Genomic DNA, 64794 nt, shown 5'->3' with positions numbered 1-64794 from the left:
TGAGAATAGAGGTAATTAGTACCAAGTTATAACATCCAAACACAAACAGCAGTGCCTTCAACTAAATCCACACCTGCATGAAGTTGTACGTTCCCTGCATCTGCGCCATTAAGTCTTGCACCACCTGCTTCCTGGCCATGGGGTCAGTAGGAGGCGCAGGAGACGTCAAGTTCATTGGGTGGGTCTCCAGGGCAACAGGGGGCGCTGCAGGCTGCACAGGCTGCTGCTGCGGTTGCTGCTGCTGCTGTTGTAAGGCAGCAACTGCCTGATAGTGGAAGGAGGACAGGACAAGTGAGTGAGAAATGCACTGAAGGAGAACAACTGAAAAGTGGTTTAATGCTCATTAAAAGTTGTATGCATTTGTATTCACATCAGGATTTGTAAACCAAGATTAAGACCAAAAATGTCATCTGAGCTTTCCAGCATTGCAATTACTTCACTGACTCGACAACTACTTTCTTATCAAGCAGCCGGGTCATGGGATATCCTCAGTTAAAAAACAAAACCCTGTGTGTTGCACACTTGTCACAAGCATTCGGATTTGACAACCTTTAAGTAGACAAAGTCAGAGTGTATATATATAGAAGTAGCCCGGATGTGAAAAAGATTTATTGCTCCCTGACGGATTCCCCCCCCCTTACTAATCTGTTAGTTTCGTTTTCAGATGACTACAGAGAAACTGTCCCACTTGAGAACCAGTTCTTAGAAAGTTTTGTCAGCAGGTGCCAATGAATGCCAATACACTGAGCAGGGACAAAAAGGGAAAAAAGCCTGGAAATGATAACGACTTCTAGTTGCACCATTCTGAATCATAGATGGTTAATCAAGTCTTTAATGGGGGGGAAGGAAAAAAAAAAAAAAAAAAAAAAAAAAGTGTAGTATAACTGGCTTCAGGATTAGCACACAAACTCAAATGAGTAAAAAAGGAGTTAAACTGTTAATCATGTACTGCTTATATCGGAATCAAAAGCGCCACACAGCTGTATAGGTAACTGCATACTGAACCATTTAGCAAACAGGTTGCACAACATTTCTTTAGCTGCACTGGAAGAAAAGTGTGGCTGCTGTCATCACAACCACCACTCTTGGAGTTTAGCAAAACATGCGATAGACTGGATTTAAAAAAAACTTCAAGGGTTGCCTAAATCTTCTTCAATATTTATCCCCAAATTTCCAGGTTTTTGAAATAAAGTACAGAAAGATTCCTCTCTTATGAGAGAATGAAAATGTTAGTTTCTGCGATAGCAGCAGCTAGTTTTGTTTTTCTTCTCTAAAAAAAAAAAAATAAATAAAATTCTGTTTCATGGTTATGTTGCTGATGTTTTGAAACAGCTTCAGAAGCCAGAATTTATAAAAACAACACCCCCCCCCGCACACACACTTAATGAAGACACTATAAAAATCTAACTCGTGGGGATTTAAGTACAAGCAGAAGATGCATTTTCTTTCCAAACATTCAATTACTATCACTAGCTTTGAGTCAGCTCATTAATTTTCAAATCTACTTCATAATTACATCATACCTCTGTTTCTCGGGTCCACTCATCTCCCTGTTCCTTCTCACTGCTGCTGTATGTGCCGTCTGGAATGAACTGTCTGTTTACAAACTGGAAGTAATAAAGCAAACATCAGCACAAAGATGAAAATATAATAAACTCCCCAGATTTTAATGGAGAAGAAAAACTTGCTCTCACCTCTGTTGTTTCAACTGCAATGGGCTCTGTGAATTCCTCAATTATTTCAGTGTCTGTAAAAAGGAAAAACTATTCAGTGAATGCTGTGATGACTTCTTCATTGCTGAATTATGTTAGGACGTTTTAAGTGGCAAGACATCACAAAGTGGTCAAGACCTGGATCGGCAGTCTGCTCTTCTGCTTCTGACGATTCAGCTACTGCTGCAGGTGCTGCGGCGGCAGCTGGCTCTTCTTCTTCTTCCTCCTCACACACTCCATTTTGGTGAGATGGAATCCGGTCAAAGTACCCACTCAGCAGAACCTGGTCCAAAGTCTCTTTCAGTGCCTTGTCTAGCAGAGGGGGAGACAAAAAAATAAATAAAATAAAATTCAGCATTTCAACAGAAACTCAAACCATCAAAGCATACATTGAGCAGTCACGCGAATAACAAAGTGTCAGTATTAGAACCAGTGATGTTAGCTTTACATCCTACACTAAACTTGTCCTTTTTTTTTTTTTTCTCTGCAAATAAATGTGCAAATTTGAAGAATTTCATCAGTAAAAAGAGGCCACAAATTTAGTGACTACAGCCTCAAAATGTTTTTCCTCCTGCATCTTCCACAGGAATCAAAGCCAAAGATCAGTGTTTTTATTATTACTTTCAGAACTGCTCCTGTATGAGACATTGTTGTCCATCTAAAGGTTAAAATGGCTTTACAAAATAAACAATGTTTTTAATCACGATGTAGATGGTGGTGGATGCATAGTGGGCAAATGCACACATTGCAACTGATACATCTGCTTTGTACCCTAGGTGTATAAGAAGCTATATTTTAAAAACAATTCAGATTCTGTACAAAATTCAAACTTTTCTACAAAGACTAGAACACAATCTAATCATTTCTAAATGTGAATCCCTTTAAAAAGGTTGATCCATGTGGTAGAAAATGGCATTAGTACTCCAGCTTTCCTCAGTTGGACACAGTAGGGCTCTGGTAATTTTCCAAGTCCAACTTTCAAAACTGTTGAATTCAGTGCTACTCCACCTTTAGTCTCTACAACACCATATACAGACTAAGCCTACAAACATTTGCAATAAAAAGAATTTCACAAAAAAACCCCAAAAAACAAAGATGATTCCCTGCAGCTAAGGTTTTAGTACCAGAACCACATTAATTAACACCACCATGAACCACACTTTGCTGAGCCATGTTGTAAACAGGTTTTTATGAAAGTAGTAGGTTTTAGCCTCCCCCTACCCTACTTCACTATGGGGAAAAAAATAAAAAAATTAAAAAAATGCAACCCCATTGGCTGTATACATATACAGTCATATTCTTCAGGTACAACAGTAACAAAAATAGCATAATATTCCTATAAATATGTTTCATTTACATGTTTAACCAATTATCCAATTCTGGGTCATGTGGTGGGCTGGAGTCTCTCCCAGATGTCAGATGAGAAGCAGGGTACACTGTGGCATGGTCACCAGCCCACTGCAGGGCTAACACAGAAAGACAACCATTCATACTCACATTCACACCTCTGGCCAATTTATAATATACTAATTTATTTAACAGACATGTCTTTGGACTCTGGAAGAATGCCAGAGGACTCTGAGAACCTAGATAAGCTCACAGAGAACAAACAAATGCTGCACAGAAAGGCCAATATAAGTATCCCTGGTACTGTTGTAAAACAGCCTCCAAATGGAATTTTTTTTTTTGCACATATACATACATATATACACACATATGAGGGAACTTACAGTCTTAAGTTATTTTTCAGTTCATAGATTTAAAGTAAGGCAATGTGAAGACTGATGTAAGTTTAAAAATAATCTAAGCCCATACATTGGAAACAATTTTGGTAAGAGCTTACTGATCAGATTATAAATCCAATCATGATCTATAATTTTCTTGAAAATGGTAGAAAACATACTTCAAGATGACTCATGCATTTATGCTTTTGGATCTTCAGCCAAAGCAGTCCAGTATCTCTTCTTTCTCTGCCTTATGCTTTAGGTGAAAAAGTCTGCTGTCACTTTGGTCAATCTCACCCCAACTCTCCGCGAGACCTCTGACTGACAGGAAAGGGTTGAAAGGTGTCACCATGAACTGGGTCACCAGTATCCTAATGTGGCTCCAAAAATCTGACTAGTGGAACCACAGGCGACAGGGCTGCTGGCACCCTGCCCTACTGCTGAGTCAGGATAAGCCCACAGCTCTCAGCCCCCCAAGCTGAATGCAGTAGTGCGAAGCCTCAGGTCAGACCGCTGAGAATGCAGTAATGCCAATAGCCCCAAGCCTTGATTATTCACATTGCTGCATTAACAAAAACACTACACGCACGTGTCATTAATGTATTAAGTAACTTTTGACCAGGCGGCATTGATTTGCGATCTCCAGATTCGGACAACTACCCCCAAAGTATGCGACAGATTACTTATGACCAGCTTCAGTGTGACAAAAAGCTTACAGATGACTGTTGTGTCACCATCCATCTGATAAAATGTCCTGCCAACAATTTTCAGTGCCAGCTGGGCATCTAAATAAAGCCAGTTTGTCTTGAATAATGACGCCCCTTAATTCTGCAATAAATTTTAGCAAGGACGCAATTATATTATTTCAAGTATTAATTTACTGGATATCATCTGTGATCAGCTGAACTGCTTTTCTATAAAGGGCTAAAAGAAGAAATAAAAAGCTTCAGCTAATTGGCCAAAGCAATACAGAAACCAAGGGACCAAATAATACACCATGGTTGATTACTAGGGAAATGAATCAGAGTTAAAATTTGACTTACATGTTGTTCCAACCACAGCCTTCTCCTTCCCTTCCAGCAGGTCCCAGAGGTGAACAGATGCATCTTCATACTGATCAGCGAGCCTGCACAGATAAAAATAAGTGCTTAAAATCAGCTTGTTATGGGGAAAAAGAAAACAAAACCCAAAACTAGGCACAAGTTTTCTGTATCATCGCCTTAGACAAACCTGATGTTTTGGTCACGTTCTGGCCCCACTAGCTTGTAGAACTCATCAAAAGCTGCGAGGTCTGCATCTGTCAGCAGTGGTGAGCCACCAACTCCCTGCTTCAAGTCCTGCCGCACAGTTTCATCACCCAGCCGATCGAGGATGAACTGCAGCTCCAGAACCGTCTTCAGCCTCCTTTGCTCAGCTTCCTCCCGCTGCAGCTGCTCCCTCCTTGCAGACTTCTTCACTACTTTCTGGATCTGAGGATAATGCGTATGACCCACAAAAGATCAAGTTCTTACAATCCAGGCTGTACACATCTTTGATGAACATTTCTAGAAAACTAAAACTCAACCTTACATCTTGTCCCAATGTGACAAATGTCTTTTGCAACTCTCGGGCAAATTCCAAGTTATTCATGACTTCCTGGTACTTGGAGAGGGCTTCCTAAAAAGATGAAGGAACAGATGTTTCACAAGTTTTACATTCCTTTTAAAAATGATTTTGTTTCCAAGTACCCACCAGCTGGTCCTGATTGAGACCCTCCCCTTTATTCTTCCTGACTTCATAATCATCCAATTTGCTCTGTAACAAGATGCAAAATGCAACAAACAGTTTAAAATTTGACCACAATGTAGAGAACTGGTTATTGTCAGAAATGAAGTTTAGTCAAGCAGACCTGGAACAAACCGGTCAATAGTCCTCACCTTTTTCTTCTCCATGTTGCGCACCTTCTTTTCAATAACAACAAGAACTTGCTTCAAAACTTCAGACTGTCCACCAAGTGCAAGATTGCCCATTGACCCTGGAGCGGATCCCACATCTGGGCTGGCAGACTGCACCGTCCTGTTTGCATTCATTGCTGAGGGCATCTAGGAATTGAAAGTATTACATACAGTTCAGCTTTTGGTGACAAAAATGTTTTCATGTACTCAAAAAACAGAAAAGAAAAAAGGGTATAGTGGAAAATACTCAAAACTATCTGTGGACCACAGGGAACCATGTCATTGTTTTGCTTCAGCTAAAGATCACTTTTATTAATGATTAACCTGACAATCATCTTAGGTTAAATTATTAATTTGGCTCAAAACCTTTGAAAAGACAAATCAAATAGATCCTCTTAAGCAGGATCACTGCAGATAATTTCCTACACCAATAAGAATTACATAGATTCAGCCACAGCAGGCCCCTGACTCAGCATTTAGTGCCACAGCAGATCTAGGCTTCATGTTACCTTAAAAATAACGACATATACATTATTCCAATGAATTTCAAGCAGCAAAATGCACAGATTTTAAGTGGTAGATTGTTTTTTTACAATATAAACATGATGACTTGACTGGAAGTTGTATAAGTAGATATCCAGGGTTAATATATTAATAACTGATAAAAAAAAAAAACTGGCAACAAAGTATCAGAATATGACGAGTAGAGAAGCTGCAGATTTCGATTTCTTTTTGCAGTGTGCTTCACAATTTCGACTGAATTCTTTGAGAAGACTGTTCCTGTCAGTCCCTATACTACATGAGATACCGTCAGGTGCATGCTAAGGTGGGTCTGGATGTACTAACTGCTGGATGGGTATATTTGAGAGGTTAACTGAAAGCTTTAAGTTTTCCTTGTGCGTACTCTGGAGAGACAGCGAACTATTCTGCTTAGAATGTAAAGCTTCTGATGTATATTCTTGACACTTAAGTTGCATACATAAAACAGTCAACTATACTATACACGAAAATAAATATGGTCACTGGTGAATAACATAACTAGAGCAACTGGCCCAAATAACACGGCAGATCTAATACATTTAAAAAAATGATGATGTATTATAGCTGTAATTTAAGTGAGAGTGAAGTTAGCTATAGTTTCGTAACACAGCAAGTGTTCCAAGACAAAAACCCTAGGCCCTAAAACTAATTTCTAATAGCAACTGGCTAACTTTAATCCAAACTGCGCAGCCTTGAGAGATATCATTTTTCTAACCCCGCACTTTCTCCCCGTCAATATAGCTTCCTCAGACCTCGGGCTGTAAATCTATACCACTCGCTAGCAAGTCTGAGCCTCCTCGGCAGTACGGCCAGCTTGCAGGTCTCATCTCTTCGATTTGGTAAAATGGCCTTGGCCGCACTACCGTTAGCACACACCACCGACTTAGCATCTGATAGCTACAGCAGCGCGTGCTAGCCACCAGCCGGCCGCCGGGAGACCCGTTGCCTCGATACAGCGGCTCCCGAATGACCCACCTTGCTGTTTTATATCCACAGGGGAGCTCGGCAGCGAAAAGTACGAAAAGGCCAAGTTGTTATTATTGTTGTGTTGCTTTATTTTTCTCTTGCACTCTTGTGTGGGATCCGCCCCGCCGGCCTCACCGACAACTGAGACGGTTCGAAAGAAGAAGAAACTCTTTATAAAGGCGAAGGTCCGTTTTTAGCTATCTAAGATATGCCTGAATATATATACGCGGAAAAATCACGAAAGAAATATGTTTTAATTAACGCAAACAATTAAAAAAGTCAGACTTTGCCATTAAGAAATTAGTAATTGATCACTTAAATAAATGGAAAGTTATGAGCCAATTAAACTTTTGAAGTTTCTATTTGTGATCAGGCATAATTGTCTCCAACCTCCAGACAGAAAATCTGCACAATCATTAGCTTTGATTAGGCTATCGTATCTTTCCCTGTGCCTCGTACAGTTTATCCACTGCTACTCTGAGCACTACCTCACACCTGCTGTACAATCCTTTATAGCAGCAGGTTAAAGTTATATCGATCATGTAAGTGTACATTTAAAATATGTAAGATGACGATGAGGCCTGTAAGACTCCTAAGAGTTCAGAAGTTTCACTTGAGTTCATATATATGTATATATATATATATATATATATATATATATATAGATACACACACACACACACACACACATATATAATATATATATATATATATATGTATACATATATATATATTATATATATATATATATATATATATATGTATAATATATATATATATATATATATATATATATATATGTGTGTGTGTGTGTGTGTATATATGTATATGTGTATGTATATATGTATATATTTGTGTGTGTGTGTGTGTGTGTGTGTTTATACTTTCTCTCTATACTCAAGCTTTGCATATAATTAATTTTGCCAAAAAACAAACAAACAAAAAAGGACAAAATATGCAAATTAAAAAAGTAACATACTACTTTCCTTAATTGCATGTTTTAAGGTCAGTAGTATACAAAAGTCTTGGACCATCCCTAGGAAAGCTTCAACAACCCTGAAAATCAACATTTGTATATATTGACTTTAAACTGACTGGGTGACTTTATACTGACTGGTCCCTTGGAGGCCAATCCATAACTGATACTCTTTACTTGTGTGTTTTTTCTGTCCAGGTATGCTTTTACTGTATTGGCATGTGTATGGAATTATTGCCATGCTTAAAACTGAAGCCACTGTCAATCAGACACTTACCAGATGGTATTGCATGGTGTCTTAAAATTTGTCTGCACTTTTCTGCTTTGCAAATTTCATCAATTTTGACAGTATCTTCAACTTCACTGGCTGAAGAGCCATGTCATCTACCCTGTGTTCTACAGATGACTGTAGACACTCACTGTTGTACCTCTATCCTGACTTCATTTGTACAAACCGATAACGATTTGAACCAGAAATTTAAAATTTTGATTCATGACTCCATACGACCTGTTACCACTGATTTTCAGTCCAATTCTTGTGTAATTTGGCATACCTTTTCTTCTTGTTCCCCTTCCTTGGGAATAGCTTCTTGACAGCTACCCTTTCATTTCCAAGCACATAAGTTTTCAATAGTTTTCATATGCTGTGAACAATTCTTTTGGCCTGCCACTTATTTATCCTCCACTTGTTCAGTTTTCGTCAGATTTTTTTTTAAGGGCACACCATACCAAGATATACCAGGTCTCTTTGGGTTAGTGCAAATATACTACCTTACACCTGTGTGTTACTTTTGGTATTTTTTTATAGATTTAACCAAACAAATGGGGAAAAAAATAATGTGCTAGGTGTTTGTTATATGTATACACAACAATGGTTCATCCCTTGAGTTAGGTGCCTTTTTATGCTTGAATGATTCATGGTTCATTAACAAATGGCTTAACAAAAAACTAACAAAAAAAGCCCAAAACAAAACATAAAAAAAATCCTCTGAAAATGGTGCGGTATAAGGACTGGACTGAACATAAGTGAAAAACTAGCCAATGTCCAAATAAAAGTGTTGCCCAGCAGCATGCTTTGGAGACTTAAACTTAAAAGCTGGCAGCTAGCTAGAGAGCTATGATGGCTATAACAACAGGAATGATATGTTTGTGTTATATTTTCAAGAACTTAAAATTAGAAATCATCTTAAAAAACAATCCTGAGGAATTATTTGAGAACATTTACAGCCTCATTGTGATGGAATGGTGACCTGTCCAGGGTGTACCCTGCCAAAGCTGGGATAGGCTTCTGTCCTCTGTGACCCTAGATTGGATAAGTGGATGAAAATGGACAGATGGAATATCCTGCACCTCTTTTGTCATGATTCCAAGGTCTAAAACCTGCAATGCATTTTTTATATGAAAAAACAGAATTTAAGTTAATATCTCTATTTTACTTTTATCCATTTTAGAATAATAGTGTCTAGTTCTACAAGCACCTAAACAAATAGATTCTAACAACGGCAGCAACGATCTTATAGTGCTGACATGTTCAATCAAAGATAATTTTAGTTACTTATCACCAGGTGGCAGTAAAGGTCAGTATATGATCAACAAATATTGATGCGGGACTGAAGTGAAAATTTCACTCTTCCCTTACATGGAAATATGTTGACCAGTTTTTAATAAATGTAATTACTCAGACTTCAAATCTTTAAAAATGTAGTTTTTATTTATAAATGAGGATAAAGGACTCACGCTAACAAACAAATTGACTTGATTAGCAGAATTTAAAAAAAACAATTGGGATTTTATTTTTACATTAAAACACAGTTTCCATGTAAGTTACTTACCAGCTTGACAGTCAAACTTACCAGGAGACTATTGAAAAGAATGTGTAGCCAGCTTTCTGTTGTTTTGCCAAATACAGGAAGCAGTTAACATGTCTGCACAGCTTTTTGATTGCAATGTTCCACTAAAAGTGTTTTCTTTTAGGATAATAGTGATTATGGGAGGATCCCAAGAGTAAATGAAGCTCCCTTTCAGTGACTCATTTCCGCAGCCTGCTATATTTCAATCGAACAACGACTGACCAGCCGTTTTCTAGTAGAATTCTAGGGTGGGTCCTCATCTGACCTCTGACCTTTACAACAAAGCTTTTTAGGTTAAAAGCACAACTCAGTTTGGACCTTTGTGGTGCCGGTAAACAATAAAACATTTCTAGACCTTTTGCTGTTTAGGAGGGGTGTGCTAAACCGGAGCTAGCTATCATTTCACTTTAGATTGGACAGGAAGTAGTTGTTTTTACTGATGCTGTTCCAGAGTTTGCACAATCGTAGAGTCAACACCATGTCCATAGTCTTTTACTTTGGGAAATTTGCCTGCAAGAACTTTCAATATTTTATTTCTTGGGAAATAAATTCCCATTCTTTGCTGAAATGATTAGCTTCTGTATGATTTTACTGTTTGCTTAGCAGCAATGTTTTTTTTCCCCCCGACATTCCACACTGCTTTCAACTCCATAATGCTCTCAGTACAAAACAGGCAAAACAGGAAGTTGGACATGCACTTCCCTAAAGGTTGTCTACACTCTTAACTGTTTGCTCCCCAACTTGTACCCCAGAGAGGAATAAAAGCTGAAAATAGCAAACCACATTTCACATAAAAGGTCACTATTGCCCTTATTTTAAATGCTATAAAGTTCAAAGCATGAAGTGTGAAAATCCCCCGCCTTTCAGTTTTATTACAGAAGTAGGGTGACACATGGATGTCAGATCTACAGTAAAGTGCAGCTCCTTTCTGGTGGCATTTAAGAAGCGTTAGAACAGAGATATGGGTTTTACCACCCAGTCACAACAGCCTCGAGTTGTCTATGAGAATACTTTCTCCTATCACCCCGAGCCATCTGGAGTCTAGCAGTCTATCTGGGAAACCATGAGAAGGGTGCCATCGTGCATGTAGGGGGGTAGGAAGTGAATGCAATGTGCACCAACCCTTCAGGAAAGCTTCATCTCTGCATGCCAGTTTGAACATCCTCTGGGCTCTCTCAGTCAACTCCACAGGAAGTAGTGGATGACTTGTGTCATGTCAGTGCTGATTTTGTATTCTCTCTTGTGTTTCTCATCTGTCATGAATTTGTTCATGTGCTTTGTGTTCATGCAACGTGGCAATCTGGAAGGATTCAAATATTATCACTACACATGTATTCATGGGTAGCATTGATTGTGAGCCTCAATATTTCCTTTGTTTGATTGTTTCAGAGAGGAGAAAGTTAAAATACCAAAAACTAAAAAAGACTATTACAAACCACCACCATTTAGCACAGTCAGTGCTAAATGAAACTGTTGATATGTGGCACCGTAAATTGGCACTCAGTCAATAAAACTTTAGCTATTTAATTCATTATTTGATTATTTGACATCATTGAAAGCTCAAGAATAGTGCAAATCATTTGATTACAATACCAAGGGAAAATTGCATTGTTCATATGGGTGAAATACTTACTTGATCCCCTGCTGAATTTGTAAGTTTGCTCACTTCCAAAGAAATGATCAGTCTTTATTTTTTATGGTAGCTTTATTTTAATGGAGAGAGACAGAATGTCGACCAAACATCCAGAAAGAAAGAAAAACTTGACTTAATACTTGGTGGAGAAATTGTTGTTGCAAACAGCACTAAGATATTTCTTGTAGTTGGTCAGGTTTGCACACATCTGAGGAGGGATTTTGGCCCACTAGTCTTTACATAAACTATCTAAATACTTTAGGTTTCGTTGCTGCTGCTTAGAAACTTTAAACTTCAGGTCTTTCCACAGAATTTCTATAGGATTGAGGCCTAAAGACTAGCTAGACCACTCAAAGATGTTAACATGCTTCTTCTTTAGCCACTCCTTCATTACCTTGGTGATCTCTTTGGGTCATTGTCATGCTGGAAGACACATCCACAGCATATCTTCTGTGTTCCGGCTGAGGAAAGGAGGTTGTTGTCCAGGATTTTATAGTACATGCTCCTATACATTTGCTCCTCAATGCAGTGAAGTTGCCTTGTACCCTTAGCAGAAAAATAAACCCAATGCATAATGTTTCCACCTCCATGCCTGACTGTGACGATGGTGTTCTTTGGGTCATACTCACTTCTCTTCCTACAAACATGGCTGGTTGACTTGATGCCAAAGAGCTTGATTTTGTTTCATTTGACCACAGCTCTTTCTCCCAAGACTTCTCTTGCGGGTGAAAGATTTCAATCCATTATAGTGTAGTGTGTTGACAATGGTGTTCTGACTGTGGTCCCGACTTGCTTCCGATCATTAACAATCTCCTCGCGTGTAGTTTTTGGCTGATCCACAACCTTTATCATGATCATCCTCACCCCTTGAGGCAAGATCTTGCATGGAGCTCCAGATCGATGCTCATTTTATATTTCTTCCATTTCTGAATAGTCACATCAACAGTTGTTATCTACTCACCAAGCTTCTTGCTGATGGTCATGTGGCTCATTTCAGCCTAATGCAGGACTAAATTTTTGTCCCTGACATCCTTTGCCAGATTTTTGGTCTTGGAATGGAAAAAAAAATGATTCAGTGGATAGTTGTGCTTTGTATACATAATAAGTTGAGATCAGGATTATCTGTAATTGATTGACTGATTGTAGTTTATGTGCCACATGGCAAGCAGTCAATCTGTGGGAACCAACCTGGATTTTTGTTCTATATTCTGTCTCTCTATCAAAATGAAACTGCCACAAACATTAGAGACTGTTCATTTCTTTGTAAGTGAGCAAACTTACAAAATCTACAGGGGATAAAATAATGATTTCCCGCACTGTATATAAGCAAGAGGGATTAACTGCATGACATTTTTATTTAGTGAAGATTAAAGTCACTATAGTCAAAATGGTCCCTTCATTGTGTTATTGTGTTGTACAAAATCTGAACGTGTTTCTCATCTGAAGGATTTGTAGTTTGAGTTTTATCTCTGTCAAGCTGCTCTGCTTTCTGCGTAGCTGGCACACAACAGCCATGCTCACCTTGCTCCTGGGCTTTCTCAGCTTGGTATCAATCCAGTGAGTCTACTCAGCTCTCCAACTGTGTGGCCCAAGGATGCTTTCAGCCTTCATCTTAGAGTTCGCCTGTGATCTTTTTCTGTTACATTTGGCTGCAGAACTGATTCTGGGTGCTGGAGTTTAGGTGCTTTATCTTCCCTGTCCAGTCAGACTGCTGTCGGTGTCCCTCCCTCCTACAGGCGGCCCTGAGGCACTGGCAGTAGATAAGAGAAGGGCCCACAGCAGCTCTGGTTTGAAAAGGAAAAGCCATGAGGACACCAACTATGTAGAAATATCAATGCATTAATTCCCCACAGAGGCAGCTTTCACAAGCTCTTTTTTTTTGGATTATTTCTAAGCACAGCTTAATCATATCTTCCTCCAGCTTCACAATTTCTCTGAGCTTTGTGTAAAGAATCAGCAAGTACACATATCAGAATTTTACTGTTGACATAATTGTTAAAACGTCAGATGGAAATATTAACATTAAAGTAATTACTAGTGAGTTAACTGGTGGATGGACTGCTACTTATATAGTGCTTCATACAAGCACTTTTTTTTCTACACTTAAGTGCTTTTCCTCACTTTTCGAGAGCAACTTCGGGTTCAGGATCTTGCCCAAGGATAATCTGGCATGCAGACCGGAGCAGCCAGGGATCGGACCAATTAGTAGGTGACCTGCTGTACCTCCTAAACTACAGCCACGCCAATTAACCTAAAAATTATTAGTTTAGAAGATATGTGATGCAAAGTTATTGCTCAAACTGTCTGAAAATACTCTTGTGCATAATCAGTGATCTAAGATTACATTACAGAGAAGTTACGCAACAAAAATAAAAATAAAAAGTAAGGGACTTCCCTGGTTGTCTGAAAAGGCCCTGGCAATTGTGTTTTCAGCTGTGTGTTTATGTAGGACCTCTAAAATATAAAATCACATTTTAGGAAGTAAAATGAAGTCCTTGGAATTTTTTTCTAAGTATAATATAATAAATCCACTGAATTCAAGTTCACATTACTTAACGCAGTGATAACCATCATCGTCTGAACCCTTACAGAAAGTGACCGTCAGAACCTTTTAGAACCGGCAACACCTGGGGCATAATTATGAGAGAAAACACAAATACTCCTCCCCAAAGAATTAGACCGTGCCACTCTTTATCTTTCGTCTTATCTGCACTCTGGCGAAGCAAAGCATAATAATCATTAGCCTCAGTCACGACCCACTCCACGCCTGACAGAGCAAGGCCGTGTTAAGCTGTCGCTTTAAGACCGATTTCCCCCCATTGTCAAACAGTCGTGAGCAGGAAGAGGGAAACGAAAGCACAGCCTGACTAGCGAGAGAGAGGGGGTGTGAGGAGGGGAAGGGCGCGCGGGGAGGGGTGGGGGGGGTGTATTTAAAACACGATGCTGCTGCTACTGCACAATAACGGTGCCCGCGGCTTCATGTGGGTTCGCACGCCTATGAAAAGGCACGAACACGGAGAGCCACGTAAGTGACCTTCTGATCGCATCACACGGCGTGTGCATTTTAATAAAGAGCGGACAGGCAGCAAAGTCCCTGCGGGGTGAGGAGACACACTTGGAAAAAAAGACGCGAAGTCTCTCCGCGGGTCACTGCCTCAGGAAATGATGACAGTGTCCTCCATCACGGCTTAGCCGCTTAAAGCGAACACTTCTCGTCTTGCGGCCATTTCGTCTGGACTCAGCTGCCTTCGATTGAACACGTTTGAAAGCCTGACGCGGGCTGCTGGTGGTGCTGGTGGTGCCCCAGAGGTGGAGCAGGTGCAGCGCCCGCACGCAGCTTCGCCTCGCGGGTCCCCACTGAGCTTGCTGGCCAGTGGACCAGGCTGGACATCATCTTTGAAGAATGACATCCACGATAGAGAGGAAGACGCTGGAGGCCAGCGAGTAAGTAGCAATGAATGATGTTAAATAATGTCATTTCTGATTCAAGTAAAAGTATCCGTGACGCATCAGCACTCACGGGACAGCCACAACTCTCCGGTGAGACAGCTGCAGAAAGCTGGTAGCATAAGGTCTGAAGTCTCCTGCTGTTAGATTAAAAATGTCAAAGTTTAAGAACAGAGTGATGTGTTAATGTTAATAGAATAGAATAGAATAGAATAGAATAATCCTTTAATTGTCCCACAAGGGGAAATTTGGTTGTAACAGCAGCCAAAAAGACACATATACAAACAAACAGTACACAGGACACAGAACAGAAACATACACAATTTTTCTTACATATTTACATTAAGGACAATGGTTACTATATACAGAGAGTACTGTACAGTTATTAAATTAAATATAAATAACTATAGATAAGAGGCAAACCAGGTTGTAGTGCGAATCGGTTAATCGGTCTTGCGAGGAAAAAGTTAAGAAAAAGTGGAGCGCTAAGGCACTCCTAGCGTAAATCGACATTTAAAAAAAACAACCCAATATTGTGTGACATACTTTTTATTAGTTAGCGGTTTAATATCCAATGGCTCCCTCAGGTGGACGGGAATAAAACACATCTGCGCACACAGCTCCAGCTCAGAGACCGATCAAAGCTGAAATCATTAGAAAAGATATACATGTGTTTGTGTAGCACTTATTAGATACAACACAGTGTGAATATTGATGCAGAACACTAACTGTGCCTTTAGATCAGGAAATGTTTGTTTATTGCATAATAATAGCAAAATATCAACAGGTCACCAGTAAGTATGTGTCAGAGCTAGAACAGTTCTATTCCAGTATTTGATTCATCAGTTAGCAAACTGTTTGGGAGACCTGCATGTCACACTGACTAACTAACCAATCACACAACTGAGGGAAACCTTTGCAGATTAACTGATGAAGGAAACAAAAATTTGATGCTGCCCTAAATCCTTATTGCTTTTTTTTCTTTTTCCAGGGAACCGGTGGATGAGGTCCTCCAGATGCCTCCATCTCTGCTGACATGCGGTGGATGTCAGCAGAGCATTGGTGACAGATTCTTCCTGAAGGCCATCGAGCAGTACTGGCACGAGGACTGCCTGAGCTGTGATCTGTGTGGCTGTCGGTTGGGGGAGGTGGGCCGCCGGCTCTACTACAAGCTGGGAAGAAAACTGTGTCGGAGAGATTACCTCAGGTTGGTTCAGTTGGTGTAATGTAGTGATATTATGAATTAATCAATTAGGTCGTCACCCTTTTAGTTAAATTACACACAGAAAAAGAAGCACTTTTTGAGATGCACTAGTATGTATATCTTTTATCACACCTTAAAGGCTCATGGAGAAACACTTTGAGCAAGTATAGAAATTTCTAACCTATTTCTACCTGTAACTTTTTTACTGAAGAAAGTGTGGACAAGTTGAAATAGATTCAGGAGAAGAAGGCAGGTCTTTGTTAAAGAACTAATGTTAAAATTTGATATGATATGTAGCTGTGTGGTGCACAGCCACATATCAGGTAAACACATTTACCTAACCTATCTCTGCCTGAGATACAAACTCAGGCAGATGCACTGGGGTACTCCTCTCAAATATGTAGTATCAATCAGTGGCCGAACCTGTATGATCGGACCTGGCTTGTGAATGCCCTGCATCACCACTTTAAGGATATGTGTTGCTTTAATGACAATGCATTTCCGCTTTATTTATTGCAAAATGAAGTTTGTGTTGCTCAGTGGTTTTCAAACTGTGTGCTGGGTCCCCCTGCTGGCGTGTAGTGCCACTGCATGAGGGGGTGTGGATGACTTGGTGAAAAATATGGACCGAAAGTAAAGCAAATCTGTAGAACTTATGTGTAAAATAAACAAACAAGAAGCAGGTAATGCAGTCCTTCTATACTTTTGCACCATTTCCCAGAAATTCAGCTCTGATCCATTTATTATTGCTAATAATTGCTAAAAATCGTGGGTGGTTGTGTGACATTTTCAGCTTCTGAAGAAGAGCAGGATAGAAAAAGTCTGTGAAGCACTGGTGATGGCTAATTTCCTCTCTAACAGCTCAATCCCTCAGGCTCAGGGGAAAGATCCAGAGTACCTTAATGGAGATACTGTCAGTCTCTCTTACAGCTTCACATCATTAAGAGCGAGTAAATGTTTTCCATCTTCCTCCCAGTAACATGTTGATGCCCTCTCATCCACTCAGGCTTTTTGGCCAGGACGGTCTCTGCGCTTCCTGTGAAAAGAGGATCCGAGCATTCGAGATGACGATGCGTGTGCGGGACAAGGTTTACCATCTGGAGTGCTTCAAGTGCGCTGCCTGCCAGAAGCACTTCTGCGTGGGTGATCGTTACCTTCTCATCAACTCAGACATTGTGTGCGAGCAGGACATCTTTGAGTGGACCAAGCTCAACAATAATAATATGGTTTAGGAGGATGTCTTCTTTCCCCTTGATTCAAAGGGAATGGACTACTGATAGACATTTCGTATTTCCAATGCAGGCTTTATAATGCATTTGAAACCAATATGGGATCATAAAAAAAAAACAAAAAGCAAACGAGGGGCTACGTCTCTGCATGTCTCCCTGATGGGGACTAATGAAGACTGCACCAGCAATAACAGAGAGCTTTTTTTATTGAAAGCAAAAAAAATAAATGCTCCAATACTGACAATGTTTAAAAATGCAATATTGGTCATTTGTTGTACACTGGAACTTTAGAACAAAAACAAGATAAAAATTATTTGTCCAGTTTCTTGCAGTCTTTACACTGAGAAGATCAGCAGCTTGGTTTTATGGATTTGTAATTTCTTAATACTTTCCCAGCGCTAATTATTTTTTAACTTTGTTAAAAGAATGTGTCTCTCTCTAAATCTAAACATACATTAACTGAATGCTTGTTCATTGTAACTGTAATATGTTAAAGCAGTGGTTGTCGGGCTTTATTTTGCATGCCTCCAGTAAGAAGCTGAGAAGAGATCACCCACCTTATCACTTCCACTAACATATATTTCTTCATATTTTTATGAAACATTAACGAAACAAGCATCGAAGCTGAATTTAAATCAAATTCAAGTCATCATTATAGCGTACCAATTCATTCAACTTAAATTTAGTTGATATTTTTCCACACACAACCGAGGTCCACTTGACAGTTTGTAAAACACTCTCTTAAAGTGATTGTTTGCCTGTGGACAGATTTAAAATGCTCAAATGGCCTGCTGCATTGGCTGTTTCACTAGAAATGAGGTGGAATGAATGAAGTGGATGTATGCTGTGATCGTTTCTGAAAGTTTTCATGAAAATTTGTGAGAATTTATTAGGAAATTACAGACCTGTGATTAAAGCATTACCTGATTTTCATATTATGAAAAACAACATCCACTTATTTAACAAAAAAAAAAAAAAGTTCTGATGAGAATGATTATGTATTGCCAGGTTGAACTGGTGGCGCCCTCTACTGGTCAAGGAACCCATGCAATTCTTGTTTTACTGACTTTGCAGAGGTTTTGCATGCATCTTTTGTAATTTTACCTGTTCCCTGGACATCCATTCAAGACTTTTTGTATATTAACCTTGAATTTATTTAATAAATGACAATTCAGAGCAATACTGATCATCTTTGGGTGTCTTCCTGGCAGTCACAAAGAAAAAGTCAAACAGCTTGTGAAATATTGATGCAGATACAATTTGTAACATTTTATTTACCAGAATAACCACAAATAATACGTTAATTATGGTCAAGATAATCTCTTTTTATGCTCCGAGCAGGAATGGCAAATCAGAGTTGAAATATATACTGCACATTGGTCACAGCAAAAGTAAAACAAACATGCTTGGAAGTTATCTAGAATGTAAACACAAGAAGCAGAGAATTGAAGTACCACTTTGAACAACAGAGAAAATGAAAACCAGCTTCATCTGTGTTGTTTGCATCCTGATAGGTTAAGCGGAGTCATGACTATAACTGCTTAAAAATCAAACGCAAACATTAAACTATAATCAGCTTGAGTAATAGATGTTAAGTTAATGTATTTCTTATTATGATCAATATTTTGTACACAACATCTCAGAAGCTGAAAGCAGAGTGAAGTTGCAATAAATCCGATTAAAAGCTTGTTTTATCAAGCTTGTTAGAGGCGTAAATCGAAGGATTTGGCAACTAAGTAAACAGATACCAATTCTTCAACCCAGTTTTTAGCCACAAGAGGTCACTAAATGATTTATAAATTCAAGCTTAAAATAATGACAATTGAGTTTGTTTAGGGGGTTTTTTGCCAAGGAGAAGGAGAGCTCCCCAATAAGATCAAACTCCACTGACATGATCGATGAATCCAAGAGACAGAAATAGAAGAATCTTCTAATGAAGTCATGATGTCTGGGGCTGTAATGCTCAATCCCTTCCTTACTCTCACTGTCTGTCTTCAAAGCTGGGACACAGTGTTTTTTCTCTCTCCTCACGACTGCCAGCTGACAACTCACTCTGAACTGGCCACAAAGCATGCTCCTCCAGTGCCATCCAACAACGTCCTGCCATCCCCAGTTATCTTTATTGGCACCCGCCAGTAATTGAATCCATGAACCGCTCTGGAATAAAGGCGCCTGACCACACGATATTAGCTGGTGAGGGAGACCGCTTTAGCTGGCATTAAGAAGTGGTTGAAAGATGTGATTGGGAAACAGTTTGCAACAAAGGAGACATAGGAGAAACTAAAAAGGAGAGAGCTGGGTGAAAAACCCATGTCAGAGCACAGAAGCTCCAGGATGATTAGCTGGGTCTGATAGTTTCCTCACAGACAAGGAAGGAATGAAGAAACAGACCAAACCCACCCCAGACTGAGATTACATTCTTGCTGAAGGAGACACTTGTGGGGAAAACTAATGAGTTTTACCACAATAGAGATGGGAATAAACTAGATGGGCACACAGAGGGATAAAGGCCCTGTGCTCGTTTGGAGGTCTCCAGAATCATCAGTGTGGCATTAGGCAATGCTTCAGGAATGGTGCCATAGTAAAAAAAAGAAAAGAATAACAGAGAAAAGCAGAGAACACCATCTACCATCATCATTTTTTAATAATAATAAAAACAATGGGATTGTTTCATTCATTTATTCCTGACCACAGACACTTTGGAAGTATAAAACCTTACCACAAACATTGCGCAGGTGGCAGGTTACTACAGACTAGCCTTAGCATTTAGCTTAGCATAATGGCACATGGGTCAGTAAGTTTTATGAGCCTCTGCTGTTTGTTGGGCCAAGAAATAATCTATCATAACACCTGGAGAGCAATAAATTGTCATTTTAACTCTCTGCCTTCTGTACGATTTTAACAAATGACACGTAGCTTGTTAATACACAGAGCCGTGGTTTCAGATTTGATGAACAGATTGGAGAGAAGCCTAACCTTCTCAACTGCACAGAAACTTCTGACAATTTGAGGTTAACTTTGGTATAGGGATATTTTCCACAGTTCAAACTACTTGAAATACTCTGTGTGTTTTAGCTGAGGCAGCTGTTCCGATAGAGCGGGCAGGAGACAGTGCACATGATGCTTACTTGCTAGCAATGGATGCACCGGAATATTAGCTGTGCTATGCGCACACTGGGCCAATCAGACGAACTTTGTACCAGGGAGCTTGTATGTAAAAGATCAGCTAATGTTAAGGCAGGCTATGTGAAATGTTAGAAAAAAATTAGGATTGAAGTGTAGGTGTGAAAATTACTTAATTCTCTGAAAAAAAGGAAATGTGGCTCCCTTTCTTCAACTCCTAACTCCCTCATAATCCCAACCTATGGTAAAGCCTAAGTAACAGAAACTTGTATTTCAAGGTGATTAAACAATGTTGGATTTGTATTTTGAACCATTAAACACCAAACAGAACGTTATGGTTAAATGAAGGTGTTGTACTCTTTTAAAGGGATGGAGCTGATGGATGGTTATATCTCATCTCACAACATCCACACACACAACACACTGGCCTACAGAAACTCTCTACATTGGCCAAGCGGCCTGCGTTCCATCCGCTGACTCTCCACTGTTGCCCTGCAGGCTGAGCTTTACCAGAGCACTGCATTGACTTGCACAGCAGCCTCAGCAGGACTCAATAAAGCCCTGTGCCTCTTGTGTCATCCCTACCAGCTGTACACAAGGCCGGGAGTGTAGTGGCGTGTTTGTGTGCTGAGGGAGGCCTGTTTCATCTCCAGTGCCCGTGTCACAGCAGTCCCATACGGGTAAACCTAAAAACATCCAGCTGTGAGTGCATGGAAACCAAGGAAACTTTTTGAGAATTAAACCACAGCGGCTTGCAGCTTGTTTCTATCAAACAGCTGGCCCCACAGAAACAACAACCACTAATAGAGCTCACTCTGGTGCAGTGTGCAACATGAACATTAGATGGCAGTTCTTCTCCAGGTAGATGCTCCGTGTCTTGGGTGGCGTACGACAGGAAGATTAAGAGAAAGCTGGTTTTCATATGGATGCCAGTTCAGGACCACGATTAGAAGTGAATTGGAAGTGACGACCTACACTCAAAGCACTGTAGACATGAATGAGAGTTCAGCAACACCTCCAAAGGAAGATGTGGTTGGACAATTATCTTCAGCACCACAGCGATTAATCACAGTGCGGCCTGTCAATGTCAAAGCCATCTAAAAAAAAAAATGAGCAAAGTGCTATTGATCATGCCCGCCTTGGGTTTCACTTGCACTCACACTTTATCAGATGGAGCTAATTGGGAACATATTTAGTCTGAGGTCCTGAGAGATGTGTCTGTCAGGAGTCACATTCCTGCTCCGATTCTCTGATAGCCCGTAGCGCCTGCAGTCTGGCTGCAGGACAGGCTGTGGGAGTTAGGGTTTGGGGGGGTTGGGTTGTAGGGATTTGGTATGGCAGCAAACTTAGACAGGGATAGGTGAGTAATAAGCGTGCATCCTTTAACTCTCTCCGGGCATGTCCTTCTGAACAGATTAAATACGTGCCGAGGATTTATTAGGTAGAGAATATCTGGGGCCCCAGAAAAACTCCATGACTGAGTTCCATCCACATTGACTTTTCTCCCACTTTACATTTTCTTTCTTTTTATTACATACAATCTCTTTCACCTATTCTCATCTACCTTCCCATGCATTGTTACCCCACCATGTCTTTTTGAGTCTTTTAATCTTCCCCCTCTTGTCCTTTCAGCCAGCCATATGTACAGACGTGTGACATGATGGAGTCTGATTATGATGATGTTTACCACTTTAGCTTGGAGGCCTCATGTCAAGAGGAAGGCTGAAGAAGTATAGCGCAGAAGCATTCAAATCCATTTACTCAATCAAATGCAATAAAGCAATAATATAAAAGCCCTACACTAAAAATGTTTCTCAGTAAAAGAATGCCGTAATCAGGCAGCATAACAAATTGAACTATTCAGGCTATAACTAGACTACATAACTCTTAATTTATAAGCAAATTGTTTTTTAGTTTCCTGAGTTTTTCTCATGTCTTAAGTAGCTTCATTTGTCTCCATATAATTGAGGTAAGGTGGCACAAAATGAAAATAACAGGATATTCAAGTAATAGTACTAAAATACTAGTTGGCATTTTTGCTAACAGTCACATAATAAAAAGTGATAAAAAGCCAAAAATGTTCCCTGTTAGCTTAGTAAGCTTAGATCTGGCCCTATGTATCCAAAGTTAGAAAAGAAGTGAAATTCAGTATTTTTCAAGGATTAAACAGGACCTGGAGCATCACTGATTCCCTGCTAGTCCCAGCATGAAAACAAAACAAGCTAGCAAAAAAATGTACAGGCTTTGCTACGTCCAAAACCAGGCTAGTTGTTAGCCTTCCTTTTCCTATCCATGTTAAGTAAGCTAGCCAGCTGCCAGCTTTAACTGCAGTTCTACCATATAAGCAGTAAAGTAGTACATATCCTTCGATCTTCTCCTTTATCTCATTGTAAATGAGTGAATTAGGAATTTTCCAAGACATCAGGATATCCAGTTTGCATGTCCAAGCTCCCTGAGAAATCTGAGAAATCTTCTCTGTGATGCATCAACTTCTGGAAATGTTTGGCATATACTTGCATCTCAAACACAAACAAATTTGTCTGTTTTATTTTTCAAACTAAATTAGTCTGAGCAGCCTAATATATTTTTATTCGTTTGATATAGATATCCTACAGTTTGTCACGGTCGAAATTCTTTTGATCTATCATGCAGGGATAGTAAATCTGTTTTGAACCAATCTACAGGATGTTTTCTTTTTTCAGCATACAAAATTCTTGGGCCATAAGTCACTTTATGCTCTTAAATGATCCCCATATGTTGAGCAGCGTTGGCTTCTGATAACCCTACTACACAAGCCCTTCATCAAACATGCTGAGGGGAAAAGTGCTGCCCTACTGGGATGGACAAGCAGCAAAACTGCAGAACAATAATAAATGTAGCTGCATGCTGTGAGCACATAATACAGATTAGAAACTACAATCGTAGGAATTATGTGCTTTATAACTCCAAAACCACCGACTTATGTTTTCATGGATGAATAGTAGAGAAAATGAGCTAGCGTGACACATGAAAAGCTTCTTGAGGGTTCAGTATGACCATGAGTAACTGTTAAAGGTCAAAGGTGAACTGTGCCTGTGCTGAAAGCAGAGAGCAGGTCAGTATAAAGAGCAAAGCTGTCAGGCAATATAAAAAATTATGCTTATATACAAATAACCTTTGTGATTTATTCTCTTTTGTTACATGTGAGTACAACGGTAATCTCACAGTTAGGAACGTTTCAGTGATTGATTGCCGTGGTGTCTTTTCCTTCAGCCAACTACTTCCTGTTTCTTATTAAACACAGCACGGTCATGATCGTAATATTTTTTCGAGGCACTTTATCCCAGCGACATTAGACAACTTTTTGTACTAAACATTGTTGGGATCCCATACGTGCTCTATTTAGATGAGCATAAAACGGCCTGCCTGGTATAAATCCAAATCTGACACATACCTCCTTCTCATCAGGCATCAGTGAGAAGCCAGACCATTACCAGGAAGCAGACCGTGGCAGTGTATTTCACTTTCAAGCAATCAGCGATGGAAACTCCAATTAAGGTGGTGGAAAAAGGTGGCTACTGCTTTTAAAAAATCAGTACAGATGTGCAGGTAAGTGACCATGCGGCAAACCTTCGCTATACAGCTCCAGCCTCAGTGCAATTTCCGTCTCTAATTGGACTTCCCATGCAATGCCTGCTTCTAATCACTACAGGCAGTCACATTGGCAGGATGGTAGGCGGCATTTGGATGGATTATGAAGAACTTAAAAAAAGAAAACTGGCTGGGCAGAGATTTTAACTTGCATATTTGTATTGGCTTTGAAAGTTTGACTAAAATAAAATATAGTCATACTGACAGTAGCATCTCTATGCATAATTTTTATGCTGTACATGACTAAACATGGCAAATTTTCATCCGTAACAATGCATCATAATTCATAAAATGACTCTGAAGTTGATTAATCGATTGCTATTCTTGAAAAGGAGTCCCGGTATTTCAGTAATTGACTACTTCATTCATTCTCAAGAAAAAAAAGAACATCTCTGATGCTTTCAGTTCACTTGATTGAAACGTGAGAATAGGTTGCACGCCTTGGTTTTCCATTATGAACTAAGTATTTTGGGGTTGTGGTATATGGTCGGACTTTCACCCTGTTTCTGAAAAAATTGTGGTGCTGTGAAAAATGAAAACAATGCAGGGAATTACAAATAATTTTAGAACAAAGAAAATATATCAACCTTTAAAGTGGGAAACTTAAACGTCCTTTTAAGATGTTCTTATTTTGAATTTGATGCCAACAACAATTAAAAAAAGCTGGGACGGGGGGATGGGTGTGTTGCCTCATTTTTTAGCAATACTTTGCAAACACTTAGAAAGTTAAAAGATCAAATCCTGTAGCTTTGAAAGTGAAATATTTCAGTTTGTTTCTCAGCTCTTCAGCATTTTGTGCTCCCATTTATCATTTTTACATTTCATAATGCACCAAATGTTTTCAGTAGATGAGAGATAGCCGCCTGTATTTCTCCAAAACCTGTGCATGCTACTTAGCATTAACGGTGCCTTCACTTACCCATGTGACGTGCACTCCTCCTCACCATCATAGATGCCAGCATTTGACCTGCACTGAGAACAAGCTGAATAGTCCTACTCATTTTTAGTCCAAAGATTAAACGTAACAGCGTTTCTAGACCTTGTTTATAAATGCTTTTTGGTGCCTCAGACCCAATGCAATGTTTTCACTATAGAATAGTGTCAGTTATTAACCATCTTTTTAACCCTTTCAGTCTCGGTTTTGGGATTTGTCCTATGCATACAAAGATTTCTATGGATTTTCTAAATCATTTAATGCTTTTACATGGTATAGATAATGAGTAGGCGCACATATTTACAATCTTATATCTTAAACTGATCCATATTTTTGCTTATAAGTGACTCAGTATCTTTTAAATACTTACTTATGTTAGTAATTTACCCAATTAGTTTTGGGATTTTCCACCATTATATCACAATGCATTTAACTAACATTATAATATATCATAAATGTTCCCCTTTGTTTGTTGTGTTTTAAAACATTTGATAGGAATATAGATAAAAAAACCCCCCCAATATGTATATTTCTTAAGTTTTGACATAAATATGTTGTCTTTATATGAGTTACAGTTCAGTGAAAATCACTGGACTCTGTTTTTACTGACATCCCAACTTTTTGGGAAATGGGGATGTATGAAAATTTATTAAATGATTAGGAAAGACACTTTCTACAAACATCTGGAGGGTTCCACGCCACCCACTGTAAAAAAACACAATGTTTGAGCCTCCTCAATTCTCTACACCTGCTGTTCTACATCTTGCCTTTATGTTTAAATCCTGCCAATGCCATCCTTAGTTAAGAATTTCTGTCTTCCCTTGGACTTCTTTACTTTCAGAGGAGCCTCACCTGGAACCAATCTGTAACACAATCAAAGTGTCCTAACATGAAAGCTCAGTTCCTTCCTTTGATAGTCCATTTCTCTCCACACTTGCTCTTTTTCTTTTTTCTCTGGTAGCGCTACAGCATGTCTGGAAAAAATTCAGGTTAAAATGGAGACTCGGTCACTAAGCATTATGCAGATTCTCTTGAAACAATTCACTCATGCTCTGCTTTTTGCTTTTGCAGACAACAGAATGTACCCTTTGTCTAAAAATATGCTGCGCCTAATGACTAAGAGCCTCAATTGTTGAGAAATTGAGAACACTGCTGTGAAGGCCTTGGGAAATTTGAGGTAATAAAATAAAACTACGAAAACAAATAACTTGTGCTAGCCATATCATTTACAAGTGTAATCTAGTGGTTTCTAACCCAATTGTTCAAACACCAGGAAAAAGACCATTTTTTAAAAAGGAAGCGTGAAAAGTGGAAACATAAGTGTAATGTCATTTTTTTCAAAGCTTTTTTCCACCTTTCCCTCATCACTGGATTGCACTCATCCATCCAAAGCGTTGATTGCAGCTTCTGGATGAGTTGATGCTTACAGTTTGCATGCTGCCTGCTCATCAGTCATCCCTCTCAGCTTCAGAGTGTGTCCAGGATCGCGGGGTGATTAAACTCTAATAACAGTCTTTTGAGAAGTCCGAAGGGATTTACTCCTGAGTCAACATGCCAGACCCCATTTCCTTCACACTCACTGCTGCCTCTCAACACCCGACCTGCTCCAGCCACAGTAGATCTCCACATGGAGCTTGTATAGATTAGGAAAACCTTGGAAGTGACCCTGCATAAGGCCTTAAATACACATGGGTAACTGTGCCAATAAATCTCATGAATAAGTCTAATTTCTTCCTAGGATAAAGTAATAAACTTTGCTTTGATTTTAAATTTTAATTGAAAAATGAGACATTAAACACAAATGATTGAGATTTGATGATGGTAATTAAAAAGCTTTTAAACCCCCCCATTAATCTTTTTTTTTTTTTGGCTGTTCCCTTTAGGAGTTGGCACAACAGATCATCTGCCTCCATCTCACACTGCATTCACATTGCATCCTGTTCAGTTACACCAACCCTCTACATGTTCTCCTTCTCTACGTCCGTGAATCTTCTTTTTGTCATTGCCACCATGTCCAAACCATACATCTTCCCTTTCACTATTTTGCATACTTCTGTCATAAACCACCCCTGACACTCATCTCCAGCCACTCCACCCTGGTTGCATGCTCTTCTTTACCTCTCTTGTGCTCTTTCTGTTGCTTTGGGTGGTTGACCATAGGTATTTAAATTCTTCTATCTTCAATACCTAGACACCTCGCTAGGTACTGAGGCAGGTTACTGCTGTCTCCTTCTCATTCACACACATACATACCAGTACGTACCTCCCAGTTTTCTTCCACCTGCTCTACTCTCACTGCAGATCACAGTGTCATCTGCAAACATCATAGTCCATAGAGACTCCTGCCTGACCTCATCTGTCAACCTGTTCATAATTTTTTGAAACAAATAGGGGCTCAGAGGCGATTCCTGATGTAATCCCACCCCCACCTTGGACCAATCTGTCACTTGCTATGTCACACTGTCTTACATGTCCTTCACTATCCTCACATACTTATCTGCCACTCCTGACTTCCTCAAACAGTACCGCAGTACCCCTATTGGCACCCTAGCATATGGTTTCATCTACATACACAAGTGGAACTTCTTTTGACCTTCTCTATATTTCTCCACCAACTTTCTCAAAGCAAACATCACATCTGTAGTGCTCTTTTTCTGCATGATGCCATAATGCTGCTCATTGATCATCACTTCTCTTCCTAACTTGGCTTCAACAACTTTTACCCAACGCTTCATGGCATGGCTTATCAGCTTTATCCCTTTGTATTTACTACAGCTCTGCACATCAGCCTTGTTCTTGAAATCTGGTACAAGTGCACTTGTTCTCCATTCCTCAGACACAGTCTTCTCTCTCTCTGAGAAATGCAAGTACCATCTTTCCGGTCTTCATAGCTGCCCTCATTCCTCCTCACTAATCCTTTCCAACATCTTTTTTTCATTTTTTTTCATTCATCAGATCCTCAAAGTGTCCCCTCCACCATATCAGCATGCTCTCTTTGTTATTACTTTCCCATCTCTATCCTTAATCACTCCAACCTGCTGCACATCCTCTCCAGCTTGATCTAACCTTCGTAGCACTGCTTGTCGAGCATGTAAATTGTGTGATGCAGAGTTATTCAAGAGCAAATAATACTTATTAAAAAATGTTTGAGACTTTAAAGTGAATTCACATAACATGTTAAAAAAAAACCTTAGACCTAATGAAATTAAACTCTTGTGTGGCTAATTTATCACTGAAAGGCCATTACAGCATACACAGGAATACATTTTTCAGAAATAAACTAAAGAAGCTGATGAAGTGATTATTATTATTATTGTCACTGTACCCTGGGTAGCTGGGATAGACTGCAGCCTCCCCCACAACACTATTAAGAATAAGGGGAAGAGAATGGATGGATAACAACAACAACAACAACAACAACAATAATAATAATAATAATCTACTCTAATAATATTTCTTCTGATCTTCATGTTGCAACAGAAATATTAATACATCCTTCGGTTACTTGGGGTTGGTATGAATATGTGCATTGCTTCTTCTGCATCTTGGACACACATCTTCATCTGCTTTGCTGACAGAACACAGGATCTTCTGCTGCATTAGTCTATTAGACACATCAAAGTGTTACCAAATTGTCTCCTGCACACTTCTGCTGTACAGATGTGGTAATTATTCCCTGATCAGCAGAGTTTTTATTCATAGATTAAAAAAAACACTCTAGTCATGTATGTCAGTGTACACTAGCTTTTATTTGAATGGGAAAACGGAGGGAAATCACAGTATTTGATCTAGATTCCAGATGGTGCTTTCCCAAGCTGAAGCTGAAGATTGAGACGCCTGTCATAGTGCTAACATTTCAGACATCTTGTTTTGTAACTTCCCACGAAAAACAACACAGCGCCCCTTATCCACCATCCAGTGCCTCGGTTCAGACAATGTATGCTGCTCCTCCATGTGACTTTAATTGAATGATTAGATGTAATTCAATAAGCAATCGAAGGGCAGTGCGCGTGAGTTTGAGGCGTAAAGCAAAAGAGCACTGGTGAGTGGGCTCTTTGTCCGTGACCTTCCATCATTGCTGCTACCTTTCAGGCTAAATCATGCGGCCTGATCGGCCTCTGGCCAGCACCCCTGTGTGGACCACTCCACTCCAATATGCTCGGCCACCAATTTCAGGAACAGTTTACAGGTTTAGGGACTGCCATGTCTTGTGTTTGCCATGTGAGTCACTATCTTTAGACACAACTCAACCACACAAAAACATCCAATTATTATTGTCTGAGAGCAGAATTTCCACAAATCCCGTTACTTGGATACATCAAGCTCTGGGAATGTCGGCCTTAGCTAAGTCTGATAGACAAACATTCAGTCCAGAAAGATCACAAAACACTTGACGGTTTTCAACCAAAGAAAGGCGTAAACATCAGCTAATGCAAGATTGTGAAATTTTTCTGAATTGTGGCAAAACTTATCCCAGCTTGAAATATTACCCGTGCATGAGGACCCATTAGCCACACGTTCACACAGATGTTTACTGTCATTCTGCCCTAGCTCATGCAAATTTGGCAGGAAACAGTTGGCATTATAATAAAGAAAATAAAAATGTCCCGTTCCAAAGCTGTACTATGATGCAGTGAAATAGTTCCATAAATTACCTCAAGTCTGCTAATTCTCAGAGTAAATCAAAGTCCCCAGAGGAGCTGCAGTCTGTAAAATATGGCTCATTACTAAACCAAAGAGACGCGAGCCCTCGGCAGGATTAGAAAAGTCAAGGCTGGTTATAAAATATAAAAGACAATGTTAATTTTAAATCCAGGATTGTAGAAATGTCAAAAAATTCTTGCCACCATTTGAGGAGCTGACTTGTGGAAGCAATCTTGGCAAATGTGTATGGAGACAAGTGTATTATCCCACATGTGTCTTTAATGCTTGATCAGTGCACATGCCAACTGTCATATGTTAAAGATAGACTGCACCCTCTTCACTTGTGCCAAGAAGGCCCATAGATTTACAGTAATAACCTGCTGCAATAGTGAGAGCCGAGGTCTGCGGGGCAGCCAGAGGCTCCATTTTCAAGTTATATGTTGTAAAGCTTTGTTACTAATAATTGTTATAGACTCCTGGATGCTATGATGACTACTGCAGCTGACTGAGATCACATCTGAACCCACAAATCATAGTTGAGTCAGCATCATGTGCAGCAATGAACAAAAGAAAAATGGGCTTACAGTAACACGCAGATAGAAACATCTATAGCTAAATAATTTAGTCAACAAACTAGAAGGGCACTATGAGAGTGGTCTCCTGACAAGACTATTAGCGAATAGCAAATACTATGTCTGTCTGCAATCCTGGAAACAGACAGACTGACAAACAGTACCCAAAAATAGCCATGAGTTATAGCAACAGGCTACTGTAATTGTGAAGTATTGACATATGAAATTTTATTTTTTATATTTTCATGAAAAATCAAAAATGGTCTGTGCTCCAAAAATGACTGACACAACCATATTGCTACCAAAAGTCTGAATGCTGGATGAAATGGTATCCCTTTTAAACATCCACAATGACATATGTTTAAAACAAAAGGGCTAAATAGTGTTGAAAATACAATGTAATGCAATTTTATACAAGTGAATATGTTTGCCAGCATTTGTTCTTTGTTTTGAAGCAAGGACGCCTTTTATTTGCTTTTTTTTTTTTTCTTGAAAAGCTATAATTTTTCTTTGAATTTTGCTCAGATCTTCAAACCAAGAGCAAATTGAGTAATCAAAGTAGTACAACAGAAGAAGGTAAGGCTTTGTTAAAAGCAGCAGTGAACGGACATGTGATTAGAGAAAAGGTTACAGGCTGTGAACTAACATTGTGCTGTGGTGGATGTGCGGAGGGGGGTGAGCAGGACTCCAAGTCGCTCCAGCCGTTTGAAAGAGGACAAGGCAGTTGTTCAACAAGTGTCCTCCGAAATTAAGTGCTGGGAGCATGACTCTGATTAGACGCCATGTGAAAGAGCTTCTTTCTCGTCTCAATGAGAACATTCCTGACAATTAGGTGAATGAGTGGAGCTCTGTTTGTCTGTCGGAGGCGACCTTTTCTGTTGGGTCAGAGACTACCTGGGAGTCCATGTGATGCATCTGCATGCAGCTCTTCAGTGCCAGCATTAACACATGGCAGGTGAGGGGCCCCTAATAGTTAGTTAAATTAGGTTACAGCAATTACAGTAAACACTACTACTGTTCACATTAGTTGCAAATAATACATCGCAAAGAAGTAATAAAGAAACAGCAGGATTTTTAGCTTTTTTGTTGTTGCCTCTGATACGACTGGAATCTGAAGCTTTATTCTCAGCTGCAGGGTCGACCAAGAGCATTTATTGGCTGTCACATGGTCAGAATATATTATGGCACAGCCACAAAAATTAATCTGGATGTTGCCATCTGGGATGTCGAGCAGTCAGAAATGCCAAACCCTCGCACTAGAGGAGAGACAAAGAATGGGAGTGATTATGTGACAAAGGAAAAAAAGTCAGACATAATAAAAGTGGCAACATTGAGGAAAAGTTTTCTTTTTTGTAACAGATGGGAACAGAAAGGAAAAGAGAAGTCAGATTTGAGCAACAAAGGGAAAATAAAGGAAGTCATGCAACCTTAAAATGCTGTGGGCCAACAAAGGGTTTGCAAAAGGAAACTTTGCAAACAATGGAATAATGGAAACTTGGGAAAATTAGACAATTATTTGGCTGGTTCATAATACCAGCCAAAAAGGATCCCAAGTCGTTTAATGTTCTCTAGAACTGACTAATGCAACACCACTGAACCAAGAAAATAAATTGTAATCTGACAGGAATGGAAGCTTTTGTCTGTCTTTCACTCTTGTCTAAAATGAAATATCTCAACAACCTGGAGGGATTATTTGTACCTATGTTCATCGTCCCCAGGGGAGGAATTCTAAAGACTCTTGTTAGGTAAAAGTCTGACTTTCCCCTTGTATCACAGTGAAGTTCACATTTGTGGTTTGAAGTGAAATGTTTATTGAAGAAGTTCTCAAAGTTTTGGTGACTTTCTGCCAGTTTCATCATTAGTTAAGTGGCTGTGACATATCTTCACACCAGCTGTGTTTAGAAATATTAAAAAGGTTTATTAAGCAGTAAAGCCTAAAATAAAACTGCACTATGGCATGTTAGTGTGAACAAACAGTACGGTAGTTCCTCTGTTGGATGGATTGCTTTGAAATGCAATAAAATTCTGCGTGTGGCTCGTTATGATGAATAATAACAATATTTAAACCTTTTCAAAATAGTGCTATGATCAGAACAACATATAAATCAATTCTTTATAAACAAACTGCAAAACCAGACCAAGCGGTACTTTCTGTTAATAACTAAATATGAAATTGCTAACAAGCAAAACAGCAATGATGTTAGCATTTAGCTCACTATTGTGTCTGCACCCTCTGAGAGTTGCTCTAGAGCTGCAGGAATCTGGACTTTGTTGTTGGAACAGATAACAATCGGGTCAAGCTGCACTCGTCTTTGCATCTCCCCTTGAACATATACAAGTCGGTGGGGAAGGAGAAGGAGGAGGCAGCTGGGTTAGTTACCCAGTCACCCACATTGTCTTCCTGTTCAGAGTCCTTTAAAGTAAGCCCTCTATTGGATTACCGTTGGCCTGAGGGAGAGAATGGGTAGAGGTAACCTGAACAGAGAGGAAAGGAGGGTCAGCGAGCTGTTTTAAGTGAAAGTGGAATTTCGAGCATGTGTGTTTGTTTGTAATTGGGTATGTTTGGGACTGAGTTTAACATCCTGAAAAGCCTAAGGGGTAGGGCATAGGTTAGTCATCGTAGCCCCGGCATGCACTCTACATGTGCCACGAAGCTGCCTGGTGACGTTTGCTGTTCTAGAGCATCCTTGGTTTTCAAAGGTATTAGGGGTGAGTTAAAAAAAAAAATGGAGGGGGGCGCTTTTGAACGTCTGTGAATCTGTATCTCTCCTTCTCTAACCTCTGAATTATGACTCAAAGCTTTTTGGGTGTGAAGATGTCAGCACACCGTCGCTGGCAAAGATGAAAGGAACAGACAGGTTTGTGATGACAGCTCCTCTCCTCAGCTCTTCTCTTAGAGATTTAATTTTCTGGAGCTCGCTTCCATTTTGCTGAGACGTGCCAGACTGCTTCAGCTACTGGCAAGGAAAACGTGGACATCATGCTGCCTGTGTAATATACTAAAATCACACAACTTTGATTTGAAATCAGATACATATGATTTACAGACAATATTAAAACCTCAAACCATGAAAGCAGATCCCAAGATTTAGTGAAATATTACTATCCTGCAGACCCTGACATGGGATAGCATAGCACTCCAGGAAGACCCTCTTATGGTCCACCTCTAAAAACTCCTTGGGTGAAAGGTTACTGCTGTGACAGTGCCGGCTCATCTGAGGATCTCTCTTTACCCCAAAAGCAAAACACCCGAGGGCAGAATGGTGGGGTTGTCTGGCCACCCCAACCTGACTCCCCGGGATCCTGGCAGGGAGGCAGAGAGCTCAGGATCAGGGCTCCCCCCTGCACAAATATAGACGGGGTCGTGGGTCATCTGGGGGGCTCACACAAGGCTTTCATCCCATAGAAGCTCATTTCAGGGGAATGTGGCTCTTTCCCTATTGAGATAGGAGTCCTTGCTGAGCTCTGTGTGGCTGCGCTGAACCCAGGATTGACAGACTTGTTCCCGGAGACCCGTTTGTTTTGTTTTGGTCCTGCATCTCTGTGCACATTGCTTCGCCTGGTCCAGACATTGCTATGGGAAGATCAGGCTGGGTCAGCACACACACGGTGCTCTGTTACAATCCAAACACTTAACTAAAACTGTATCAAACAGGGAGCGAGAGAAGACCTGGGTAAAAAAAATAAAGTTGCAGTATTTTTAGCCGTTACCTCTCACAGTCTTAAGATGACACCAGCGGCAGAGATATCTATAGTCTCACTCCGAAATTAAAACATGAAGATATTTCTTGAACGATGACTTCTACATAATAAACACTTTTGAGTGAGAGACTAATGCTCAAGTGTAATTCCCTTTGCTTTTATTTTGTTCCTTGCCTCCACAAATTCAAGTCACATGTAAAAAGGAAATGACACTGTACTGACACAATGCAAGCCATTATACATTTAACTGAATGAACTCAGCCATTCTCCTTGCCTAAATACTGCACTCTTATTAGGCTGCTCTTATCTAAAAGCATGGAACTGAAACTCGGTTTTCCAGCTAATTTGGCTTCTCTTAAAAAAAAAAAATCACCATGTTCGAGAACATGTATTATAAATCAGAGCAACAGAAACTATAAACCTAAGTGCATGGAGTTGCAACAAGTGCTATTTTCAGTCTGGAAGCACTTGACTTGCATTAGGCTGGCCTTGAATAGGATCCTCTGTATGAAAATGCTCAGGAGCAGATATATTATACTGCTAAATGTGTTTCTAGAAATAGTTTATAATCATATCTGACTACAATGAAGATAAGGAAAACAATAATTTTAGTGGTAAAGTTATAAAATTATGATGTAAGATGCGTTCATAGTTTCTTTTCATAAAGAGCTGTTACCAAAGCACATAACTGGATACAATCTTTTCAGAAGATTTTTGTTATCTCTTCAGAATTCTTGGCAGATGGTGCAATTTCTGTCTGCGCTCAAATTGTACAGCGTTATCACAGAGACTCATTATCATTAACATGTGATCTGCTGCAAACTCAACTAAAACTAAAGATGCTTGCTAGCTCTCGTCAACTAGTGCTTGATATAATGACATTTAACACAAGCACAGAGAGGTTTCTTCTTCACCTTTCCCTCAGTGCATTACCATCTCGTGCATATACAGTTTTTAAGGCAGTTTCTTTAGTGTCGTGGCGTCCACAATTGTTCAAAGTCATGCTCTGAAATCTTCCAAATGTCATATACCTGAACTGTAACTCTTTCAGTTTTTCATCAAGGCACCCCTATGAATAAATATATTGCACATTCAAGTTTCCAGATCTGAAGTGTTTGTTCTGTTAGCACAATCCTGTTATAATGGGCATTTCTCCAAGGTCACTATGTTTTACTTAAAAAGCATTATTTTTTCTTTAAGACTACAAATATTGACAGAATGTCATATTAAAAGAGACCTCATATATGATAATTTCCATCTCCATATTTTTTGGCTTGTACACCACTACAGTAGCTTTGCATGATTCATAATTATAATAGATGTATGCTGATCTTTGGTGCAGCCAATCAGTTCATCCCCCGTCAGAAAAAAGCTGTTTTATAAGATATCATCCCCTTTCAAGCCACCTTTCTTCTGATTGGCTACTTCTCACAAACAGAAGGTTTGAAAAGCTGGTGGCCATTACACTATTAAGGATATCTGCTTTGAGTGACACCATACAGAGCCTGGGGTAACAAAAACAATCTGAAATCAGCACTGAGAGTGGTCTTAAGTGTGAAGGATTATGTACACATATACTGAACTTTTAGTCTAACATGAGCATCCTTTCTCACAGCATGTCTCAAGGAAAGGTTTAATCTGTCTTCTTTAAAGTGCTAAACCTCAGTGAGAGCATTTTAGGTTATCTGTGTGTGTATACAGTCCTTTTAATACAAAGTGTAGTGAAACAGGGGCTAGAAAAAATAATTGACATACTGTTAATAATGTTAATTTATTAATGCACAAAACAACTACCTGAAACTTGCAGTTTCAGTTGAAGAGAACTCATAAGAAGTACAGATATGGCCATGTGAGGGAAGAAAATAATAATGTGGCTTAAAATAAATAAAATCAGAAGTGGTCACATAGTTGCAAACCTGGTAGACAAAGAAGCACAAGTCTGTCGGATAAACAGAACAATAATTTCCATGATGAAGAAAAACCCCTTTGTGATCAGTAAGGCTCTCAAGATGCAGATGCACATGAGGCTTAATGAACCTCAGAAGGTTTATCGAATGGTGCACTGTAGACCTCAAAGAAAAGAAAAAAGAAAGACAAGATAAAGTCTGATAAAGCAGCGGGAGAAACAAAAGTATTCTTTGTGCTCCAATTCAGCCAAATTCACCAGACATTTCATCATTTAGCAAATCGTTTGGCGAAAAACAACAAAACAGCTTTTCATGGTGAAGAGATGGAATATCCTTCATGGGCCAGCTCAGTCACCCGATGAAAACCAGACTAACGGCAAAAAAAGCCTTCGTAAGTGAGAGCTGAACTTGGCTGCAGGCTTTCGCTGAATAAAATATTAAATATTTTGACACTGCTGGACCGAATGTGTATGTGTCCAATTACCTTTGAACACATACTCGACTCATTATTACAGTACTCATATTCTGTTTCAGGTTCAATGGTTGATATTTGCAGTAAGGGTCTGAACACTTGTTTCGTAAGTTTAGACATTTTATCCTTTTGGCTTTTCTGTGTCTAAATGCATAAGGACTAATTTGTACATTCATATAATACTGTTAATGGATGCAGCTGTAATTGTGGTTATGGAAAAAAACAGCAATGGCAGTCCAGCAAACGACTGATGGATTTATTATTTCCTAAATTCATCCATAGATTATTTTGACCATAATAAGTCAGAAAATGGAGAAATAAATGCTCATAATTTCTCAGACCACAACATGACACCTTAAAATTGTTTTGTCTAAAAGGAAGTCCACATCCCCAAAATACTAACATAAATATTATGTTAAAAATATATATATATTTTAAAACAGACAGTAGCATCATTTATGCCACTTGAAAAACTTTATCTGATATTTTGTCTTTTTTTGTTTCAATTTCTTTTAAATATAATTCTAATTAACCAAAGACGTGTTAACTTTAGAACAGAATCATGACATTGGAGCTGGTAAATGTTTGGGACTTTCTCTTGACAAGTTAATAATGTGATTAATTTGTTGTCAGCAGTTATTCAACATTATTAAAAATGTGCATCATTTGAACAACAATCCAAGTGAAAATCTTTTCAAATCACATTAATTAATGTGATTAACAGTTATCACCTTAGTCCGACACCATTTTTAAAAAATCGTTGATTAATAAATTTAGTTTAATAATTTTGATCTATAATGCATGAAAAAAACTCATAATAAAAATCCTCAAACCTTTGCTTGCATTCAGCTAATTAAAGATCTCAAAACTGAGGAAGTAAAAATAAATCCTGACTAATGAATTAACTCTAATGTGACAGATCTGTTAAGATAAAGATTACAAAGATGATATACATTATTTCCTTAGACGTGTATCTATATTTTCTGTCGACTACGGCAGCGATGGTGAACGGAGGTTTGCTACTTTGTGTCTCCATCCAGATATAGAGCTGAGTGATGAAGGCAGCACAGCGTTCACTCTGTCTGCCCCTACTTGGTCCTGTTTATTGAATTACACATCAGTACAACCGCTGCCTCTTTTTTCTTTCCCCTCATCTCTGCTTAATTTGATCAGAGAATCTGCTGATGCAGTGTGTGCCCAGCTCATGTGAAACCAATTTAAAGCTACACATAAAAATCTGCTGTCCCTTTTACTCTCACACACACATATACAAAGGGTGTGGTATGTGCTATTTGTCAGACATGCAGAGACCCATTTCTATTAATACTCTGTATATATCTAAGCAGGGGACACCAGGTGAAAGCTGGGCACTACATATAATTATGGGGCAACAACTGTGAGCAGAGTGATGTTTACAGAATGACAGCAGGTTTTAGGAGGGCGTTTCTGTGGAAACGTCAGTGAGGTCCATTATCTTGTTGCTTTTGCTACTGTATAAGGTTACTCAAACAACAATGGCAACGCGTTCGGACAGAAGAAATTCAACAATCAGTTACAGTAGTGACACTCTTGTGTGCTGAATTCTTCAAAAGCAGGCCCCTTCTGGACATTATTAAGAAAATTACGCTGCTGTGAATACTGCAGCAATTTGTGTCTGGTATTGTTTTTCCACAGAAAAACAAAGCTTGATTTCCAAGTTTAAAGTTGGAAAAAGTCATACACACACACACATACACACTGCTTCTCCTTTACTGAAAAACACAGAAAATTTACAGTAACTTCTGGACACAAGATGTTTATTACTTGAAATGAAATTATATTTAGTCTGTGTGGAGAGTGATTAATTTACACACCAGTTCTCGTGTCAAAAAACAAATCTATCTTTCTCAGTCACAGAAAGAGGTGTTCCTGCGCTAACTCTGCAAGTTTTTAAGCACCAACATGTGAATGAAGTAACAATAAGCAAAAACATTGAGGGGTAGAGGATTTCAGTATAGCCAAAAGTACTGTGCTGTAGCAGGGGGTGAATGCTGGTACTCCATACAGCAATGTCATCCCTAAATTAGACTGTGTCACAAAGCCAGAGGGAGATTAGATCTGAAGCTGTGATGTCGTGAATTTCCAACATTACTTTCTATAAGGCAACTGGACATGACAGGAAATATTTCAGTTTCAGTTAACTTGCTGCTATGACATGTATCTGCTAAACGAACCAGTGATCCATCTGCACGACAACATTAAAATCACAGTCATCATTCCAATAGTTTCATATATATATATATAACTATATATATATATATATATATATATATACATATATATACATTATATATATATATATATATATATATATATATGTATATATATATATATATATATATATATATATATATATATATATATATAGTTATATATATATATACATATATATATATATTTCCTGTCCCTCATGTCTATAGCTTTCCCACTTTCAAACAGCTTTCCCACTTTCAAACAGAGCATGGCAACGCTGGGACTAAGTAATCTAACCTAAAGCCCTTTCTCCAGCCCATTACCGCTTCGCCACACCTCTCATACAAGAAACTGATAGCCGGAGGATCCTGCAGCTGATGCACAGGAGGCCTGCGCCAACACAAACCCCAGAGGCAGAGAGCTGCTGCATCAGTACAGAGCCCGGCCGCTCAGTGGTGAATACCTGGACATGGTTCCTGCTGGAAATTAAACAGGCAGGTCACCGCTAAGTGGAAACCTTTCACGGAGAATGCCATGCATTGGTGATGTATATCTGTGACAGCTGAGGCTTTAGCCTGTAGCAGTAGAATGGTTTGTATTAAGGGAGGCTTGCATATACACTGTAGTAAAGGGAAACTGTTATTCCGGTTTGGAGAGCTGTGTGACAACCTTTAACTTCTTGTTCCTTGGTTGTGACACGATTATCTTAAAAGATTTGTATTTTATTTTATTTTATTTTATTTTTTGTAGGATCTTACTCTGAAAATAAAACAAAATTATAGAAATACAAATGCACAGAAAATTCATACCCCCCATATTTATTTCCTATAAATGAGGTAAAATCATGCATGTAGAATTTCTCTCTCTTTTTTTAAATCCCGCACACACACCAGCTAAACACACTCCAAACAAACCTCTTTATTTGCAAAGAAAAAGGCTGGTAAAATGATAAAATGGGCTAACTTTAATACTCAAAAATCCAAAAGGGTTTTTTTTGTCTTAGAACTCCAAGGCAACAGGGACTTTCTGTTTTAGCAAATAAAAAACGATCTAAATAAAAATTATCTCTCTTATCATTAGAAAACAGTGTGAAATGAATAATTACAGACTGCATTAAAAACCCGCATGTTTGTCTTGTCTTCTGTCTCACATACGATCATAATGTTGATAACGTAAATAAACGCTGATCATTCTGTGGGAGCCAAGCTTTCTGCTGCTTGTTTATATTCGTGTGCTTCGTGCTCTTGTCGAGACACGAAGACATAAAACAGCTGAAATAAACTGCAGGGATCTGAAGTATAAAAGCCGAACAGGTTTAATCGCCCCTCACATTACCAGCCGCAACACAGGCTCAAAATAAAAAAGAAAAGAAAATGACTAAAGAAAGGTTGGGGTCGGTGTGGTGTGCAGCCAGAGTCATACTCATTATATCTGAAATGTCTCTTTGCGGGAGACTTTTACTAACAAAACAGTCAAAAGTCTCGTTAAGGAATATCTGCACAGCCGGAGAGAAGCCGGCGGTGGACAGGACATCACCGACAGACTGCACGTGCACCGGGCCCCAACCGGTCATTTAGCTCTTTTCTTATTTTACAAGTGAACCATTTAAATTTAAAAAAAAGGGGGACCTCCTCAGAGAAGGAAACGTAATGGATACTAAAAGATTACTGGTTCGGGCAAAAAAGCAACAAAAAAGCAACAAAAACAAACCGCTAACAGCTTAAAAATAGAGCTAATTCGTTTATTGGTGTCTCATTTTTATCTTATATTTTTTGAGAAATTCAATCCTCCTGCTGGCTGAGTACACGGCTGCAGATGTGGACTGCATCATGTTGCTAAACAAGAGCCACAATTAAAGTTATAAAATTAATTAAACCTGAAAGTAAGAAAGAGAAGAGGACTCGAGAATTTAGATTAATACAAATAAATGCAGAAACTCATAATAATAATAATAATAATAATAATAATAATAATAATAATAGTAATAGTAATAATAATAATGTTTGGCAAAATATTAAGGGACTATTACCATGTATATTACCATGTCACCATGTGATATTAATGCGAATCAGACACGCTCGGTTGCGCCAGATTGTAAAAGATTTGGGATTTATTTTTCTCATTTTCGCTGTCTCTCAAACTCTTAGGTAATCTCGACAATATCCTAAAAATTAAGGACGTGATTTGAGCCAGCTTAACCAATTTGACTACCGACAGACATAAAGGCCCATCTTGTTTCCTTAACCGCTTCATTCCAGCGTTTTATAGTCTAGAAAAGGCAAATTGCCGGCGCGGCTTCGTTGTACCAGATCGTTGCGCACGAAGCCAAGTAACCTATTTCAGCGAGCATGATGGGCTTAACGATTCATAATTAGGCCAATTCGATATTTACAAGTGCTCATTTTCAAATGGCAAAGCTGCTTAATGAGGCTCTGATTCTCCTCCACTGTGAGTGGACATATGCGCATTAACGGACGCCCCTGATAACGCGCTTCGTGCGGGCCTCCACAACATAAACACAAAGAAAATATTTATGCAACATTGAAGTCTAATGACGACTGAATTTAGGAGCTGTTGTCGCTCGAATTTGCGGCTTGATCCATTTACACTTGTCCCGTTTTCTCTCTTTTTTGTCACATAATTGGAACACAAATGAATTTTCCACAAATGCCAGTTAATAAGCATTTGGCTTCCTTGGAAAAGAAGGGAAGAGTCCTTTAAAGGTTAATAAAAAGATATCATTTTTTTCTCTAAGTAGGAGGTTAAGGTCCTACGCCATGCAACAACAGGAATCAAAGCAGTCATATTCATCCCCTAATTACATTAATGTCATGTGTTGTATCTCCCGCGTGTTTACCAAAAAAGCTGTCCCCCTTCTGAGCTTGACCTCCCATTTCTACTGGCTGCATAATAGCGGAGGCTGAAGCTCGGTGTGGGCCCTACTTCAGACGTGCGTCGAGCCTGAAGGTCGGAGTGCTGCGTGTGCGTGTGTCTGATGCACTGTAGGCTACTGAGGCGGCATCAGCTTGAGGAAGGCATTTCTCTTTACCCCGACAAACCTTCAGGGGGCTTTTAGCATTTGTTCAGTCTGCAGTCTCTGGAAAACATCTGATTCATTTTTTAACCAGTCCCAGATGCGCCAGTGTGAGAGTGTGTGTGCATGAGCGCGGCAGTGTGAGCCTGTCAGTGCGAGAGAAATTTGGGAGAATATCTGCTGTCTGTAGAAGGGGAGGGAAACAAAAACCGTGTGGATTTTTTTAAATATATCTTTTTAGGTATGAACGCAGATACGTGCGTCTCATACTGCGATATGACATCGATGGATTCATATTATAGTACATCTACTGCGCAAAGTAGAGATCACCAAGCGAACCCTTTCAGGACTTTCCCAACCACTGAAACAAAATACAGCCCCACGTTCATTCCGGGTAAAGGGCAGGCTTACGGAGAGAAGTCCAGGAGTCCTTTCCAGCCGGACTGCCAGTCACTGGATGGCGCTGAGGAGGGCACCTTCAACAAATACCAGCTCTTCATGCAGCGACCGACCTGCAAAACTCCCCCGGAAGGCAGCAAGCTGCACCCGGACAGCGCACACAACGGGACACTCATCTCCTGCTATGGTGAGTGCGCACGAACTAAATGTGCGATTTCTCCAGGGAATATATGTGCTGGCCAGAAATGTAACGGAAATACGAGTCAGGACGGGACATTTGTGAGCAATAAGTGCAATTTATAGTATTGTCTAACACACGGTGTGAAAATAAGCTGTCAAAGTAGAGCAGAGAGGAGGAGAAAGTGTGCGTATTAGTGTGCCATAAGTTCGTTTGTTGAACCCATCAGCCTGACTGGAGAAGCCGAGGTATGAAAAGAAAACATTTTTTCAAAAACAGACCTATTTTCTTCGAGCAGAACTGGTTCTGACTCAGGAACATAACCTTCACATTAAAGCCCTTAAATCCGGATAATTGCAGAAAAAGTAAATATTAGAAGTAGGCTGATTTTTTTTTTTTTTTTTTACATGTCTAGTGAGATTAAAGGATTTAAGGTACTTGTACACCTGCAAGGTGAGTTATAATTAATGCATCAAACCTCTGGGTTTTATTTTAATTTAATGAGACGCTTTGACCAAAGGCAGTTTGGTATTTTTGTGTCTTTAAATCGACTTTTTGTCCGCTTTTTTTGCGCACTGGCGCTACAAAATAAAAGCGCAAAGGCAGAAATTTGTTTCCTGTGTCTATCACTGCATCGCTGGACTGGTGAGCCCGCAGCACCGCTGACTGTTCTCACTCAACTACAACTGCAGCATGTTATCATCAACAATAAATTATCTTGATCGCTTACAAATAAACTCAACTCATGAAATATTGCTGTTATTATTATTATTTGGGGCACTTTAAGACCTGTCTGCGTAACGCGGAACCCTCAGCCTTACAGCCTACGAAACATAAAGCCTAATTTTTGGAGACTTTTTGGACGTGCAGGAAATGGGCCTATAATTTGCTTTCCAGCACGTCCTGCTTATTCTGTGAGAATAAACACAAAAGGACAAATTCTTCTTTTTTCAGGTGTCTTTGTTAATATAAATTAATCCATTTGATGGAGGTTTATAAGCCAAAAGCAATGCATAGTTTGTGTCCCTTAATTGTCCATGTAGTCAACTTCGTACCAAATGCATTTAAATAGCGTTTATAATGAACGCTTTACAGTTTTGCGACAGTCGCGACAATTCTGAAGCCACGCTTAAGGTCGGCAAAAGAAAAGGTTCTGCTTTTATTAAAATCAAAACAGACAACTTCATTAAGCCGATGGATCCGATTCAAATTATTCCGAGTGACAAAAGGTCAAAAGGGCAATAGGGTGAAAAAAAGTGACAGACAATAATCTTAAATATTTTTGTCACATCTCTGTAATATTCTACATCAAAAATCAGATTTTGGTGAACACTGAGCCAGACCGGTTGGCGTCAATTCCAGATGTTTACCACAGTGATATAGACGAAAACATCTGTTGGGATCACAGCTAAAACTAAGTGAATCTAGTCCTTTGCGGCAATCCATCCTAAATGCATCTAATGCAGTTCTCACTGAAAGTTCAGAAAAGTGCCAAAACTTGAGATCTAAAACTGCTCATTACACATAATGAATAAAAGTGCTTTGGTCTAATTCTGCTCTACGTGATCTGTGAGGAGGAGACCGACAGTATGTACATTTTTGTATAACCACCATCACACATCCATGAAGTGCAAAGTGTTCTTTTTTGTTCTGAGAAAAAAAAATGGTGTCACTCTTCACTTTAGTCTGAACTGTCACCTTTTCTGCCTCCAACATTTTCAGCACCCCTGCGCTGAACTAAATCGACTTGGCAAGTGCATTGACAGAATCATTTAAACACCATCATTAAATGCAACATTGCCTCCCTTGAGGAGAGCTGTGCAATGTTAATATTGAAAATGTTGCAGCCAGATGAAGGCATCATGGCTCTGGGGAGGATACTTTGGGGACTTGCCAAAGCCTCAGGCGTCAACAGGGTTGTGCTGTTATGTGTGGTCCTCAATGGGAGATATATTGCTCAATGCTGATGCTTTATCTCCATCATGATGACAAAACTGTCTCGTCCCCAAAGGGAATTTTGAATGTGGTAACTTCAGCTACGGCTCTAAAGCTGTTTATGGCAAATCTCTATGTCATTCTGAAGATTTTACATGAAATTGTTTTCATACATCAAAACACCCAAAAGAGAGGCAACCAGCTCTTTTAGATATGTATTAAAATTGCCATTTTTTAAATATACATAAAGTGCAAAGAACTGGAATTTTGTATTATTGTGCAATATATTTAATAACTGCTCCATAATATCCACATATATTCTTTTAAATTTACACCTTTGATTTAGGAGATTTATCCAAAACCCCTGAAACACCTTTACATTCACATGATTTCAGTGCAGCTCAGTACAGTTCATCTGAGAAAACTGTAAATTTATAGAAATCTAAAAAATATTTTAAAATCCAATTTAAATATTAATCAAAATATTTCAGGCTTTTTTTTTTTAAATTTTACTTTATTAAAAAACATCCAGGTTCATGTGGTGTGGACATACTCTTAAATCTTGTTTATTAATAATACAACATTGTCTCATAAACCACGTCTGTAGAAAAAGCAGAAAACAACACTGACTCAGGAAGCATGAATCAACATGCAGCCGTGCACAGTAGTGGCTCCGATCGGTGGGACTGTTCATTCTAAGCCTACGTTAATCAGGTAGACCGTCCTGCAGTGAAGACAGGGATGGAGCCGACTACCTGCTCACATGGCGATGAATGAAATAAAAATCCCTGGAGCTGATCGAGAGCTGAGGAATGCAGGTCAGCGCCGCAGGAGAGGGCCGCATTAATGCAAGGCAGATGTGCATTACTGGATCCTATAGTTATTATTCATACTCCCCAAACATCAGATCTCCAAAGCTACAGAGAGTCCCCAAGATGACAAAGTGGGACTGGTTTACATAACCCTGTCTCAACAATACCTTGTACAAATAAGCAAGGAGTCAGAAATGGACAAGGAGATTGGGTAATGATTTGAGAGACCCGAGAGAAATGAGAGGGTTTCCAGGAAAGCGGCACATGTGTGGGAACGACTGTTTACGTGCACAGCACTTTATTGAACTCACTGTTTAATTTTAATTAATTTCAGTTTTTTGCCTTTGATAGGGGCTGCCCGCTTCAGAGGGGAGATCATATTGTTTCATGAACATAAACCAATCGTTAGATTCTTCTCACTCAGTATTTATAAAATGAAAGTAAGGCTTAAAGGTGGAAATCAGAGAGACACTAGTGTTGTGGTAATGCTAGTGAAACTCGGGCTAAATGCTCAATGTGCCATATCCTTTTCGCCTCTTCACAAAATAACCAAAGCAAATTATACACTCCAAAAGTACAACAATTGTCAATCTTTGTACTTTTAAACAGCCCTCCTCCCCCTCAGCGGGACATTGAGCATCCTGTGATATGTAAAACATTTTCTCAGCATATGAAAACCAAAACACGAGCTCAAAAAGTCCTGGCAGCTCTTTAAAAGAGTCCTGTCAAAATACAGTATTCTAAGTACGCGTTAAAAGGCTTGGGGAAGTGATGTCACAGGATACACATGTGCTGATGACTAACACATTGTGTTGGTTTTAGCAAAAACGCGAGCGCCAGAGTGACACCTGTGATCGTACCAGCATGCTTCTGCGAACCAGAATAAATTCAAAAACGTAATGAGTGAATGCTTGGAAGCAGTGGCTCATATAAATGTGTGACTCGGGACGCAAAGCAGCAGCAACTGGCCCGCCATGAAAAGAAATATACATCCATATAGCTTTGGCAACCCGAGATCGTGTTCTGTATGGTGTTGTTTTTCTCAATGTCAGGTTCCTGCTCGTATCTGTTCCTGCACTCACTCTTGCTGCTGCGTTTTGCTGCTTTTTTGCTTTAACATTCAGTCATCCCTCTTGCAGGCGAAGGTAACACACATACCAAAAATAAAGCGACTGACTCGGGCCAGCTGGCACACACTGTGGGGCCTGTTGTGCTGAGTCTGGCTCTCTGGCTTCACCTTTACTACTTTCATCACTTAAATCTGACTCTAATCTAACCTCTGCAAGGTTGTTGAACAATGCGAACATATGGCCGCACAGGACTGTAGTGTGATCAAAAAGAGACATACGTTTGTAAAGTCATGGGAATGGCAAGAATTTGCTTGCCACTGTGATCTACTAGAAGAGAGGGCTTTTGTAATGACCAACCTAACTGTAATGTTGCAGCGATAGAAAGAGTGGCAAATGTAATTTATCTTAATGCTTAATATGCAGTTTATATACAGTTCAAACACATGAATGTTTTTCTCAAGATTCTCCACATTTAAGAAAGACACTTGTGTTCTTCGTCCACTAGTTTCCCCTCAAACGACCTTAACCCCACAACTATTTTTTGCGCATTTTGATATGAGACAGTGAGCGACCCAGCCCAAGGTAATATGACAGTAGTGAGGTTTAACAGAAAGACTTTTTCTGTTTCCCAGGGAATCTGCATTCTTGCATGAGCCGCTGGCATAGATCTCTCCTCAGGAACATCTGGGAGCCTCCCTTCCACTGAGGAAACAACAGTCAACATCAGGTCTTAGAGCGTGGTGCAGAAAAAACATAATCCGGGCCGAAGCGTGTCTGCGAGCCGACATTGACTGTAAATTAATAGTCACCTGTTGACAACCAAACCTGAAGGAATATTTGACTTTATTTGGTGGAGTGCTGCTGTCAGCTCTGAATGCTTTGAGAGAACATTTCAGAGCACTTTGTTTAAAAGCATTCCCTTCCCTATTTAGTGTTTGGTCATTAACCCTTCCCCAGGTTACTAATTTATAGTGTTTCTTTTATTTGGCTTCACTTGACCCTCCCTGTCCCGTTCCATAAAAACCGAGAGGGTGCCCTGTTGCTTTACAACCAGTTAAATTACACTTTGATGTTTTCTCTCTGTTTTCAGCAGCGATTAAATTGCTGACCCTAGTAAACATCTGACCTCGGCTAACTGAAGAGGTCTGCAGCTTGTCACAGAGAAACTGGCACATTGCGCAGATGGTGCGTTCACATATACGTTGCTGAATGCTCAAACTAGAACAACTGTCAAAAACACATTCCTGTGAATGCCAAAAAAATTCGGAGCCAGCGCAGTGGAATCTTGGCTCCCAAAAGAAAGCAGTGTGTGATGGCTGTGTTCTCCGGAGCAGCGTGCAGAAGAGACAGCTCAGCATGCGGGAAAACTGAAAGATGCTTGTGGGAAAGGATTCTGTGTGGTTAGCGTGACAGAGAGAAAAGGGATGAGTTTGGCATACTAGACAGACAAAAGATGTTGATTATTGCAGATTCCAGTGTAAAATATGGCGGTAAAAGACTGGGTTAAGCTCAGAGACTTAAAGGGAAAGTTCAGCGTGGGAAAATCCCTGATTAAGTCTCTTCTTGGATCTGATGGATGAGACAGTTATTAACACTTATAGGGATGTATGCTGTAGCCAGTTAACTAACTGTGTAGACTAGTCACTAGTTAAGCCTAAAATACATCTATCAATAGATTTCAGGAAGAGCAAAATACAGCCACGTGATCAAAACTGACTCGTAACAGTCTCAATTTCTCCTGCAAAATCCCAAAAGAACAACGAAAGAACAACAAACAAAGTTAAGGAATCTTGAGGCAAATGACTGCAAATAGTCAACACTGCTTTATGGGATTTCCAGTGCAATATACTGCAATATAACAACATCAAGCCCCAGTCTAAATGAATGGAAAGAGACTCATAACCGCAGTTTAAACAGTGTAAGGGGCATAAAAACACACTGGTGGTATAGACTCACCACTCAGATCTGATGAAATCTGTTTAGATTAGTGACTTTGCCTCAAAAAAATGTTCCCCTTTAACGTTATACCTCCACCACACTTGAGCAAAGTTTTACCACATTATGGATGAATTTACAACCCAGTCCTGAGTGCTGACACAATCACTGTCACTGGGTTATCCCATCAGAGTGCTGAAAATGGGATATGAGATACAGCATGCCACCACACAACTGAAAGTGTCATGAAAGTCAAGTGTGTGTGTGCATCAGTGCAATAAAACTGGATTGAATTATATGTTTCTGGGTTCCGCTGATATAAAGCACATAGCTCAGAATGGCTCTTTGGATGCAAGGGCAGGACAACGCCCCTCTTTGGTAGTACCTTTGGCAAATTGTCCTATATATTTCTATTCAGGCCATGTTTTTTTGGATCTATGCACAAAGAACTGAAAATGACAAAGTTAAAAAACAAAAAACAACAAAAGCCAAAAGAACTAACTTTCTGTGATGTCCACAGTTTGCTCATTTCTATGGATAAAACAGATGAAATTTACATAAACTGATACAAATGCATGTGAAAAGAAAGTTTTCACCAGACGCAGTCTTGTGAAATATTAAGTTCACCCTTACTGCTTCCATGGAAATTAAGAGGGTAAGTAGGAGCCAGGCACTGCTAATCAAATGCACTTGAATAACTGATCATTAGCAAACGTGAGCACCTCTCTAAAAACAGAAGTTTCATCACTTTGCTGGTTTGGAGCATTCAGATGTGTGTTAACACAATGCTACTATCTTCTGAATAGTGGATGACCCAGAAAATCCACTCCAAGGTCAGAGACAGGAGCTACATCTCAAACTCTACAGTCCTCACTTAGCATGTTAGATGTTAAAGTGCATAGCAGTACAATTAGAAAAAGACCAAACAAGTATGGCTTGTTTGGAAAGCTACTCTTCTCTCTAAAAAAAAAAAATTTTTTTAAAAATGGCAGTGCGGCTTAGGTTTGCACAGTTGTATCTAAACAAATCACGAGAACTCTGGCTCAATGTCCTTTGAGCAGAGGAGACCAAAGTGGAGATGTCTGGCCATAATGCATAGTGCCACGTTTGGTGAAAAGAAAACGCAGCAGATCGACACAAACACCTCATACCAATTGTCAAGCACGGTGGTGGTGGGGTGATGATTTGGGCTTGTTTCGCAGCTACAGCACCTGGGCACCTTGGACCACTGGGTCGGCCAATGAACTCCTTTGTATGCAAAAGTATTCTAGAGTCAAATGTGAGACCATCTGTCCAAAAGCTTAAGCTTGGGCAAAACTGGGGTATGCAAACAGACAATGATCCCAAGCATGGCAGCAGATCTACAGCAAAATTAGTGAAAAAAAAAAAAGAAGAATAAAGGTGTTGCAATGGCCCAGTCAAAGCCCGACCTCAACGTAATTGAAATGCTCCAGAAACCGAAGAGACCTTAAGTTCTCGCTACAAACCTCAAGGCCAGCAAACCTCAGTAAAATGAAACAACCCTATAAAGAAGAGTGGGCCAAGATTCCTCCACAATGATGTGAGACATTTGGTAAAGTCATACAAAACACAATTATTTCAAGTTATTGCTGGTGAAGGTGGTTCTACAAGCTACTGAATCATGGGGTGTACTTAGTTTTCCTCTTTCACACGACTATATGTTATATATATGTTACTTCCTGGTGGAATTTTTCAGAGACAGGCAAGCAATTTACCTCATCTTTCCAGTCCTTATGCCTTTAGCAGGCTGCCCACGGTAGCCTCACATTTAGTTACGGTAATGGGATTAGCATTGATCAGTGGATCCAACATGTGGATAAGAAAAGAAATATGTGTATTTAAAAAAAATGTTAAATCATTTTTTTAATTGCACTGACAAATCGGAGTACCTCCCACACTCCATCCTACCCTTTTCCCATCTCCTCATCTGTGTGCAGCTGCAGTCTCACAGGATATGTGCCCCTTGCTCAGGGGCATAACTGGATTTTCTCTCACAGATGCAAATGCCAGACAGGAACCTGGAGTTGACCTGTCTTACTTTACTAACACTAGAGCCATGCTCCTGCCCAGAGGCAGAATAAAATGACTGTACGTAGCTCGAGGAGACGAGGCCAGCTCAGGGGTTGGTGATGTCAGAACATCTGCCTGCATGGAGACTGTAAAAAGGTCTGACAGGTAGGCCACTGCTGTATGAGGACATGAACTCCAGTTGGGCAATGCTATGTTGTTCCATTAGTGTTTCAGCCCATGTAGGTCTGAGCCAGAAAGCAGGGAAGGGCTGCAGCAGTTCTGAGGGGATGACTATTGACATCTCATTGTGGGACACACAAGCCCAAAGCGTACTAATCCATGAAAACAAACATGCTTGTTGCAGACAACCACCGCCTAACTTCATCACCCTAAAACTATTCAGTCATCTTGTTAACCACTAAAAAAAAAAAGACTCTGTGACTCACTGTGTGTCAAAAGGTGTCAACTCTCTTCAGTGAGGTAACTTTCTAAGAATGACACACGGCCATTACTGACGTTACTCAGAAGAAAAATGCAACGTGACAAAAGCAAATGCATGCATACAAGCGCATAACTTTCAATCATTTGGCAATTCCTAACTCTGAGAAAAGTCCTGTTGGACTAAAGTAATGGTGGTGTTGCACAAGACTCACAAGTCTGTTTATATGGAGGAGACCATTATGCGCTGGTTTCAGACCAATACAGTTAGGACAGGGCACTCTCCATGCCCATTTGCAGGAAAGGCAAACAGAGGCTGACCGAGCACACTGTTCTCACTGGCCAGCAACCAGAGCCCTTCTGCTTATTTATTCACACGGCTGTTTGTTTATTGAAGGAGAAGGGACAGCTTTCTTCATCTCTTAAAAGGAAACAAAAAGCCAGCATGTGCTGACAGGAACAGAGCAAGGTCTGTAACAAAATGGATGCACTGAAAATTGAAGGTGACAAACACAATGTTGTTTACATCTCAGGGGCAAGGCTGTGGGGTAAGCGTGGTTGCCCCCATACACAAGGCCCGCCATACACACGGCCCGAGACGCACGGGATTTTGTGCGGCTCGGATTTCAGGTGGCGTGATTGAGAGAAGTGAGGGGAGAAGGGCTCGAGGGTTGTGTCGCAGGTCACACCAATGCGTCGTGACATATCTTTCAAACTTTCTTTCCTGCTGCACACAGACGAGGCCTTTGAACCTTGAAAAAAAACATCACAGAGATGATGTGTGCTTAAAGTAAATGTCATTTGGTGGGGATGCTGTAATATGATGATGAGCAGACACTCTTGGTGGCTTGAATGTGATCATTCAGCCACATTTTAAAGACACGTTGCTCTAATGAATGTTCTAACTGTAAACGTAGGACTATTACTGAGAACACACGGCGCTTTTTATTCATCTCTAAGGTGGTCAGAAAGACAACTGCCTGTTTATTATTACATAAATGAAATGATTTCACAGTAAAGCCACACTTTAGTAAATTTTGAGGATGTTTTCTAATTTGGTAACACTTTATAATACGAACAGTGACCAAGGGTGTAATTGATATTTAATCAAATGGAATTTCAGTGCATTTCATTTAAACTTACAAGGTAATTATATTTACATACAAATACTTAAAGGTTGGTACTCTAGAAAAAAATGGGGTAACAAGTTAGGTTTTTACAGGAAAAAATAAATGATTATACTGTCAGTAAATTTAAGTTGTGTGTGAGTAATTTTAAGTACGACATAAATAATGTTACATCGTTAAAACGCTGCACTTTTTAGCTGTATTATGGAGTTACTTAATAAAAATAAACATCCTAATGTTGGTGAGCATCATGGTTCATAATTTTGTATTATTTAATTGTCCTTTTCTTGTAATTAAAAGGTATTCATTATGCACTACTTAAATCTACTGATAGTATAATTACTTCTTTATTTCATGCAAAAACCTGATTTATTAGCTCCTTATTCTAATGTACCTACCTTTAAGTATTTATATGTAAATATAATGACACTGTAGTTTAAATAAAAATACACTGAGATTCCATTTAATTACAGCAGAATTACACCTTTAGTTGTGGGTATAGTTATAAAGTATCACCTTCATCTTTTAATGCTTCACCCAAACGCTTGTATTTTCACATTTTAAATTCCACATTAAAGTTTTGAGCAGTAACAGTAAGCCACAGAATGAGTACTCGAGCGATTTAGTACTTTAGTACTTTGTGTGGTGCCCCTTTAAAAGAGCCAACTGTTAAAAATAAACGTTTTGACCTCTTCCTTACTTTTCTTATCTCCAAAATACAGGAAAGGACAGCAGCAGCCTGACAGAGTCTGAGTTGCCCCAGAGCGTCGACCCTCCTGGGATGGAAAGCAGCTACCTGAACCTAAAGGAAACTGGAGTGAAGGGGCAGAGTGAGCGCCCGGGGTCGGACCTTTCTAGCCCACTGGAAAAAAGCGAGGCCGAGAGCAACAAAGGCAAGAAGAGGCGCAATCGCACTACGTTCACCAGCTACCAGCTGGAGGAGCTGGAGAAGGTTTTCCAGAAGACGCACTACCCTGATGTATATGCCCGTGAGCAGCTGGCACTCAGGACAGACCTGACAGAGGCCCGTGTACAGGTGAGGATGAAGTAAAAACAGAGGGTCAGGCTTGAAAAGCACCTTTCTGCATGGACGTAAGCTAATAAGTCCTTTACTTATAAGAGAAAATGAATCTCTGTCATCTAAAACAAGTATCACAAGATTTTATTTATGTCATGGAAACAAATTAATGTAATACACAATTAATCTATTTTGTGACATATCCCCATGTTGGTGTTGTTCCTATATCATCACAAATATGTTGATCCAGGATCAAGATTGCAACTGACCAAAACTATTATTAGCAACTTGATAATATATTTATTATATTGTATAAATTAATAAAAAAAACAGTTGGAATGCTTACCATTTGTCCCAGAAGAGACTTTTATATAAACAAAATCATTTCTTTTCGTTTTCCTCCACAGTCCAAAGCAACATCACAACAGTGTGATTGGTCAGTTGCAATTGTGGACAACCATAATTATGATGACGTAAGAACAACACCAGCATAGAGATATCAGACAGACCGGGTCACATGCATAACCCCCCCACCCACGCAGAGTCATGGTTTAGGGAAAAACAAACAAACAAAAAAACATTAGGTGTTTTGATTCTATTGGCACTGTAATCAAACATATGGTTCAGGAACGATCATGATCGTGTTAAAGACAATGTTGCATTGTGAGTGGGAAATTAACAACTGTCTGTCCACTGGAGAACTTTGAGACTTTAATACAAACATATGTCATTTTCGTGCACTTGCTGAAGCAGCTGATGGTGTCCTTCTGTCTAGTTAAGACAGTTTCCATGAGTACAGTTGTTTGCACGCTGATAATCATTCGGGGAACTGACAGGGAAGGCTGAGAGTTACAAAGACTGTTCCTAGCATTAGACAGCAAGGCCTATTGTTCTCCATCTGTCTTTGTGCCTGCCAGTTTTAGATCAGAGTGGGATGGAGGAGACTTAGGGAATACGCTGCTCTTAGCACTTACATGGTGTAGACTCTGGAAAGGGTCAGAGGCCAAGGGTTTCTCCCCACACCGCCATGTTTAAACTACTTCACTGCACAGCTCTGGAGGCAGCGAGGGAAAACACATGGAACACCATCAAAGCTATTTTGGCATGGATATAAAAAACACTTTGAGATGCCAGTTTCAATTTCCACACATAGTCCGAGACATAGTCAGGGACAGAGAACCTGGCCTGGTCCTTGTGGTGGTACAGTAAAATAAGTACATTCATGTTGCATTCACACAGACCCATCTATGCCCCAGATGAATATAATTAACGTCTTCATCTGACAGGCACACAGCAGACTGTGTTGAGTCACTGTGAGGTTTGACCCATACTTCTAAAATCAAACCCTAAATATGCACGCAATCAAGACTAAACCCCACAATTTCAACTGAAGGTACATTGAGACAAAGTCCAGGGATATCCAATTGTTGAATACCAAGGGGCACTCGATGCTCGGAAAGCAATCGAGAATCCTTTTCATCTGCAAAACAACAGCAATTGAAATCCAGAATACAGATGTTTTCTGCCAAATTGCCAGTGTCAAGGTCCTACGGTTTCATCCTCAGTTTTGATGTCGAATGTCTTTATAAAATCAGGCTGCAGCTTTCCAATAACACAATCTGTGACTTCTGGTGCCATTACTTTCTTTAGAAGCAATTAGCTCAGAGCCTCGTGACTTGAACTTCACCATACGGCCTACTTTTTATTGAGGAGGAGGAGGCTGTGCGTGATTGACTGCTGAGGCAGTCTATCAATTGCAGTGGTCCTAGATGACAGAGATGAGGTGAGACGGCTGGACTTCAAAGCTGCTTTTGGAGCTGTGGACTCTGCCCTCCCTTTCTCCCTCTTCCTTTCTCTCTGCCTGCTGGCTCTGGAGCATAAATAAAGCTCTTTAATGGCTCTGTAAGCTGCATTTCGCTGTCAGCGTCTTTAGCAATTACTGTATCACCGCCAAGCTATTTGAGCTCCAAGACCACTGAGCCACCTTCCTTGCAGATGTCTGCTAAAATAAAATAAACAGGAGTCGTGAGTGTGTGTAGTTGGTAAATAGCATCATTTTGGGTTTTATATATCATTAACCACTGGTGTTCATCATGACAAACAATTAAGACAATTTATGTTAATTGGAAAACTGCTTGCACAAAGACAGCAGTGACCTTCAATTTCTCAAGAACTGCATGAATTTATAAGTCAGGGAATATGAGAGATGGAGCAGCAAGGGACACATCTGACTCCACAATGTTTCCCGAATTATCTCTCTGCCAAACTATTTGGCAGGGGTCTCGTTCCTACTGCCGTTCAAAGGAAAAGCTACGTAGAGCAAACTCTCTGTGAAACATTACACACTCAGAAACCAAGACAAGGGAAATATATGTGCTCAGAAACTGTTTATGAAAAAGCTTCCAGTAAGTGCTTGAGAGGGTCCAGGTTAAAATACTGCATTTGTTGGAGAGCAACTTTGAAATGTGAATATAACATGGTATGCAAATGTGTGTGATTCTGTGTGTATGTGTGTGCACGCCTGGTCCACTGCTCTTGTCTGCACGCCTCTCAAAGGTCAGAGGGGTTAGCTGCGGAAAGCCGAGGGCTTAGGCATCAGGAAATTAAACATGAAATGAAAACAAGCTCCAGTTTGAACATTCTCCCATCTCACTTTCCAATATCCCCACTTCCCCTCACTGACTTAAAACGGAGGGAGAAGAGAGACATGGAGAGAGGGGTCGGAGTTGGGGGCGGGTTGGCGAGGGACAGAAGAGCCTGAGCTACAACACAGGAGTGGGAGTACAATAACGGCGCTGGGTGACTGACACCAGAGCTTTGAAATATGCGATTTTTTATATTTTTAATAATAATCTAAGACCAGAATCCAGAAGGTCATTCATCAGGCTCTGTTGCTATTCTGACAGCATTTCCTCGAAGATTTAACGTTTAAATAAAATGTGACAATTTTCATAACACAGGTAATCAAAAATTAAGAACGACTCTGATGGTTCATCCAGCAGATATATATATATATATGTATTATATATATTATTTTTCGTGCAGGACTGAAAAAACTTTGCTGGAGGATTCTTCTGATATGGCTTTAGAATATAAGTAAGTTTACATTGTGATTAACTGTTTTCACTGTAGCTGGCTTGTACCAATCGCTGTTGTATGAATAGACTCTTACCTATACTATAAAACTAAATGCAGGTACACTGGACATCATAAACAGCTCGTGGTTTCCCCGTGGCGAGTTAGTAAATGGACAAACTTATATGACATCTTTCAAACTTTGCCAGAATTGTATATATTTGGAGGGAAACTGAGTCCTTGAGCTGGTAATACATTAATCACATTAGTAACATATCTTTGTAGAACTGAGACTGTAATGAAACTTAATGTTGGCGTTTTCATGTTGGGGCTTATATGTGGAACCTTGTGATATTATGAGCTCGTGTAACGAAAGAGCCACCAAAGGAAAGGCATGACAAATCTTAAACAATAATAGATCCCAAATCCTCAGGAGGAGTATAAAATAGACCCACAAACCTACTTCCAAACATATGATATAATTCAAAGGGCTACAACCCCTCACCTTGACATTGGGGTTCAGCCACAACCTCACATATCAGCTTACCACTCAGTAAGGGTGAGCTGTTCTCTAATCTCACCAGCTGACCCAAAGAATGTCGGAGTCAGATGACACTTCTTTACGTCAGTTTCTTGCAAAAATACAGACATATGGATATGTTATTGACTTTGACTTTGCTAGGAGGTCAACGCATTTGGAAAAATGAGACGATGAGTTTGCAGGTTGGGGTGCTTATAGGTGGTCTTATCTCATATGTTTAAAATCAACTCCTTACTATAAGAAAATCAGCATTTTTGGTATTATATCATACACATTTTGCAAATATGCATTTGTACGACAATGCTCAATTCTGCCACCAAACTTTATTGTTGACTGAGAGAAATGGCCAGAGACAAGAGTGGGGATTTGAAGGGGATGACTGAAGGGAAATTGCATGTCAGGGACTGTGAAAACCACAAGCTGATTGGGCTGGGAATCAGCCCAACAATCCAAGTCCTAACCCCTGTGTCAAAGCGAGGCTGCCCTCTCTTTCTCTTTGAAGAAGTTTCCCCCTTCTCTCCAGGGAGGATAAGATTCAAACAACCAACAAATAGATACAGATAAACATGTGGAGACTCCCAGTAACCCCCTCTGCTTTTTCTATTCTCTTGCAAGGAAATGTGAGAAAATTCTCCAGAAAATTTTTTTAATGAAAGATGCAGTTGTTGTGATAATCTGTATGGTTTAATCTATATGTGTTGACTATTTTGAAACATACAGTACTGTATAAAAGTCTTGGTCTACCCTTCATTTCCTTATATTTTACTTCCAAGGCGCCAGACTTTCTCAGAAGTTTTTAAAGTGGTCTAAGGTTTTGTTTGGACATTGGCTCTTTTTTTCTCTCATTTTCAGTCCAATCTTTCTAACTGACTGTTTTTAGATGAATGTTTTTTCTTGTTTGTTAACCCAGCTAACATTGACTTATGCATCACTCAAATATAAAAAGCACCTAACTCAAGGGATGGGGGACTCAAGGGAACTCAAGGGAACCAGTGTTGTACGTAAAACACATCTTAGTAAAGAATCACTTTTAAATTGTATCTTTCGGCACTTTTTTACTAGCCAACTGTTGCAAAAGCACATCATTTGTTTCATATTTATTTTATTGAATCTACAAAAAATGCCAAAGATAACACACTATGACAGAAGAAGTGACAGGCCTATCTAAAGGTCAGGTCCTTAAGAAACAGGGGGAAAAAAATCCAGTAAATACCTGACACAGGACATGTGAGATCCGTCCATCTACTGTTTACTGGAACCACATCAGAAATTGCCTGAGTGGAGAGGTGGCTGTCAAGAAGTTGTTCTGAAGGTAGAGAAACAGGGAGAAAAGGCGGAGGTATATCACATTACACAAGAACTGGACTGAAAATCAGCGACAACAACTCTTCTGGAGTGATGAATGTAGATTTTATATTTCTGGTTGTCGATATGTACGGAGAAAGTGAAGAGAGAGGTACTGCAGTGAGCGTCTACAGCCTTCTGTGAAATACAATGGAGGCTCTGTCATGGCTTGGGGCTGCATTTCAGCCCGTGGTGTCGAGGATCCTGTCAGATTTTGATGCAGTATCGTCTGGAAAGCATCTGATTGCCAACAGCTTCAGCATCACAATGATCACAAACATACTGACAATGCAGTAAAAGTGTACCTGGATAGAAAACAATACACTGTAGAAAACTACTGCTTATGTAATGGTTTCCCCAGAGCCCAGACCTCAAAATCTTCACAGAGAATAGAACAAAAGACAGCCAACAACACCCAAAAAAGATCTTTGAATGTCCTTCGAGAAGCCTGAAGAACTATTCCCAAAGACCGCTTAAAGAAACTACACGCAAGTTTGCCTGAGAGAGTTCAGGTTGTGTTGAAGAATAAATGTGTTCATGCCTATGCCAAATAAACCCTATATAAGGAAGAAACCTTTGGAAGAGCAAAAGTGATGAGATTTGTCTTCCAGTATGTAGAAGATCCTGAAATTCTACAGTGTATTAGGCATCACTGAAATTAACACTAAGATTTTAGGGGAAAAAATATTCTTGGAGAGTTCTTTTAGGCTTCAGCCTTTACTACCTCTAGAAATCGGTCCTTCATAACCATCTTCTACTTTGCAGTCATGGAGAAGTGGCCTAAGCACCCTGCACTTGGTCTGTCAGCAGGTTCCTGAAAGCTCGACCCTCTGAGAAGTAGCAAGTCTACAAATCTGAAGAGCAGTAGTCATTTCATGTGTTACAAACAATGCTTAGTAAAACTAAAGATGAATACACACACACACATATCTTCTATGCATATATATACAGTATATATGCCCTTGGTCAAAAGTTCAACATTTGTTCTATGGATTATACAGAGGGATTCCCCACTGGATCCCACTGTGCTGACATGTGGGAGAGAGCACACCTTTCTCAGAGTGATTTATGAACGGCTACAGGCCCAGATGTGGATCTGTCGACGCGGGCAGCCTGAAGGGAGGCAGACGTCTGTGTATCAAAGGGAGGAGCTGAAACATGCAGCACCAGGGGAGACTCGCCATTTTCACATCAATAGCTCAGTGTGGACGGCACTTTAAAGACACGTCAAGTCTTAAAATCGGGGCTCGGACTTTCATGTGCGGCAGAATTTATTTGCTTCACTGTCCTCATTTTATGTGGTCTCTTACTTTGTCTTTCTTAGCAAGAAGATGGCCCAGTTTTCTGTGGGAAAAACTAAAGCACTCTGTGTACTTTTTAAGAGCTTTAATGGCCTTGTTTAAGAAGGATATTCACATTTCTGTTTGATAGTGTTTGGTCTCTATTTGGTTAGAGGTACTGTCCTGATAGACTGTTTTCTTCTCAGGTGTGGTTCCAGAACCGCAGAGCCAAGTGGAGGAAGAGAGAGCGTTTTGGCCAGATGCAACAGGTCCGCACGCACTTCTCCACAGCTTACGAGCTGCCGTTGCTCACTCGGCCTGAGAACTATGCACAGGTAAATGTTCAGTCCTCAGTGGCATGCACATTACAGATACACCTGATAGCAGATATCAGAATTACAGTTAGGAAGTGTGAAATTAAACCTGTAATAGCTGTTATTATGGGGCAGAGAGAAACCTCTGAACACAGCGTTCACATATCACAGCAGTAAAATTGTAGTTGGAATGATTTAGGTCTAATATTTGCTCTCTCTCAATGTTTCTTCAGTCTTAGAGTTAAATTTGAGGGCTTCTACTATTAACAGCAGCTGATGTGGCTAAAAAAAAAAAAATCAAAAACAATTCTCTGCAGGTAACTATTACTATGGCAGGACTATTATTTTTCATGTGTTCATTTGAAACAACAGTTATTATGAAAATATCCCCTCCTCTTCTTCTCCAGATCCAGAACCCTTCATGGATAGGGAGCAGCAGCGGAGCATCTCCGGTGCCCGGCTGTGTCGTGCCTTGTGACTCTGTGCCCTCCTGCATGCCCCCTCACCCTCACGGTCCTGGAGGCGTCTCTGACTTCCTGGGCGTACCAAGTCCAGGAAGCAGCCACATGGGACAGACTCATATGGGCAGTCTGTTTGGGGGCGCTGGGATCGGTGGGGGAATCAATGGCTATGATCTCAATGTTGATCCAGACCGAAAGTCCTCCAGCATAGCTGCGCTGCGTATGAAGGCCAAGGAACACAGTGCAGCCATCTCCTGGGCTACATGATGTTCCAGCCAGATCCCAACCTGCCCCCATAAGGCAGCCATGGAGCAGCCATCAGCAAGCACTATGGGGGGAGGAGGAGAGCACTAATGATAACACAGGTCAAATGAACAGGGGGAGACTGTGGAGATAACAGAGGCCACTGCAGCTGCTGATGCAACCAAGACAACTGTGTCTATGACAATCAGCAGATGCTGAAAGTGAGAGAAAAGCAGAGGCGTGACTTAGATGAGAATATCACCTAGATGCTCATTCTTGATTCCTTGATCTCTCAGGTCTCATGCAACTATGGTGTTTACACCCCAATAAACCGATTAACATGATGCTGTTGTCAGTAAAATTAAGCAAACCCAAACCTGGTTTTATTAATGTCCTCATAGCCTTATACCCTATAATGCCAAATACAGTATCTTCATTTAAAGAGTCGATCTTGATTCAGATCATTTACCTTCTTTATCCTATCTTTTATACCGACCATCCCACCATTCTGTTCCACTGTATAAACCAGTTCATTTCTGTACATTTCACTAGTATGTTGTTGGGAGTTTATCTCCCTGCAGAGAAAGGCAGAGTAAGTGAACAGAGTCTAACTGAGCGAGAGCAGACATGGCCTGCCAATTGAGTCTGGGTGGAGGGGAGGGCTTAGATTGGCAGCAATTTCAAATGAAGTTGTCATTTCCCTCCCAGGGTTCCCTCCACAGGTTCAACTAATAGGCTCAGGCTTCAGGTTACAGGAAATGGTGTCTCCATTGGCAGACAAGGCACAGGAATGCACAGCAGCAACCTTCAACACCAGCTTACCACGCCAGCTCTAATCAGCAACCAGCAGGAATAGACACAGTTAATTAGCATCAAAGTGAGCCTTTCTGCCCTGCGAACGCTGCAGTACATCACAGTCTACACGGTGAGGACATACTGCACACACACAGAAGTGATCGCTTCATCGCTAGACGTGGGTTCAGCAGGGATGAAGGTTCGATTCATAGCTTGGTAACAGAATCTTATACATGCCAGAGACTGCAGGCCAAATCAGTGGGCCTAATCGTCCCGAAGAGCATTCGGTAATGTTTGTCAATGTGATGACATTAGAGCTGGACTACAGGAATGTGGTGAGCATGTCCAGTGATTGTAGGGGTATCTGTGTGTGTGTTACCCCGCCGGAATAAGCTTGTCACCAGAGCTGGGCTCCAGGCCGAGGCTAGAGACAGGCTTCATTAGCCTTTTGGCTGATCTCTCTATGACGCATGCTGGGCTACATATCGGTTTTCTTTTCTCCTGCGTGGATGATGGCAAGAAACCCAGTGTGACGTCTTGAAATGTCTCGCTGCCCAAAACCCAAAGATATTCAGTTTATGGTAACATAAGATAAAGTTAAACATCAATTCAACAGTTTGTTTGGCGTTTTTGCTTGACAAATGACTTCATTGATCAAGTGTATATGATTATAGTTGTTGAGTCACTGTGACCCACTGCTGCAGTCACATATGAGATTTCAGCAATATAAAAAACCCCTCTTTTAATGGTGATACTTGTCTATTCAACTACTAAATGTTGCGTCAGCATCTCAAACCAAAACAAAAGGGCCTGCTGGCCACTGCTCCCCTCCCTCATTTCATATTTCAGTTACAGTTAGGAAGGTATTTTACATGACAGCCAAAAACACCAACAAAAATCCAGTCATGATAATTGGCTGACGTCTGCATTATGAAACTTATTGCATGGTAGCCATGTGCTTTAATTCAGCTGATCATGAGGCCACCGTGGTGATGAAAGTTTGTGTTGCCGTTCTCTTTTTCCGTTCTGCTGCGGCTGAGGTGGCAGAATAATTTGACAACGAAGTGGAGGGTTAGCAGTTTGATTCTCCTCTCTGGGCAAGACAGCAAACCCAGTTTAATCTCAGGGACAGGCCCACACCTTGCATGGCTCTGTCCTCTTAGTGGTTGCTTACTGGTCTTAATCTTAAAGGTTTAGTTTCCTGGACTTGGATTAATTCTAGTCCTGGACTAAAACTTTTCTCAGCTGGGATCCTTATCAACGTTTTCTTTTAGTCTTGGGCTAGGCTTAATACAAGCCTAGGACTGATACAAGCAAACGTGCTACATAAGCGCAGTCCATTTACTACTCCTCTGCTCGCTGTTTCACCGTGTGGACAGTGCGGAGGAAACAAGAACGAGCAAAAGAGAGCAAAACAGATAATCTGAAATGATGTGACTGCACAGAAAAAGATGAATAAAATACTTATTTGCTTCTTGGGGGCAAATGCTGATTGCTCAGCCTCTACATTGTCTTTTCATTTTTAGTGTCATTCTGGTCTCTTTATGAAGACGTCCCAAACAGAGGGACTCACATGCACTAGCATGCACAACCATGTTTTCCGTTCAGAACATTTATGAAGAATCAAAAATGTTAACGTTTACCTTTGTGTGTGCAAGGAGAGACCATTTAATGAGGACCAGATGATGATGTCTTTATTCTCTTTATATATTCCCTGCAGAGGGTACTCAAACCTCAGCACAGTAAAAGACAAGGACCTCTAAGATTAGAAATGTGTGACTCAATCCTTACTTTGTCAAGTTGACCTTGCGTTGCCGGTACTCCCTCAGTGCTCCACTCCTCTGCAGCTCCGTCCGTGTTGATACTACTGAAATAAAGCAATTGAAATCCATGGTTATAATGTCATATTGTGTGAATATGAACAATATAATATAATATTGTTCTTTTGCTTGTACATTTGTTTTGCTTATTTGTCAAATAATGGACCACAAGAGATAAGCCAATGAAGTATTACCTTAATATTGCCGAAAAATGTAAAATTATGTTCTTTGTTACTTTGAAAAGTAGCCATGGAAGAAAGGCTGAAATTGTGTTCAAATTTTTTATGGCTTTAAGCATTTTTTGTATATTAATCAAGTATTTCCATGTATGATTGTGCCAATGCAATAAGTTATTGCACTTAGATTGTCCGAGTCTTTTTTTTTAATCATTATTTTTGCCTATTCCACTGGGACACTTCCTTTAATAAAGCCAGAGACTACGTGGTTTTGGTTTTGTCCCAGCAGAAAAAGAAAAACTAAGAAAAGAGAAAAAAAAACTAAGCCCGTCCATATTTAGCACTGCTCATGTGCTGTATTTTTGTACAGAAGTAACTCGCTGTGTCTGTTAATGATGGTTTCTAAATGATTTTGAAATAAATTGATCTCCAGTGGCAGAATGAGTGCAAATAGCTTTGTTTTTCTTTCTTTGAAAGGTTAAGAAATTTGAAAATTTAAGAAATCATGTCCACCACAATCCTTTTCTGAAAGAGAAGGGGTTTGGTTTATTTGGGTTGTTTCTTTGGGTGAGTGAATGCTGGCTGTAGGATTGTATTTAATGGATAGATGGACAGCGAGTTGTAAACAACTATTAAACCGACATATTGAAAAACCACAAGTAGTGGCTCTATAGTTATATATAATATATATAACTTTTGGAGCTACTTGGTGTTTTTGTCCCTTGTGAATTTGGGAGCAGCTGAAAATATTTCTTGAATAAACAATAAGAAATGATGTTGCGCAATGTTTTATGTTTTCAGCAGTAGCACAATAACGAGAACTTTTCATACAGTATATGCAAAATAAGCTCTGACAGTAGAAAGTATTGTTTAACTGTTTATCTATGGTCAGCTATTCAAGAGTAGATCATATTTCTTCCATACAGAGAGAAATAATCTTTGTTGGTTTCTTGTTAAATTCAGAATTCTGTTTAAAATGTGTCTCCTTACATAAAAAGTTCTGAACAATCAGACCTCATCATATCTCAAAAACATCAGAACACCAATGGAGCACTTCACTCTCAGACTGCAGACACACTATGTGGTTTTAAGATTAGGTTTAAAACGTTCCTTTTTGATAAAGCTTAACATTGGATCAGGTGACCCTGAACCCCCCTTAGTTGTACTGCTATAGGCTCAGACTGCTGGAGGATTTCCCATGATGCCCCCTCCCCCATATATTTACATATTTCCATTTGAATACATAAACATTCTGTTTTCTGTCTGTCTTCTCTTTCTCCTCATTCCCAAACCAGTCACGACACATAGCTGCTCCTCCCTGAGCAGGCTTCTGCCGGAGGTCTCTTCCTGTTAAAAGGGAGTTCTTCCTCCCTCCCTTCCTTCCCGCTATTAGCAAATTGTTGTTCACATGGGATCATGTAATTGTTGTGGGTCTCTCTCTAAAATTGTGGGGTTGTTTCTTTATCTTGCAACATAAATAGCCCTTATGGTGATACAAGAATAAAATGTAACTGAACTGAACACAAAATTACAAAAAATACAATAGGTGCCTCTAAAAATGAAATAATTAACATTTTTAGTGATGTGTGTGTGCGAGCGTGTGGATGTGTGTCTTTCTGTCTCTCTGTGTTCTTGGGGTTGATATCCGATCCCATCCTTTTTCTCGCATCAACAGCGTCCAGATGGGATGCTCTGCCTAAGCCATTAGACTGAAAGTTAAGCCTAATAGTTTGAATGTGCTTTAAATACCTACAGGTGGTCAATCTAGCTGTAGCCAGAGCTAGAATAAACTGAGATGTAAGAAAATATAGAACCTCTTTTCACACAGATGTTCTTTGTTTTTGCTTTACAAGTCATGAGACAAGACAGTGTTCAGGAAATCTTTTCTTATAAATGCTCCAAAATATCTTTCCTACACTGCAAAATCTCTGTGTGTAATCAATCCCCCCGTTATTACCCTTTGTTTTGAAAATCCTTCAGAGAACGAGCAACCACTTAGCACAACTCTCATGTAAGAGGAAGAGAAAGCACGGCCAGGAAAAAAGAATAAAAAAAATTTTATAGAAAACCTGTGGCAATTCACATCATGCCACCACTTTGGTTTTTGGCCTGGAAAAAAAGAAAGAAAAAAGCATTGCACTGATGCACATCCATTTCTGCTTGCTCCCAGAAATAAATGCTAACTTTTCCACTGCGCCGCAACAGTTTACTGGAGCTCTTCGATCACGTTACAATGGCAGAACTCATGAGAAGCCTGCTGTCACCCAATAAAGCTTCCATGTCTAGCAGAGGAACTGGCGATTGTGAATACGAGAAAAAACGCTTCATTGCAGGCTC

General features: G+C 39.9%; 3 protein-coding genes and 1 long non-coding RNA gene across 5 annotated transcripts in view; 2 read left to right on the top strand and 2 right to left on the bottom strand.

The window, feature by feature from the left end:
- caprin1b (cell cycle associated protein 1b) overlaps window positions 1-7044 on the bottom strand; it is a 9928-nt gene extending 2884 nt beyond the window's left edge. For both annotated transcript variants that reach the window (XM_003443970.5, XM_005450895.4), the window contains exons 1-10: window positions 6886-7044; window positions 5353-5517; window positions 5168-5230; window positions 5006-5092; window positions 4667-4905; window positions 4480-4562; window positions 1851-2024; window positions 1695-1747; window positions 1524-1607; window positions 74-265 (exon numbers count right to left, since the gene is read on the bottom strand). In XM_003443970.5, coding sequence (XP_003444018.1) covers window positions 74-265; window positions 1524-1607; window positions 1695-1747; window positions 1851-2024; window positions 4480-4562; window positions 4667-4905; window positions 5006-5092; window positions 5168-5230; window positions 5353-5517 — 1140 coding nt within the window. In that variant the 5' untranslated portion in view covers window positions 6886-7044. The remainder of the gene's footprint in view (window positions 1-73; window positions 266-1523; window positions 1608-1694; window positions 1748-1850; window positions 2025-4479; window positions 4563-4666; window positions 4906-5005; window positions 5093-5167; window positions 5231-5352; window positions 5518-6885) is intronic.
- Window positions 7045-11560: 4516 nt separating this feature from the next.
- LOC112847365 (uncharacterized) lies at window positions 11561-14118 on the bottom strand. The gene is made up of 2 exons (XR_003220880.1): window positions 12857-14118; window positions 11561-12384 (listed from the first exon to the last, which is right to left on the bottom strand). It is a non-coding gene; the product is annotated as an uncharacterized LOC112847365 (long non-coding RNA).
- Window positions 14119-14286: 168 nt separating this feature from the next.
- lmo2 (LIM domain only 2 (rhombotin-like 1)) lies at window positions 14287-18395 on the top strand. Its single transcript, XM_003443971.5, has 3 exons — window positions 14287-14779; window positions 15774-15989; window positions 16993-18395. The coding sequence occupies exons 1-3, from the start codon at window positions 14739-14741 to the stop codon at window positions 17216-17218; spliced, it is 483 nt and encodes a 160-aa protein (XP_003444019.1). The 5' UTR covers window positions 14287-14738; the 3' UTR covers window positions 17219-18395.
- Window positions 18396-41114: 22719 nt separating this feature from the next.
- LOC100697940 (homeobox protein aristaless-like 4) lies at window positions 41115-60538 on the top strand. Its single transcript, XM_003443874.5, has 4 exons — window positions 41115-42051; window positions 52113-52426; window positions 58855-58983; window positions 59370-60538. Exons 1-4 carry the CDS (start codon window positions 41709-41711, stop codon window positions 59688-59690), a joined length of 1107 nt encoding a protein of 368 aa, XP_003443922.1. The 5' UTR covers window positions 41115-41708; the 3' UTR covers window positions 59691-60538.
- Window positions 60539-64794: the final 4256 nt, after the last annotated feature.

This window comes from Oreochromis niloticus, linkage group LG7 (genome assembly GCF_001858045.2).
Source record: "Oreochromis niloticus isolate F11D_XX linkage group LG7, O_niloticus_UMD_NMBU, whole genome shotgun sequence".
Classification (NCBI taxonomy): domain Eukaryota; kingdom Metazoa; phylum Chordata; class Actinopteri; order Cichliformes; family Cichlidae; genus Oreochromis; species Oreochromis niloticus.
This window is presented reverse-complemented; position numbering and strand designations above follow the sequence as displayed.

Bases quoted from the DNA above. Each gene is read 5' to 3' on its own strand.
- lmo2 (XM_003443971.5), top strand. From the start codon at position 14,739: ATGACATCCACGATAGAGAGGAAGACGCTGGAGGCCAGCGA. The intron at 14,780-15,773 runs GTAAGTAGCAAT...TTCTTTTTCCAG, and splicing joins AAGACGCTGGAGGCCAGCGA to GGAACCGGTGGATGAGGTCC. The intron at 15,990-16,992 runs GTTGGTTCAGTT...TCATCCACTCAG, and splicing joins TGTCGGAGAGATTACCTCAG to GCTTTTTGGCCAGGACGGTC.
- LOC100697940 (XM_003443874.5), top strand. From the start codon at position 41,709: ATGAACGCAGATACGTGCGTCTCATACTGCGATATGACATCGATGGAT. The intron at 52,427-58,854 runs GTGAGGATGAAG...TTTTCTTCTCAG, and splicing joins TGACAGAGGCCCGTGTACAG to GTGTGGTTCCAGAACCGCAG. The intron at 58,984-59,369 runs GTAAATGTTCAG...CTTCTTCTCCAG, and splicing joins GGCCTGAGAACTATGCACAG to ATCCAGAACCCTTCATGGAT.